Consider the following 70353-nt stretch of genomic DNA (forward strand, 5'->3'; position numbering starts at 1 on the left):
GTTTGATCTGTCATTGTACCAAAGAGGGAGATGGTTGTCTACAAAGGAGGGGTGAAAACTAAACACTTGTGATGAGAATGGGATTTGAACCCATGCATGCAGAGCACAATGGAGTAGCAGTCCATCACCTTAACCACTCAGCCACCTCAGCTGAGCTGTCAAAAAAGTGACAGGAGGAGAAATCTAAGGCCAGCAGAGCTAGGGACAATAAGGAGTTTTTTAAATACTATGCGGAAGCAGGGGCTGAATGAGCTCCCCCCTCACATCTAGTGAGGAGCTGGGGGGAAGACTTCAGGAACAGACCGTGTTTGCATAGACACCTACTCTGCCTAGGTATGCAGCATGATGGGCCTGCTTTCCCAAAATGACCAGTTTTGGCTGCTGGTGGGTTACAAATCACTTTAGGAGTGAGTAGAATGAAATGTTATTATCCTTCATCCATGAGTGAAGGGCAGCAGAACCTACCTAGACTGTCCTGATGGAGGGGTGGGGGGGGGGTGAGGAATAGCTTTTATTGGACTGCATAGATGTGATTGAGAACATCACCCTAAACCAGGGGTCCCCAAACATTTCACTCTGTGCCCTCTTATCCATGGCTGTGGACCCTCGGAAACCACAGTCGGAAACCGAGGCTGGGAGTGGGGCTGTTGCTTGCTGGGGAGAGGGGTGCAGACAGGGATAAGGGGGTCGAGGCCAAGCTGGGCACTAGAGCCCCAGGCTGAGGGTGGGGTTGGGGAAGAGCTGGGACAGAGTGGGGCTCAGTGCTGCTCCCTCCATGGGGGCTGGCTCAGACCCTGAGGTGCCCCTATGAATGTTCCTCTGTGTCCCCCTAGGAGTCATGCCCCACATTTTGGGAACCACTGAACCCTTCTCGCTAAGCAGGGGCTAGTGATGCCAAAGCCCAGGGAAAGGGAGAACAAGTGCAGGGCCCCCAGCACTGGAACCATGTGAAGGGGCTGCAGGAGAGGAGAAATGGCTGGTGGCACAGGGAGTTAAGGGCAAAGGAGGCACAGGAGGGGGCAGGAGTTAGGGGTGAAGGAGGTGCAAGGGTTGGGAGTGCAGGAGCTAGCGGTAAAGGGGGAGTGGGGATCGTCCAGGGGCAATGGGGAAGTGCCAAAGTACAAGCTTTGCTCAGGGCACCATTTTCCCTAATGCTGGTCTGAGCAAACAATTGGAAATGACCCTTCAGTGAGAACAGAACCATAGTGTAGAAAAGCCCCTTTGTTAAGTGGTGGTGGCTGAGGGCTTAGGGAGATGGGTTAAAAAACAACAAGCATCTCTCTGTGGAGGTTTGATTCTTGCCTGCTGGGCAAGGCTGGTGTGTGGTGTCTCCATGGCTGCACTTTCAGTGTCTGATCACCCACGGTGTCACAGGGAGCCAAGTCTAGACATATTCAGAGGCTCTATGCCAGGGTTTCTCAAACTTCCTTTCACTGCAACCCCCTTCAGCTAAAAAAAAAAAACCTTGCTATATGGCCCTGGAAAGAGGGACCAAGCCCCTCCACACCAGGCAGGGGCAGGGGGGAGCCAAAGCCTGAGCCCTGCCCCAGTTAAGGGAGTGCAAAACCAAAGCTTGAGGGATTCAGCCCTGGGTGGTGGGGCTCAGACTTCTGGCTTCAGCCTCAGGCACCAACAAGTCTAATGCCAGCCCTGGCGACCCCATTAAAACAGGGTTATGACCCACTTTGGGGTCCTGACCCACAGCTTGAGAACCACTGCTCTATGCTGAGGGGAGAGAGTTTTCCTGGGGTGTAGTTAATCCACTTCCCCAAGAGGTGGCAGCTATGTCAGTGGGAGAAGCTATATCGGTGGGTGTGCAAGCTGTGGTGTTCACCACATTTAAGAAGTTTAATCAAACCCCATTTTTAAAACCACTTCTGGTCTGGGAATGGCAAAGGACCTCGATGAAGCAGGGTCTGTCCTTCAAAGTCCTGGAGATCACAATTCTATACTCCTGTTGTCATGGGGGTATAGCTCAGTGGTAGAGTGCTTAACTGCCCATCAAGTGCTCTTTGGTTCAAACCCTTGTGTTCTCTTATAACCTTTTTTCTTTTTTTTTTTAAAAAAGGAAAACATTTTCATTTCCATTCTCCATTATGTTCAGAAGCTCCACTATACGGGGGTGCTTGATATGAATGTAAACACTCAACATTTCGCTGTCCAAATGCATAAAAACCTAGCGAAGCTGTCCATCAGCTGAAATCAGTTCCAATCCTCTAAGTGTCTAGTTTATGTTTTCATCAATTAAACAAAGGTATCATACGAATGTACATTTGCAGATCCCTCTTCTCCAGGAGCTGTGCTGTGCAGAAGAACAAGAGCCACATCCAGCTGCAGTTCAGGAATCTGATGACCAAAGAGCCAATAAATGTTCTGAGGGCTGGAGAAAATTGCCTTCTAGTGAGCTATTGAACGAGCTCAACCTGTTTAGCTTATCAAAAGAAGATTGAAAGGTGACTTCATTGAAGTGTTGAAGGGCCTTAATGGACAGAAGAGATTGGGTATAAAAGGGCTCTTTAATCGAGCAGAGAAAGGCATAACAAGACCCAATCGCTGGAAGGTGAAAAGAGACAAATTCATATTACAAATAAGACACAAATATTCAACAGCGAGGATGATTCACCACAGGAACAATCTACCAAGGAAAGTGGTGGATTCACCATCTCCTGATGTCATTTAATGAAGACTAGATGCCTTTCTGGAATGTGTTTGCTCCAAAAGTAGCTCTTGTGTCATACAGGAGGCCTGTGATATGCAGGGGGTCCGATTAGATGCTCTAATGGTCTCTTCTGGTCATAAAGTCGACCCATTTCTGAAAAACTGAGTGTAGCATTGGGAGCAGCGTCTGATGTTTTCCTGTCTAGCCGGCTTGCTGCCTAGAACGAACGCTCCTTGAGTGGGGTGATCCACAGGGAGTAGCTCAAACCTCCAAATTGCCTGGCCAGGGGCAGGACATTAGCACAGCAAGGGAGGGGTGTGGCAGTGACATCACAAAGGCCTTTTGCAGGACCTCAGACTATTGGTCAAAGGTGGTGGGGAGGTGGTGACCTCACAGAGAGATGCTGACATCAGCCAGGCAGGACAGGGGCGAGGGGCCAGGGAAACCTCAGAGACCCCTGTGGCTTTGCTTCAGCAAGTCTCCTTCTCCAGGTCTCTCTTTGAGGACTGAGAGAGTATTCGGGTTCAGGTACCTGAGCGCCAGGAGGAACCTCTTTCGAGTTTTCTCCTTCCCTTTTAGTGATTTTACTAGAAAACAGCCGTCCCTGTTTAGAAGGTAAGAGCCTCTTCGAGGTTTGAAACCTGTTCAGTCTGATCCATCTGGTGACAGTTGAATTCTAGGCATGGAAAACACGAGCTTAAGGAGGCAGAATTTTATTCCGTACCTGGGATTTTGTCCCTTAAAATCAATGGGGACATTAGGGTTTGTTCTTTTTGTTTCACCTTTTCCTCCATCCATCCCTCCCTCCTTTCTCTTCGTCTCTTGCTTCTTTTGTCCTTTCTCCTGTTCCCCTCCCAAAACCAGGAGCAGTGTTGGGGTGTGTTTGGGGCAGGGGCAGAGAGGGGGATAGGCGGCACTGGGGGAGGGGAGCTTGGGGGTGTTAGGGGCGGGGTAGAGAGGGGATGGGCGCCACTGGGGAGGGGAGCTCGGGGGTGTTGGAGCAGGGGCAGAAGAGGGGATGGGCAGCATTGGGGAGCTCGGGGGTGTTTGGGGCGGGGGCAGAGGGGATGGGCGGCACTGGGGAGGGGGCCTGGGGGTGTTTGGGGCTGGGGCAGAAGAGGGGATGGGCGGCACTGGGGAGGGGTCCTCGGGGGATGATGGGGCGGGTCAGAGAGGGGATGGGCGGCACTGGGGAGGGGTCCACGGGGATGATGGGGCGGGGTCAGAGAGGGGATGGGCGGCACTGGGGTGGGGAGCTCGGGAGGTGTTGGGGGCGGGGCAGAGAGGAGGATGGGCGGCACTGGGGAGGGGAGCTCGGCGGGGTGTTTGGGGGAAGAACAGGGGATGGGCGGCACTGGGGAGGGGAGCTCGGGGGTGTTTGGGGGTGGGGGCAGAAGAGGAGGGGCGGCACTGAGGGAGGGGGAGCTAGGGGGGATGGGCGGCACTGGGGGAGGGGGAGCTCGCGGGGGTGTTTGGGGCAGGGGCAGAGAGGGAGGCGGCACCGGGAGGGGAGCCTGGGGGTTGGGGCGGGGTCAGAGAGGGGAGGGGCGGCACTGGGGAGGGGAGCTTGGGGGATGGGCGGCACTGGGGAGGGGAGCCTGGGGGTGTTTGGGGCAGGGGCAGAGAGGGGATGGGCGGCGCTGGGGAGGGGACCACGGGGTGGGGTTGGGGCGGGGGCAGAGAGGGGATGGGCGGCACTGGAGGAGGGGAGCTCGGGGAGGTTGGGGCAGGGCAGGGAGGGGAGGGGCGGCACTGGGGAGGGGGAGCTGGGGGTTGGGGGCGGGGTCAGAGAGGGGAGGGGCGGCAGTGGGGAGGGGAGCTCGGGGCGGGTTGGGGGCGGGGCAGGGAGGGGAGGGGTGGCAGTGGGGAGGGGAGATCGGGGGTTGGGGGCGGGGCAGAGAGGGATGGGCGGCGCTGGGGAGGGGACCACGGGGTGGGGTTGGGGCGGGGGCAGAGAGGGGATGGGCGGCACTGGAGGAGGGGAGCCTGGGGGTTGGGGGCGGGGCAGGGAGGAGGGGCGGCACTGGGGAGGGAGCTCAGGGGTTGGGGCGGGGTCAGAGAGGGGAGGGGCGGCACTGGGGAGGGGAGCTCAGGGGGTGTTGGGGCGAGGGCAGAGAGGGGAGGGGCGGCACTGGGGAGGGGAGCTCAGGGGTGTTGGGGGCGAGGGCAGAGAGGGAGGAGGGCGGCACTGGGGAGGGGAGCTAGGGGTTGGGGGCGGGGCAGGTAGGGGATGGGCGGCAGTGGGGGAGGGGGAGCTCGGGGGGGTGTTTGGGCTGCTCAGGAGCCGCCTCGCGAACTCTTCAAGGCCACGTGACGCCCTCTCGGAAACTCCGCCTCTCCCGAGACAGCCAATAGGAAGAGGAGGCAGAGCCCTGACCAATGGGAGCGCGAGAAGAAACCTTCCCCGCCCAGTTCCAGTGCGAGGTTGGGAGCTGCAGTGACCAGCCCCCCCAGCCGGGTGCATCGGGGCTGCAGTGCCCAGAGCCCCAGCAGGGTGCATCGGGGCTGCAGTGACCAGAGCCCCCAGCAGGGTGCATCGGGGGGGGGCTGCAGTGACCAGACCCACCAGCAGGGTGCATCGGGGGGGTGGGGGCTGCAGTGACCAGAGCCCCAGCAGGGTGCATCGGGGTGGGGTGGGGCTGCAGTGACCAGAGCCCCAGCAGGGTGCATCGGGGCTGCAGTGACCAGAGCCCCAGCAGGGTGCATCGGGGGGGGGCTGCAGTGACCAGAGCCACCAGCAGGGTGCATCGGGGGGGGCTGCACTGACCAGACCCCCCAGCAGGGGGGCTGCCGGCCGGGGGGTTCCCTGCAGCCTGGTGCCATTCACAGGAGACCCGCACAGCCTGACTCCCACCCCTGTCCGAGCTCCCGCCCTGCCCCCAGCCCACTGCCTCTTGAGCAGCCCCCTGCGGTGTCACCACTACCCCCGGCTCTGTCCCCGCAGCTTCCCAGCCCCAGCTCCTCCGGTGGCCCCACACTTCCTCCTGCAGCCTGCCCCATTCCCCCCCTGAGTCCCAGCTTCACCCCCCGACATCTCTCCAACCCACCTTCCCCCATCCCAGCCTCTGCCCCCCAGTGCCCCGGCCCTGCTCCCCGGGGGGCTTGAGAGGCCCCCACCCCCTGGCCGCTCCACTCCCCACGATGGGCAGCTGCTGGCGCTGAGGAAGGGGGGTCTGGGCCAGGCCAGGTGCTGGGCCGATCCTGGTGAAAGAGAGACGAGCCGGCAAGGCTGAGAGGCCCCTCCCTTGTCTGGGGGGGGGGACAGGGGCTCCCACAATTTGGCCAGTGTCACCCTCCCCCATCCAGAGGAGACGTCCGCTCCCAGCAGGCCGTGCTCCATCTCCACCCTGCAGGGGGGAGCCCCCAGTCCAGCAGTGCCCCCACCCCGCCCCCATCAGCAGCCAAGCCGGGAACCTGCCCCTTCTCCCCTGCGAGGGCTGCAGGACTCCCTGCCCCCGCAGCACCAGCCTCCCCCCATGTCCCCGGGGTGGGGTGGGGGAAGGGGGGATTCTTTCTTCCCATTGCCCAGATCCCACCCCCACCCCGGGCTGCCCAGATGGGAGCCAGGGGCTGCAGCAGTTGGCTGCTTCCCCAGGGCTACCAAGGAGCCGCCAGGAGAAGGGACGAGATTCTCCACGGCGCTGCAGCCGTTCACACTGGTACCCGCCTCACACGGGGGAAACTGAGGCACCAGGGAGGGCGAGATGGGCTGCACCAGCTCAGATTGGGAGTCTGTGGGAGAGCCAGGAATAGAACCCAGGAGTCCTGGCTCCATGGGCAGCTTGGGACTCCTCCACTTGGGGAGGCTGGGCGGGCCCGGACTGTGGCCCTGCCCCAAGGCCTGCTGCCACTCAGCCTCCTCCTGCCAAAGCCCCGCCCACACGCCCCCTCCACCCCGCCCACACACCCCTTCAGCCCCGCCCACACGCCCCCCTCAGGACCCCTTTGTTCCACTCCCTGACCCCTGCCGACCTCTCACGTCTCTTCCCCCGAGGCCCTGCCACTTGTGCCTCTTCGCCCCCCCCCGCCTGCCTCTCTGCCGTTTGCACCCCCGGCCTCTCCCCCCACGGCCCCATGTGGCGGATGGAGCTTGGGAAAGGGCGAAGTGAGGATGGGGCCTTGCGGGGGAGAGGACGAGTGGGAGCAGGGCCTCTGGGTGGAGCACAGGCCAGGTGCCTCCCCGGGCCCCTTATACCCACCCCCCCTGCCTGGCTCCCGGCCTCCCCGGCTCTAACCACTAGACCCAGCGGCACTGGGACAATTTGTATAGTGGGAGGTGCTGAGAGCCAGTGAACAAACCTGTAAACCCTGCACAGGATGGAAACCACTTCAAGCCAGGGGGTGCACAAGACTGGCCCCCACTCCCTTCCCAGAGCCAGCGGTGGGACCCGGATACCCTGGCTCCCAACCCCCACTCTAACCACTAGCCTGCACTGCCCTGCCACAGCTGGGGAGAAGAACCAGGAGTCCTGACTCCCAGCCCGGCTGTGGGTGGAGCAGGACGTACTGGCCATGGGCTCAGCTGGGCATCGCTTACCATCAGGCTGGATGGTATCCCAGTGCTGACCTCCAGCCCCACAGCTCTGCTGGTGCCCCTCACTCCCGACCCGTAGCCCCTTGGTTCCCCCCAGCACTGACGGTGCCCCTCACTCCCGACCCGCAGCCCCTGCTATCCTAGTCCTGACCTCCAGACCCACAGCTCTGCCGGTGCCCCTCACTCCCGACCCGCAGCCCCTGCTATCCTAGTCCTGAACTCCAGACTCACAGCTCTGCCGGTGCCCCTCACTCCCAACCCGCAGCCCCTGCTATCCCAATCCTGATCTCCAGACCCACAGCTCTGCTGGTGCCCCTCACTCCCGACTTGCAGCGACTGGGCTTCCCGCGGAGCTCCCCAGTCACTGTGCTACCGGTGCCCCTCACTCCCGACCCGCAGCCCCTTAGGCGTACACCAGCTCTGACGGTGCCCCTCACTCCCGACCCGCAGCCCCTGCTTTCCCAGTCCTGACCTCCAGACTCACAGCTCTGCTGGTGCCCCTCACTCCTGACCCACAGACCCCTGGGTTCCCTTCAGCTCTACCGGTGCCCCTCACTCCCGTCCCGCAGCCCCCTGGGTTCCCCCCAGCTCTAGTGGTGCCCCTCACTCCTGACCCGCAGCCCCTGCTATCCCAGTCCTGATCTCCTCACCCACAGCTCTGCTGGTGCCCCTCACTCCCGACACGCATCCCCCTGGATTCCCCGCTGAGCTACCCAGTTACTGCGCTGCCAGTGCCCCTCACTCCCGACCCGCAGCCCCTACTATCCCAGACCTGACCTCCAGACTCACATCTCTGCTGGTGCCCCTCACTCCCGACCCGCAGCCCCTGCTATCCCAGCCCTGACCTCCAGCCTCACAGCTCTGCTGGTGCCCCTCACTCCCGACCCGCAGCCCCTACTATCCCAGTCCTGACCTCCAGCCTCACAGCTCTGCTGGTGCCCCTCACTCCCGACCCGCAGCCCCTACTATCCCAGTCCTGACCTCCAGCCTCACAGCTCTGCTGGTGCCCCTCACTCCTGACCCGCAGCCCCTACTATCCCAGACCTGACCTCCAGACTCACAGCTCTGCTGGTGCCCCTCACTCCCGACCCGCAGCCCCGCCTATCCCAATCCTGATCTCTACACCCACAGCTCTGCTGGTGCCCCTCACTCCCGACCCACAGCCCCTACTATCCCAGTCCTGACCTCCAGCCTCACAGCTCTGCTGGTGCCCCTCACTCCTGACCCGCAGCCCCTACTATCCCAGTCCTGACCTCCAGCCTCACAGCTCTGCTGGTGCCCCTCACTCCCTACCCGCAGCCCCCTAGTCTCCCTCCAGCTCTGCCGGTGCCCCTCATTCCCGACCCGCAGCCCCTGCTATCCCAGTCCTTACTCCAGACTCACAGTTCTGCTGCTGCCCCCTACTCCCGACCCGGAGCCCCTTAGGCGTCCACCAGCTCTGACGGTGCCCCTCACTCCCGACCCGCAGCCCCCTGGTCTCCCTCCTGCTCTGCTGCTGCCCCTCACTCCCGACCCGCAGCCCCTCCTATCCCAATCCTGATCTCCAGATCCACAGCTCTGCTGGTGCCCCTCACTCCCGACTTGCAGCGACTGGGCTTCCCACAGAGCTCCCCAGTCACTGTGCTGCCGGTGCCCCTCACTCCCGACCCACAGACCCCTGGGCTTCCTTCAGCTCTACCGGTGCCCCTCACTCCCGACCCGCAGCCCCCTGGGTTCCCCCCAGCTCTAGTGGTGCCCCTCACTCCTGACCCGCAGCCCCTGCTATCCCAGTCCTGACCTCCAGACTCACAGTTCTGCTGCTGCCCCTCACTCCCGACCCGCAGCCCCTCCTATCCCAATCCTGATCTCCACACCAAGAGCTCTGCTGGTGCCCCTCACTCCCGACCCGCAGCCCCCTGGATTTCCCGCTGAGCTCCCCAGTTACTGCGCTGCCAGTGCCCCTCACTCCCGACCCGCAGCCCCTACTATCCCAGTCCTGACCTCCAGCCTCACAGCTCTGCTGGTGCCCCTCACTCCCGACCCGCAGCCCCCTCGATTCCTCGCTGAGCTCCCCAGTTACTGCGCTGCTGGTGCCCCTCACTCCCGACCTGCAGCCCCTTAGGCGTCAACCAGCTCTGACGGTGCCCCTCACTCCCGACCCGCAGCCCCTGCTATCCCAGTCCTGACCTCCAGACTCTCAGCTCTGCTGGTGCCCCTCACTCCCGACCCGCATGGGTCACCCCTGGAGCAGGTTAAAGCTGCAGGGTGACAGTGGGGTTGCTGCCACTGTGAACAGCTGCTGTAGCACCGCATGGGCAGGACAGGGAGACCCAGTTATACCCCTCCCCCGCCCCAGCCTGTATCGGGGGATGGGAGCGCTCACACCCTGGGGCCCCTGAGTTGGGACGGAGGGAGGCCCCCGTGCTCCAGGGATGCTGTAAGGGCGAACAGGGGCACCCACCCACGCACCCGAGATCTTATAGGGGGGGAGAGTGGCACCCACACACCCAGGATCTTGTAGGGGGGGACAAGGGCATCCACACTCCGGGATCCTCTGCAGAGGGACGGACACCCACACATCCAGGATTCTGTATGGGGGGCAGAGGTACCCGGACACCTGGGCTCCTGGACAGGGGATGGGGGGCACCGAAACATCCGGGATCTTACCTGGCAGGACAGCGGCGCCTGGAGCTCGACATGAGACGGGGGCAGGGGGAGCAGGAGCATTTCCCAGTTCCAGGCTGTCCCCGTCTGGCCAAGGCACAGAGCTCACAAGCAGAGTTTAAAGCTCCAGATGCCAGGCCACAAAACAAGCCGGGCCCCGTGGCTGGTGCCTGTGATCCCAGCTCCTGGGGAGGCTGAGGCTGAGGCTGGCAGATCGCTTGAGCTCAGGAGTTCTGGGCTGCAGGAGGCTGTGCCAATCAGGTGTCCGCACTAAGTTCAGCATCAATATGGTGATCCCGGGGAAGCTTGGGGTCCCCAGATTGCCTAAGGAGGGGTGAACCGGCCCAGGTCAGAAATGGAGCAGATCAAAACTCCTATGCTGATCAGTAGTGGGATCACACCTGTGAATAGTCCCTGCAGCATAGCCTGGGCAAGGCAGTGAGACATGGTCTCTTTTTATACAGACACCCCCGCAGAGCCTGGAGGGGGGGATGGGAGCACCCACACGCTGGGGATTCTGACTTGGGGTGAGGGACGCACCCAAGCAACACATATCTTGAAAAGGGGAACAGAGACACCCACAGATCCTGGATGGGGGCAGGCAGGGGAAACCACACATGGGAGCTAGTTCATGGGGGGGGGGGACAGAGACACCCACCAGAGATCCTGGATGGGAGCACCCACATGATGGGGATCTTGAACTGGGAGGAGGGAAGCACCATGTACCAGAGATTCTGAAGGGGGAACAGGGACACTCACACACCAGGTGTCTTGCAGCAAGAGCTGCGGTCTTCATTTACACAGAGCAGTGATGGGGAATTAACCAATTCCTGCGCAGAACTTGTTCCACTAGATAATTAGGCTCACGGTTAAAAAAATGGTAATTTCCAGTTGGCGTTTTGTGACATTGACTGCAAACCAAGGGGGTCGTGTTCAACCTTTGTCTGGTGAATTAAAGAACCCTTTAAAATCAGATATTCCCCCCTCTGGGAATTTTTAAAACTGTGTATTTAAAATCAGTGACTAAATCCCCTCTTAACCTCCAGTCAATGAAATCAATTGAGTTTCTTCAATCTCTCGCTGTGGACAGAAGAGACCAATGCACATTTTCCTTGTTTTTAAAGGCAAAATTCCTGATCTTTCCAAGGGGATCTTCTGCTTCAGCTGTCAGTTTGGGGAAGGATTTGGCTTCCTGGGCTATAATCTGCCCGCTGGGTTATAATCTGCGGTCTGAAGGGTCAAATTTAGATGAGGCCGTTAGTGCTGCCCCGTGTGGCCGGAGATGGGAACTCACAAGCAGAGTTGAAAGCTGGAGCTGGAACGGACCTGGCTGGACACCCTCGCTGTGCAGCAGGAGGCGGAGGGAAGCTGGTTGTCAGGGGTCAGGGCCATGGGTGCCAACTTATATGGGCTCGTGGAGCTAAAGCCCCAGGAATATTCAAAATCAGGGGCTCTGCTCCACCAATATTTGGAGCTAGGTTTTGCCCCTTTAAATCCCAGCCGTGGCTGGGAATCAGAGGGCTCTGGGCTGCCCGCTGCAGGGAGCCCAGAGCCTTTAAATCCCAGCCGCGGCTGGGAATCAGAGGCTCTGGGCTGCCTGCAACCGCAGGGAGCCCAGAGCCCTTTAAATCCCAGCCGTGGCCGGGAATCAGAGGGCTCTGGGCTGCCTGCAACCGCGGGAGCCCAGAGCCCTTTAAATCCCAGCCGCAGCCGGGAATCAGAGGGCTCTGGGCTGCCTGCAACCGCGGGAGCCCAGAGCCTTTAAATCCCAGCCGCGGCTGGGAATCAGAGGCTCTCGGCTGCCTACAAGCGCGGGAGCCCAGAGCCCTTTAAATCTCAGCCGCGGCTGGGAATCAGAGGGCTCTGGGCTGCCCGCTGCTGCAGGAGCCCAGAGCCTTTAAATCCCAGCCGCAGCCGGGAATCAGAGGGCTCTGGGCTGCCTGCAACTGCCAGCAGCTCACAGCCCTTTGAATCCCAGCCCTGGCCGCTGATTGCCCCTCCCAGACCCCTGCCCCAACTGCCCCCAGGACCCCACCCCTATCTAAGCACCACTGGTCCTTGTCCCCCGTTACCCACTCCTGAGACAACTGCCCCTAACTGCCCCTTGGGCCCCCAGCCCCTATCTAAGCCTCCCTTCTCCTTGTCCCCAACAGCCCCTCCTGAGACCCCACCCAACTTTCCCCAGGACCCCACCCCTACCTGTCCCCTGATAAACCCCCTGGACTCCCATGCCTATCCAATTGCTGCCTGTCCCCTGACTGCCCCTCCAAACCTCTGCCCCATCCAACCCCCCCTGCTCCTTGTCCCTTGACTGGCCCCTGGAACCCCCTACCCCTTCTCCAACCTTGTAATCTTGTGGTACTGACGTGTTGTAGCTTCATTTTATATCGGCTTACATGGCGGGAGTGGGGGGGGGCACCACCATTTTGGGCCCCACCAAAAATTATACAAACCTGCCGCCTATGCTTGTACCTGTGTTGGGACACCCCAGTGGGTGTCAAGTCCACTGCCTTCACCAGGGGCAGTCGATTATTTGATCAAGGTACAAATTTCTTGGTCAAGGCCTAGGCTCCGGAGAAAACAATACACTGCTGATAAGCAGAAGTACATCAAAAGATTTTGCAGCCGCCATGGGCATAACTATGATGTGTCGTGTTTCACTCTTTATACCTGGCGCCACCTTCTTTCCCTTTAGCCTTGAAGTTGACCAAAGGCAAAGCTGAACATCTCCTCAGATACCAGGGAGTGTTTCTGTCCATTCCTGCGAGCTACACAGGGGTTTGATGTTGCTGCTTTCAGTCCTCTGGCTCTGCCGGGATAAGGAACAATTCAGGCTGTCACTGAACTGAAGGAGGAAGATCAGTTTTTGACAGGGAGAGGGACGCCTCCTCTTAAAGGTGTTTGTCTGGCTGGCAGTCCTGGTCCCCAGGTCTCGCCCGTGGGGCTCCAGCAGTTTTGGGACCAGGTCCCTCCCTTGGCCCCACTGGCCACCCCCAGGTGCTCCCCCCAGGGGCCCCATCAGTGCAGCGGAGCTGAGCAGCATCTGTCTGCTCGCTCCAGTGGCTGCCGGCCCCTCCCCATGGCAGGGCAGGGTGGGTCGGTGCCTCCGTGCACTGACCCCACCCTGAGCCCCTGCAGCCAATGAGATGCTTCGGGGGCGGTGTCTGGGGGCAGCAGCACATGGAGGCCCCCCAGCCCACCCTGCCTTGGAGCCCCAGGTAAGTGCTGCATCCCTGACCCCCTCCCAGAGCCTGCACTGCCAGCCCCTCCCCACATACCTCTTCCCTCTCCCAAACTCCCACCCAGAGCCTGCTCCCCCCTCCACACACCCCTGCCCCCAACTCTCTCCCACAGCCTGCACCCCTCCCCCTTCCCACACACCCCCTCCCGCCTGCCCCCAAGCTCCCGCCCAGAGCCTGCAACCCCACCCCTCCACCGGTTGCCGCTACCCCCAGCCCCAGCCCAGAGCCCGCCCCCCCCACCCAAACTCCATCCCCGAGCCAGCCGCCCAGAACCCTCACCCATCCAAACTGCCTCCCAGAGACCAGCCTCTCACCTCTTCTGCACCCAAACTCCCCCCAGAGCCTGCACCCCTCCTGAACCCCAATCCCCAGCCCCAGCCCAGGGCCTGCACCCTAGACCTCCTCCCCCCACCGAAACTCCCTCCCAGAGCCTTAGGCAGGTGAGGGGCAGAGTTTGGGGGGATGGTTTCTGGGCAGTATGAGTGACATTATTGGCCCACTGGGAGGACTGGCCCTGGCCCTAAGGTAAATTGTGGTTGAGACCCTGCTTTAAGGGATTGGAGCAATGCTGGAGAGACTGACGGGCAGGGAGCTGGGGAGCTGTGTGTGCTCCAAGGAGAGTTGTTGTTGTGCTCTGGTGACACAGAGCGGGGGTGGGGAGTTTGTATAGAGAGAAAGTTTACTAACCCCCAGGTTAAAAACTGTTCCTGCTCTGGACTATACCTGACACTCTCTGTTGTGAGTGTAGGTCAGTGGGTGAATGTTTCCCTGTAGGATGATGGGTTCCTAGTTCCAATTCAAGTGATTCCCTTTAAAAACTTTTTTGAATGAAAATAAATTTCCAGACCCATCTCCAGTATGCTCAGGAGTTCTCTGAATGGGGGTAGGGGGCTTGAAATGAATTTAAACACTCAGCATTTTCCTGTGCAAATGTATAAAGACCTAGCAGAGCTGTCCAGCAGCTGAAATCAGTTCCAGCCCTCGGCGTCTCTAAGAGGGACACTCGGTAGCTGAGGCATGTGGGACACCTCTGTGGTGAGGACAGGTGAAAAAATGCTGGATTCAATGAAAGCTGAGCCCATAGGAGGGGAAGGTGAACGGCAGCACCACACAGGGTCATAACACTCAGACACGGGGCTTCACTGTCACTTCCCCTGCGTTTTCCATTATTTCTATCCTAAGGAACACACCCTCCCCCTCCCACACACACTGTCACACACAACCTTCTCCCCTTGAGCCCCATCCCACCCCTACCCCTCCCCCTCTCCCCCACACACGCCATGGGACAGAGCCTCTCGGTGACTCACCCAGATGGGAGCTTGTCTCTGCATCTCCCCAACAGGGGAGCAGAGAGCCGAAAGGGCCACAGGAGACCAATGGAGCTAGGCAGGGATAGAAAAGACTTCCCCTCCCTTCTCAAGAGTCCCGTTAATCTCACCCATGGGACGTTCCAGCACCGGGTGGGCTCAAAGCACCAACCTTCCCCTCAGCAACGGAAGGGGGAACCAGCTCTATCACATGGAAGGAGGCTCCCCACCTCTGCTGCTGCCATCCTGCAGCCTTTAATATGGATTTGTTTTAGCTAATGCAACACCCCCACCCCACTCCACTAATCCATCCATGAAACATGGAGACAAGCTCCTGAAGGCAGGGTCCAGGGGTGCAATGGGTTAGTGCCCAGTACTTACAGAGCAATGCTGAGTGGAGTCATGCTGAGCTTGTGAATTCAAACCTCATCTACAGCACTAGTTTCCTTTAAGCAAATGGCTTCTGCCAATCATTTTGCCCTGCAGAAAATACAATTGCAGCTCAGAAGACACCGAGGTCCCCTTGCTTTACAGAGAGCAGGGCAGATTCCACAGATCTCCCAGGCTCTGCTCTCCACCAGCCGCCTGTGTCAGGAGGGGTCAGGCACAGCCCAGAGCACTGCCCCCGACTCGCCCTCAGTCTTTCCTCCCCAAACCACCTGTGTGCTCACCCTCTTCGCTGTGAGACTCAAACCCTGCCTGGCTTTCGGTATGTTGGGTTTTTGTTGTCTGTCGTGTTGATGTGCATGTGGGTCCTGTGTGATTTTTGTGGATGCCTTGCATAGTTTTGTGTGTGTGTGTGTGTGTGTGTGTGTGTGACTTTTGCATGCAGATTGTTTTTTGCTAAGTATTCTTTTGGTATGTGGTTTTTGTGCTTTCTTGTTGTGGGCTTTTGCTGTATTTTTTGGTGTGGATTTGTTCTATGTTTTGTGTGGCTTTCCCTTGTGTGTATATGGCTCTGTGTGCTGTGTGGGTTTGGTTTTTGTTTATGTCTGTGTGGGCCTGTGCAGTCTGTGATGTTCTCTTTCTCTCTATTTGTCTCTCTGTTTGTATCTTCATGTGTAAATTCACTGGAACTTTTCAAAATTTCCACAGCTTTGCCAATTTTCACCAGGAATTTTACTCATTAACAAATTCTCACTTGTTCCCTACCAGTTGGTGACCATTGCCCCAGGGGCCTGTCAGTCTCAGGGTCCTGATTTCCCATTGACCCTTCCCCCTTCTATTGGGACTGGGAACTAGCCAACCAAAAAAACCCCACTCACTTTTAGTAAAGGGCCAACAGTCCCTTACACAAGCTGGGCTGTGAGGGAGGGAGAGCTCAGTGGTTTGACTATTGGCCAGCTAAACCCAGGTGTGTGAGCTCAGTCCTTGAGAGGGCCATTTAGGGATCTGGGATAAAAATCTGTCTGTGGATTGGCCCTCCTTTGAGCAGGGGGTTGGACTAGATACCTCCTGAGGTCCCTTCCAACCCTGGTATTCTATGATAGGGTCACCAATGTTCAGAGAAACTAGCACAAGCTGGGCCCATGGTGTAATGGTTGGCATGCTGGAATCTGAGTTCAAATCTCAGTGGGACATTATGGTAAATCCCTGGAGATCCAAGCGCTTTCCTGTCTCCAGCTGTATAAGAATGAGTTGTTTACCTTGTGCTGAGTGACTCATACCCACTGGAGCCAGGTCTTTGGTTGGAATGGGATTTAGAAGTGGCTATGGTTTGACTGGGTGTTTGGGATTTCTGATGCCCACAAGTTTGGCCCTTGTGCTTTCTACCACACTTTTCCTCTTGCCCACATGGCGCTTGAAGAAAGGAGTGTCAGGGCCAGGTTTCATAGTCAGGGAAAGGCAGGAGGGAGGAAGAGTCCCAGGCTGGAGCCCAGCACCTCTCCTCCTCTGGGCACCTAGGACAGAGGCGGCTGGTGCTGACAGCTCCAAGGGAAGGCTTAAAAGCCACAGAGCAACCAAGGGCAGGGCAAGAGGAGAGGAGAACCATGCCTATGTGTGGCCAGCAGACACCCAGCCAGGCTGCTCCCTGGCATGCCGAACCCCCACTGAAAACCACCCACAACCAGCTGCTGATGCTCTGTGGCCAACATCAGAAGATGGGAGGAAAGCAGGGCCAGCCCCCCTGGTGGGGCCTCTTATTGTTCCCACTCCAGGTGCTCACTTTGGCAGTGGGGCAGGAGATTTTACCCCAAGAGGCTTTTCCCCAGCTGGCGAGAAGCAGAGAAACACCCAGGCTCCCAAGGTGCTATGTAGCAAGTACCCTCCAGCACAGGGACAGGCGCACACTTGGAAGAGGGAAACTGCTCCACACGCTAGCCCGGGCAGCCGCCCGTTTTCTTTGGCAAGTCAGGAAGGGCAAAGGTGAGACTGGAAGCACCTGGGGCTCATGCCCCAGCCTTTGTGACACCCAACCCCCAACTCCTTCCTGGGGCTCTAGCTGAAGCCAGAGCATTGGCCTGAGCGGCCAAGAAGAGGTTCCAGCCCTGAAGGGATCAGGACTTTCAGTACAAAGGTAAAATTGCACAAGCACAAGATAAGTCTGCACCCCAACCCGCTGCCCCAGCCCTGAACCCCCCCAAACCCAGAGCCCCCTCTTGCACCCTAGAGCCCTCACCCCCCGTGCCCCAGCCCAGAGCTTCCTCCCACACCTGGAACCCCTCATCCCTGCCCCCACCCCAGAGCCATCACCCCGTCCTGGACCCCGACCCCCTGCCTCAACCCACAGCCCCCTCCTGCACTCTGAATCCCTCAGCCCCACCCTGCAGCCTGGAGCCCCCTCCTCCACCCCAAACCCCTCATCTCCCCACAGCTCCCACAGGCAGACCCTGGGGCTCCCAGCAGCCATGGGTGGCCGGGGAGCCCCCCCAGCCCCACCCCACTGCGTATGGACCCTGCAGCTCCTACGAGCGGACCCCAGAGCTCCCAGCCGCTGCGGATGGACCCAGGATTTCCCAACAGGCCTTGATGGCGGGAGGGCCCCGCAGCCCCACGTCATTGCTCAGACCCTGCAGCGCCGCAGCCCCGGGAGCTCCCGGCCGCCCCGGGCAGGAGAGGAGCCCCCGGCGCTCAGACACCGCAGGCCGAGCCCGGAGCTCCCAGTCACCGGGGGTGAGGAGGAGCCGCAGCCCAGGAGCTCCCGGCCGCCCCGGGCAGGAGAGGAGCCCCGGCGCTCAGACACCGCAGGCAGAGCCAGGAGCTCCCAGTCACCGGGGTGAGGAGAGCCGCAGCCCCGGCCAGTGCAGGGGCCCGCAGCTCCCAGCCGCCGCGGGCGGGCGGACGCCAGAGCCCCCGCTGCCATCGGGACCCCGCGGCCGCCCCGGGCAGGACCCGTCACCCCGCGACGGGCAGGAAACAGCCGCGCGCGGAAGCGCCTCGCGCCCTGTGACCCCCCCGGTGCTGCGGCTTCGCGCCAGGCGGGAGGCGGCGCCGCGGCTGCGGTCTCGGTCCCTCCGCCCGGCAGCGGGACCCGCCCCGCGCGGCCTCGCGCCGCTTCTCGCGGGGGGCGGCGCTGAGCTCTGAGCGCACAAGGCCCTGGCGGCCCCGCCCCGCATCGCTGTCAGGCAACGTCACCAATGGGATCTGAGCCCGTCGGAAACGTCAGGTGGGGAGGGCCCAATGGGAGACCAGCTTTCAGAGACCCGCCCCGCACGAGGGCCAATGGGAGATCAGCTGTCAAAAACACTAGGTAGGCAGCCACCAGCCAACCAGGAACCGCCCCTCATCTCAAGCACCCAGACAGCCCCGCCCCCACCTGTCCTATGCCCCACAGCAGCAGCCAGCACCGGGTGGCTCGTGTCGTGCACCACAGCAACCCCCAAAGCAGGACTCGCAATTTCCCTCCCCCAGACCGACTCTCAATTTACATAAGAAAAACTCCCCCCAAAATAGAAAAACCAGCCGACCTTCCCACCCCCCCGCAGCCCCTTCCCCATGTTGGCAACACACTCCCAGCTCAGGGTGACCACACTCCCCATCGGGGCAGGCTCTGCTCAGCCCGGCTCCCCACAGCCTGCACTAAACATGTGGGGCCCAACCCCAAAACTTACTCATATTTTACCCCAATGGCCCCAAACTGCCGCTTTTAATATATGCAAATAAGGTGCTGCCACACTCAGGCCACGCCCCAGCTCTCCAGTGGAGCCACCCGGCAGAGAACAAGGTGATATTTAAATTAGCCAGGACGTCGCTCAGTCATTGCCCTCTGCTCCCAGCAGGTGGCGCCGGAGAGCTCCGAGCTCGCTCCCTTCCCTTTCTCGCGTCGGCTTCAGCCCCCGGGTTACAAACGCACCAACCGGGGAGCAGGAGTGTGGGGCTGCTCCAGGGTGACCAGATGTCCCATGTTTAAAGGTTTGGCTGGACTTTTTCTTATATAGGAGCCTATTACCCCCCACGCCCTGTCCCATTTTCCAGTTGCTTTAAGGTCACCCTATGGGGCTGCTCTGCGGGGATGGACTTGCACACTTGGGATGTTAGTGCAAAAAACTCCTCCTGGGCTGAGTAAAGGGCAGAGACCTGCCCTGAGCCTGCCCTGAGTGGGGGTCACCCAAACCGACCCTCACTCGCCAGGCAGGTGTCACCCTGCTGCCTGGGGAAAAGGCAACAGGCCCCACTCCCCAGCTCTGCGTGGGCGGAGAGCCAATGAGAACTTCTATTAAAAGGGAAAGAGAATCAAGCCTGAGTTTGGGAAAACCCCACAACCACATTCACATCTCCACTCATCAGCAAAAACCCCACCCCAGAGTACACTGGGCAGTGCTGTGCCTCAGTTTCTCACCTTGCGGTGTGACAGGCCAATCCAATGTTCCTTTAAGAGACCCCTCCGCTCTCCTTCCCCCAACCCCCACTCCCCTTGGGCAGCAAAGCCCCAGGGGTGCGGGAGGGAGGGGAGGGCATCAAGAGAAACCTCAGCTTCTGCTGCTGACACTCCTTCAACTGGCTCTCGGTTTGCCCTGTTCACTCTGCGTCGCTGCCGCTCCACGGCAATGTCCTTCACCCTGCTGCTGAGAGCTCCTGTGTCGCCACTTCCCCTGCTGCCACCTGCCCGTCTCCTGCAGCCTCTGCGCGGCCACCTAGTGGGGGAACCTCGCTACAAGTGCAGCCTGGACAGCCACTGCTGATGGCTTTGGATCCAAAAGCAAGCCCGAAAGCCGGTGTGAATGCAAATGACCTAGCTGATGGGGGAAGAAGAGAACTGCCCATCAGTGGCAGCACAAAGGAGCTGCAAATAATGAATACATCTGGTCAGCAAACAAGCTACTGGAAGACTCAGATTGTGGCCCTCCAGGAAAGGGAGGTGAAAAAACAAGTCAAGCCTGAAAATAAGGGGGACAGGTTAACCCTAAGGAATATGTGTGTGTGTATGTACAGTGCTAAAGCTAAATCTACAGCTGTCTCTCAGCTGTTACCTGAGGATAAACTTAAAGCTTGGTACAGCAGAGAAACTATTGCAAACTGGGTCTGTTGTACAAGAGGAAACTGAGGCACACCACCTCATGAATTTCATAAATGACCAGCGAGTGGGGTAATTCACTATCTGACTATAGAACAAAATAAGGACAGCCTGGAGGTAATTCTTCTGTTTTTCCTGCAATTAGCAAGGAAATTTGTAAAAGGAAGTGGTATTATTATTATTAAGTACTAATCTGTCCCCACCGGGGGTGTGTGTGTGGAAATTGTTTCTTTTGTTTTTCAGACACTCTACAAGCTAGCTGGTGCCAGCAAAAGACTAACCCAGAATACCATGAATCTATGTTTTGTGGTGTTTGTCTTGTTGTTAGCATTGTTGTGTTTCAATGAACAGAAAACCTCATGACGTGGGTGGGGATGGCTTCAAAAGGCTGACCTGGGGGAAGATGTGTATGGAAATTCAAAATGCACAACTAGGAGGCCAGCACCTGTGTAATAGCTACCGTGGTATCTGGAAGTGAATCGGCAGCTAAGGTGGGCCCCACAAGCCCTATGGGAATAATGAGAAGGGGATTTGCTCGCTGGGAATCAATGGAGGGGTGTGTAAAATGGTGTAAATCCAGAGAAGATGTTTGAATGTGCCCCTCCCTGATGGCCATGGAGGAGCACACCCAGTGGCCCATGGCAAGGGGTGGACAATTGGGTGTACTGTGTATGAGGTGTTTTGCTGGAAATGTACATATTACCGGGGGCACAATTACACCACCCCAACCAAATTCCACACTACACACTGCTCTCTGGGCTTTGGCACACAGATAGATCTGTGAATCTTACTGCTGTGAATAATCGAACCAGCGCATACAGCCTGATTCCACACCATGAGGTTAAGTTGGTTTGGACAATAACCCATTTCTCTGTGGACATTCAATGGACTTATGATATGGACAAAAGCACGAAAACCTGCAGCGGCAGCATATTGCAACTGCCAGCAACTGGGCATGTTAAGAGCTTGACCCCGTCGAAGGAGGAGAGGAGGTGTTTCGGTGGTGGCCAGGATGTTGGACCTTGCGGCAGTGCTCAGGTCTCTCGGTGTAGCTGTGGATTGTTACAGTGGCTGGTGTATTGCTAAGTATACTTGTGTGACGTTGCCTATGGAAATAACCTAGAAGTAATGGAGTAAGCCCCTCCCCCCTGTACTAGACAACTTGGACCCAACCTTCCTGGGCCCACTATAGTGGGAAGTCTGGAACGCTAATTGGAACAGGTGTGGCAGCCCTGTACGAGAGAAGGTGCAGGGGACTGCACTATGCACGGGGCAGTGGGACAAATGGAATATCAACACCTTCCACCTTGATGCCTGGCCCTATCAGGAAATGTGTCACCACATGTCCTATGCTTTGCTAAGGGGGAGAATGGGAACAGGGACACAGGCAAGGCTCTGTGGTGTCAGGGCTGGGATGGGGACACTGAGGAAGGAAACTGGAATCATTGCTTGCTGGAAATTCAATCCAATAAACATCTAATTGTTTGCACCTTCGCACTTTGGGTATTGCTGCTCTGTGTGTACGCAAGAAGGACCCGGTAATGGGAGGGTGAAGGGATAAACCCTCTAACACACATTTTAACCTCTTCTTTTCACACTGTTGCTCATTCTCAGGGGCTGCTTTGTCTCCAGACAGATCCCTTCTCTTTCAGAACAGCCTTGCTCTTTCCGTCTGTTTCACTCACTGAGGTGTCAGAGTAAACACTCCCCTTCCCTCTAGTCTCAGACAAGCACTAGTATTAACTGTTTGCTACTGATGGGTTTAGAAAGCATTTGTCAAAATGTCATTTCTGAGGGATTTTTCCCAAGATCCAGTATTATGTGTTCAAACATCTCCCAGCTTCCTTGCTGAAAATAAGGCCAAGGTTTTCTTGCAACGTAGAGGCAGTTTTTCACCCCAGATGGGACTCGAACCCACAATCTCTGACTTAGAAAGCCATTGCCTTGCCCATTAGGCCACTGATGAAAGAATGGAAATGCCATCTCCTAAATGCATATTTCTCATATTAACTTGGAAGCCAAATACCCTCTTTCTGCACCTTACAGAAATGTCTGCATCCCCTGGCAGCAAGGCTACTGGGCAGGTCACTTACAGAGCTGAGCACCACCTTTCTGCCAGCCATCTTTAGAGAAGAAGGCTCTTTTCCCTGACAGCCACACAGCGCTGCCTAGCATCCCGAGAGCCTCCCTCGTGTTCTCCCACAGCAGCCGCCTGCCGGTGTGGGTGGGAAAAGGGGACCAGGAAGCAGTGCGGCCTCAGGCCGGGACAGGAGGCCCTCACCACGCCCAGACCTGCCTCTTGCCTTCAGCCCAGGCAGCCAGAGGTGCTGGGGAGCTCCCTGGCAGGCCGCTGCCTCACCCACGAAATAAGGAAAAGGGGATGAATGAAGAAGTCAGGAAATAACAAGGAAATGAAGAGGTTTGTCGAACGGGTTTCTACCCGATTTACCATCTTCTCAGCTACCGCTCAAAGTTAAAGACCTAAAGTCGACCTATCGGCATAAGTACAGATGGTTAGGTGGGAATTAAAAGGAGCTGCTGTCACAAGTGTTAGGTGCCTGCAAGCAGCATGCAGAGCGTTTAAAACCACTGCAATTAGAGGCTCAGATGAAACGTTTGCCCTAAATCAGAAACGACAATAGGACGACCAGCAGAACGCCACTCTAGGTAAACGTCAGAGTAATGGAGGCCATTAGAGGCAAAAAGTCATTCCTCAAAATTTGGAAATCAGATCCTAGTGAGGATAATAGGAAGGTGCACAAACTCTGGCCTGTTAAGTGTCAAAGTGTAACAAGTCAGGCCAAGAAAGAATCTGAGAAGCAACATGCTAAAGACACAAAAGCTGAGCATAAATCCGGTCAATGCGAGTCCTGGTCTGTCCCTGCAGAAAGGTGAACCCCCTCTGTGGCTGGAGTGAGCTCCACTAAGCCGACCTCACTACAGACCTGCGCCAGGTAGTGCTCATTGTAAAAATGTTTCCTCTGACAGTTGGGAAAATGGGACCAGCGGTGCTCAGGCCGGCTGACACAATTAACCCACCCTCCCCCTCAACAACAAACACCATGCAGCCCAGAGGAAGGGAGCCTTTGATCTTCCCTCTCATGCCTTAACTGGAGACCATACACACTAATATAGCAGTAACCAGTGCCACAGAGCACAAAGCCCACCAGTAATGCCCTCCCTGGTTGGAGCTCCAGCACCTTCTGTACTCGCACCGCGAATGTGAAGAACAAGACTCCAACCCCATCATTCTTTCCTGGCCAGGAGGCCCTTCCACCAATCACCCTCTGCCCAGCAAGCTACCCTAGAGTCATGAATGTGCATTTCCTGAACACCCACCATGGCCAAGTCCAGCTGCTCCAAGGCACTGAACAGCAAGTGCCTCCTCCTGGACCCCCAAATCCCTTCCACACGGCCACTTTCACAGATGCCCCTTCCCTGGTACTGCCCTTGCTCAGCTGCGCAGAGGAGTTTTCACCCCCACTCCCTGCCTGTCACTGCCCAGCAGCCCCTCTGGCACCATTCCTGAGGGTCACCCTGCCTTGCTCTCTTCCTGCCATATTGGGAAAGGCAGCTCCCATCTCTCCTTGTTAAAGGTCAGGTGGGCTAACTAGGGGCAGAAGCCCATTCTATGTTTTCCTACTGCAGAGCCCAAGATCAGAGACTCACCATCAGTGCCACCCAGAGGGGAGGCAAGCAGGGCAATTTACCCCAGGCCCCATGAGAATACAGTATTGCAACTTTTTTTTAATTGAACGGGCTCCCAAAAATGCTTTGTTCCAGACCCCTAAATGCTCTAGGGCAGCCCTGCTCATCTTGGGTGCTGACACACCACTGTGCTCCCAGAGAACAAGCCAGCAGGGCACAAAGAGGGATGAAAGGGCCTGCCAAAGCCTGGGATTGAACCAGGGACCTTTAGATCTTCAGTCTAGCGCTCTCCCAACTGAGCTACTTTGGCAGCTGTGTGGTAATGTTTGGGCCTGTTGCTTCTCTGCCTGAGATATTTTTGCAGCAGTTGCACACAAAAAGGACGTCATTGTGAGCGGCCCATGAAGACAAGACTCACTTTTGCCTGCCTTGCTCAGCTTGACTTGCTGCCTCACCCCGTTCCTGCCCTAGTGCCCGGGTTGACCTGGTGGTGGAAGGGGACTGGGGGCCAGTGGCGTGGGGAGGAAGTTGAGCTGGACCCTGAGCTAGACTAGACCCTGGCGGTGAGAGTCTGGCCACCACCTGCCGCCCCACCCTGTTGTCCTGGCTTCCCCCACTGGGTGTCATTTCGGGAGGGAAGTGGGGCTTCTGCCTCCCCTCCCCAATTTTCACACCGCAGAGGAGTGCGAACAGGAGAACGAACGGCTGCTCCACACCCCCACCAGAGGAACCCAACGCCCTTAGCTGTGGGGAGTAAGAAGTGGCTGTTGGCTGACATGGCCTCTCCCCGAGGAGCTGGAACAGCAGCTGCCGCCTCCCCATCGGCTCCAGGCTGTGGGAAATGCTCATTGCCTGGCTGCATGGGCGGATGCTGCTCCGTGCTCTGGAGAGCGTCTGTATTGCTCTGTCAACCCCCCGTCTTCACTGAGCCAGTCTGGTAAGGTCCCAAGTGCCCCCTCCGGCCTGGCAGCTGAGAGTCTGTGCAGACATCAGCCCCCTGCCAGCCCCACAGGCAGCAGCAGCAGCACCAGCCCCCCCAGCACCACAGGGGCACTCGATGCACTTCCTGTGCGGAAATGGCTCCTTGGCATCCTGCTGCTGGAGTGAGAGCCAGGAGAGAGCAGTGTCTGGCTCACCGTGGGGGAGAGAAGAGACCTGGTGAGTGCGGATCTCCCTCAGCCTCCCCCGCAATGCTGGTCAGTTCTATTGTCAATGTGATAGTCGGTGCTTCCCTTCAGGGCCGGCCCTAGAGGGATCCGGGGTATGGGACAAATCCCCCCTTTCTTCCCCAGGCCCTGTCCCCACTCCACCCCTACCCCCAAGCCCCCACCCCTCTCCCACCTCTTCCCGCCCTGCACCTTCCTGCCCCATTCCTTTCCCTCTCCCACTCTCCCTGCTCCTCCCCCAGCACCCCACTGAACAGCTGATCACTGGCAAGTGTGAGGAGCTTGTCAGCAAGGCCTGTAGTGGGTGGGGGGGAGCTAGCTGCCAGTGGGCACTGAGCACCTTTTTTTCTCTCTGTTGGTTCTGCAGCCCCGTAGCTCCCATGCAGTCGCTGACTCAGCTCCTTTCACATGCTAGAGAGAGGAGCAGAACCAGGGCTATGGCTGATCTATGGGGCACTAGGTGAGTGGCAGAGGCTTCAGGTGCTGAGAGTTTGCCCAACCCCTCAACAACACAGTGTGAGGTGGTGTCCCAGGCATCTCGATGAAAGGAGCAGAACAGAATTTACTTGGGGTGGGGAGAGAATTGAGAGTGTCTCAGGGGATTGTACAGAGGTATTGCCCGGGTGAGAGACTGGCTAAAACACAGGACTCGCTGTGAGCAGGACTTGAACCTGCGCAGGGGAACCCTATTGGATTTCAAGTCCAACACCTTAACCACTAGGCCATCACAGCTGTAAGCACAAAACTTCCCCAATGCTAGAGAAACTGGTAAATAATCCCAATGCCCAGGCGTGAAGTCATCTGAACTACAGGATTCCCACAGCAAACCTGGCTCCCAAAGCACAGGGGGGATTTGGGGTTTGTTCTGTTTGCTTAGCCAGGTGCCACAGGAGTCTTTGCTGCTTTTACAAATCCAGACTAACACGGCCCCTCTGATACTCCTAGTGACACTCTCCAATGGATCCCCATCCTCCACCCACCTTGAGCTAGGTAGGAGCGGATCATCATTATCCCTACTTGAGAGAGGGAGAAGCTAAGGCTGAGAAAGGAGAATTGACTTGTCTTAGGTCACACAGCCAGCCAGTGGCAGAGTTGGGAATAGGACCCAAGAGCCCTGATTTTGAAACTAACGATCAGATCGTGAATTTCAAACACTCAATGACCTGAATAAAGTGCTCTCAGATGAGCTCCAGACCAACAACAGTTCACAGTAATATTCAGCAAGTATTTGAGGAGAACTGCAATGTTAGAGAGAATCATGAACCGCTCAGAGACGATTAATGCAGCAAAGCAGCAAAATTTGTCAACATATAACAGGTTATGACTTATTTCCTTGGTCTTAAAAGAGAACAACAAGGACCTGAATCTCCTCCCTGTCAATAACCCCCTGCTCAGCCAATCAGGGTAGAGACTGAGGACGGGAGGCTGAGGGTTCTCACCAGAGAGCCCAAAGGATGGCCCAGGTCACTGGTGGGGATCATTGACCGAGCACTATTTCAGCCCCACATTTTTGGGTGGACCTCCCACAGTGGGAGCTGCAGAGCACTCCCCCGCAACACACACACACACACACACACACACACACACCGCTCCTGGTGTTGGGAGGGGAACAGGTGAAAGGACAAAAGAAGCAAGAGAAAGGAGGGAGGGATGGATGGAGGAAAAGGTGAAACAGAAAGGACAAACCCTAATGTCCCCACTGATTCTATGGGACAAAATCCCAGGTGCGGAATAAAATTCTGCCTCCTTAAGTTCGTGTTTTCCATGCCTAGAATTCAACTGTCACCAGATGGATCAGACTGAACAGGTTTCAAACCTCGAGGAGGCTTCAACCTTCTAAACAGGGATGGCTGTTTTCTAGTAAAATCAGGAAAAGGGAAGGAGAAAACTCGAAAGAGGTTCCTCCTGGCACTCACATCCGTGAACCCGAATACTCTCTCAGTCCTCAAAGAGAAACCTGGAGAAGGAGACTTGCTGAAGCAAAGCCACAGGGGTCTCTGAGGTTTCCCTGGCCCCTCGCCCCGTCCTGCCTGGCTGATGTCAGCATCTCTCTGTGAGGTCACCACCTCCCCACCACCTTTGACCAATAGTCTGAGGTCCTGCAAAAGGCCTTTGTGATGTCACTGCCACACCCCTCCCTTGCTGTGCTAATGTCCTGCCCCTGCCCAGGCACTTTGGAGGTTTGAGCTACTCCCTGTGGATCCCCCCACTCAAGGAGCGTTCGTTCTAGGAAGCAAGCCGGCTAGACAGGAAAACATCAGATGCTGCTCCCAATGCTACACTCAGTTTTTCAGAAATTAGTCGACTTTATGGCCAGAAGAGACCATTAGAGCATCTAACCTTACCCCCTGCATATCACAGGCCTCCTGTATGACACAATATCTACTTTTGGGGCAAACACATTCCAGAAAGATAGCTAGTCTTCATGAAATGACATCAGGACATGGCGAATCCACCACTTTCCTTGGTAGCTTGTTCCTGTGGTGAATCATCCTCAATGTTGAATATTTGTGCCTTAGTTGTAATATGAATTTGTCTCTTTTCACCTTCCAGCCATTGGGTCTTTTTATGCCTTTCTCTGCGAGATTAAAGAGCCCTTTAATACCCCATCTTTTCTCTCCATTAAGGCCCTTCAACACTTCAATGAAGTCACCTTTCAATCTTCTTTTGATAAGCTAAACAGGTTGAGCTCATTCAATAGCTCACTAGAAGGCATTTTTCTCCAGCCCTCAGAACACTTCGTGGCTCTTTGGTCATCAGATTCCTGAACTGAAACTGGATGTGGTTCTTGTTCTTCTGCACAACATAGCTCCTGGAGAAGAGGGATCTGCGAATGTACATTCGTATGATACCTTTGTTTAACTGATGAAAACATAAACTAGACACTTAGAGGACTGGAACTGATTTCAGCTGATGGACAGCTTTGCTAGGTTTTTATGCATTTGGACAGCAAAATGTTGAGTGTTTACATTAATATCAAGCACTCCTGTATAGAGGAGCCCCTGAACATAATGGAGAATGGAAATGAAAATGTTTAACTTTAAAAAAAAATAAAAGAAAGAAGGTTATAAGAGAACACAGGGGTTTGAACTGAGGACTACGTGAAAACTGCAGTTAAGCACTCTAACACTGAGCAATATCCCCGATGACAACAGGAGTATGGAATTGTGATGTCCAGGACTTTGAAGGACAAACCCTGATTCATCGAGCTCCTTTGCCATTCCCAGACCACAGGTGGTTTTCAAAATGGGGTTTGATTAAACTTCTTAAATGTGGTAAACACCACAGCTTGCACACCCACTGATATAGCTTCTCCCACTGACATAGCTGCCACCTCTTGGGAAGTGGATTAACTACACCCCCAGGAAAACTCTCTCTCATCAGCATAGAGGAGTGGTTCTCAAACTGTGTCAGGACCCCAAAGTGGGTCATAACTGTGTTTTAATGGGGTCGCCAGGGCTGCCATTAGACTTGTTGGTGCCTGGGGCTGAAACCAAAAGTCTGAGCCCCACCACTGAATCCCTCAAGCTCTGGTTTTGCCCTCCCCTAACTGGGGCAGGGCTCAGGCTTTGTCTCCTCTGCCTGTGCTCAGTGTAGAGGGTCTTGGTGTGTCTTTCTAGGGTCATGTAGTAAGTTTTTTTTTTTTTTTTTTTCAAAAAGGGGTTGTAGTGAAAGGAAGTTTGAGAAACCCTGGCATAGAGCCTCTGAGTATGTCTAGACTTGGCTCCCTGGGGCAGATCAGACACTGAAAGTGCAGCCATGGAGACACCACACACCAGCCTTGCCTAGCAGGCAAAAATCAAACCTCCACAGAAAGACACCCATTGTTTTCTAACCCATCTCCCTAAGCCCTCAGCCACCACCACTTAACAAAAGAGCTTTTCTACATTATGGTTCTGGTCTCACTGAAGGGTCATTTCCAATTGTTTGCTCAGACCAGCATTAGGGAAAATGGTGCCCTGGGCAAAGCTTGTACTTTGGCACTTCCCCACTGCCCCTGGACGATCCCCACTCCCCCTTTACCGCTAGCTCCTGCACTCCCAGCCCTTGCACCTCCTTCACCCCTAACTCCTGCCCCTGCTGTGCCCCCTTTGCCCTTAACTCCCTGGGCCACCAGCCATTGCCCCTCTCCTGCAGCCCCTTCACATGGCTCCAGTGCTGGGGGCCCCGCACTTGTTCTCCCTTTCCCTGGGCTTTGGCATCACTAGCCCCTGCTTAGCGAGTAGGGTTCAGTGGTCCCCAAAATGTGGGGCATGACTCTTAGGGGGACACAGAGGAACATTCATGGAGTCAATGAAATCAATTGAGCTTCTTCAGTCTCTCGCTGCAGACATTTCCCTTGTTTTTAAAGGCAAAAATCCTGATCTTTCCAACGGGAGCTGCTGCTTCAATGTTCAGTTTGGGGAGGGATTTGGCTGCACTCAGAGATCTGCCCGCGGGTTACAATCTGCGATCTGAAGGGTCGAACGCAAACAGTGTTTAGATGGGACCGTTAGTGCCGCCCCCGTGTGGCCAAAGATCAGAACTGACCTGCAGAGTTTACAGCTGGAGCCTGGGACGCTCCAGAACAAACTGGGCCCAAAGCCTCTCGCGTGGGACACTCGCTGTGCAGCAGGAGGCGGAGGGAAGCTGATTGTCAGGGCTCAGGGCAGCTCCCTGCCAGGCTGAGCCGGTGTCTGCGCTAAGCTCGGCATCAATCAGGTGATTCTGGGCAGTTCGGGGTCCCCGGGCTCCCAAAGGAGGGGGAAGCAGGTCACCCCTGGAGCAGGGTAAAGCTGCAGGGTGACAGTGGGGTTGCTGCCCCTGTGAACAGCTGCTGTAGCACCGCCTGGGCAGGACAGAGAGAGCCAGTTATACCCCCCCCGCCAGCCTGTATCGGGGGATGGGAGCACTCACACCCTGGGGACCCACCCACCAGAGATCTACGGGGGGGACAGTGGCACCCACACACCCAGGATGTTGTAGGGGGGGACAAGGGCATCCACACTCCGGGATCCTCTGCAGAGGGACGGACACCCACACATCCAGGATTCTGTATGGGGGGCAGAGGTACCCGGACACCTGGGCGGGGGATGGGGGCACCGAAACATCCGGGATCTTACCTGGGACGACAGCGGCGCCTGCAGCTCGACATGAGACGGGGGCGGGGGGAGCAGGAGCATTTCCCAGTTCCAGGCTGTCCCCGTCTGGCCAAGGCACAGAGCTCACAAGCAGAGTTTAAAGCTCCAGCTGCCAAACTGCAGAATAAGCCGGGCCCCGTGGCTGGTGCCTGTGATCCCAGCGCCTGGGGAGGCTGAGGCCGGCGGATCGCTTGAGCTCAGGAGTTCTGGGCTGCAGGGGGCTGTGCCGATCGGGTGTCCACACTAAGTGCAGCATCAATATGGTGATCCTGGGGAAGCTTGGGGTCCCCAAGTTGCCTAAGAAGGGGTGAACCGGCCCAGGTCAGAAACGGAGCAGGTCAAAACTCCTGTGCTGATCAGTAGTGGGATTGCACCTGTGAATAGCCCCTGCAGTGTAGCCTGGGCAAGACAGTGAGACACAGTCTCTTTTTAGACACCCCTACCCCGCAGAGCCTGGAGGGGGGAATGGGAGCACCCACACGCTGGGGAGTCTGACTTGGGGGGAGGGACGCACCCAAGCAACACGGATCTTGAAAAGAGGAACAGCGACACCCACACACCACAGAGCCTGGACGGGGGCAGGGGAACCACACATGAGAGCTAGTTCATGGGGTGGGGGACACACCCATATGCTCCATTGCACCATTCTTAATGAGAAGAACGGGGGCATCCGCACAACACGGATCCTTAACAGGCGGGGAGACACCCACACACTCCACTATTAACCAGGAGGGACAGGGGCACCAGACACCCCCAGTAGCATGGAGAACCCCCACATCCACCAGATCTCTCATGGGGGGTAAGACAGAGGGGATTATAATGGGGCCCAGCGCACCCACGCACCAGGGATTGTTAAGGGTTGAAGGGACAGGGACACCCACACACACTGAGATCACGTCCTTGGAGGAACGCAAACCCTCCACAGAAGGACCTGGTCTGTTCCATGATGGCAGCCCAGCCTGGGTGAGTCAAAGTCTCCTTTTATACAGGCATGTCCCAGAGATCCTGACTAGGGGGACAGAGACACCCACCCACCAGAGATCCTTAATGGTCTAGGGTGCACCCACACACCAGGGATTCTTATGGGTGGGAGGAATGGAGACAGCCAGACACACTGAGATCACTTCCTCCAAGGAGCCTGGGCCAGACAGGGAGACACAGTCCCCCTTCACATATCTGCCAGACAACCTTCCTCCCACCCCCTCCACACAATGTTCTTATCTGGAGGTGAAGCCAGGGAAACCACATGGAGGATTCTTATCTGGGGAACTGGGGGGACCCACTTACCACCAGAGATTCTTAAGGGCAGGAGGAACAGGGACTCCCACCTCTGTAGCATGGGGGTGGGTCGCCTGCTGGGATCATCGGGGCATATTTCACCTCGTCAGTTCCCTGCCATTGCCTTGGGGCCCCTTGTTCGCTGCCTCTGGTACCCAGTTTAGCCTCCTTCCTGAGGCTGAAACGCTTTGATCTATCTAAGGTCTGTGGGATCAATACGTGTCATGGTGTAATTCTGTGTTATTCGGGGGTCAGACTAGCTGAGCTAATGGCCCCTTCTGCCCTTAAACGCCATGAAAACATTTCCCTGGTTTCTCCTTGCGCCTGACAGACACCACGGTGAGGGGCCCAATAGAAGATCCTGGACACAGCGCTCTGGCTCTTACTTTACTTGGGGACGTCAGCGCTTTCCTAGCAAAGCTGCTGCTAAAGCGCCGGATTTGGGGAACGGTTCGGCTCCGATTCAGAGATCTGCCTGCGGGGTGTGAACCTGCCACGAGGAGCGGGAAACGCAACCAGCAACCGGAGGCGTTGGTTGAGCTCCGGGCTGCCCCCTGTGGCCAAAGCTTAGAACTGAGCAGCGGAGTTTAAAGCTGGTGCTGGGAGCGACCTGAACACGCGGGGCACGAAGGCTCCTGCGTGTAACGCTTGTTGGGTGGGCAGCTGAGCGTAGCTGATTTCCGGAGTTCAGGGCTGCACCCCGGGGTGCTGAGCAGGTGTCCATGCTCAGGTTGGCCTCGAGATGATGGTTTATGGGAAATTTGGGGCTGCCTGTCTCCCTAAAGAGAGCGGAACCAGGCCAGGAAAGGAGGCTTTCAAAACTCTGGTACGAAATGGCAGTGGGACTGACACTGTGAAGAGCCGCTGCAGCCCCGCCAGGGAGAGCCGGTCTCTCTTTGTGCAGCCCCCTCCATTCGTCAGGACAAGGGTTGTGCTCAAAGATCTGGGCCCCGTGTTTTTACCTCTGTGTGAAGCGCGCAGAGCAAATAACCCTCAGCGCCTCAGCTCAGTTCCAGGCTCCACTTCCATTCGCTCAGGCAAGATGGTGCAGAGCAGGGCCGGCTTTAGGCCTATTCCACCAATTCCTCCGAATCGGGTCCCGCGCCTAAGAGGGCCCCGCGTCCAGTGAGAATCCCTTCCCTGGCTAGAGGCGCCTTTTTAAATTTTACTCATCTGGCGGCGCTCTGGGTCTTCGGCGGCACTTCGGCGGCGGGTCCTTCAGTGCCGCCAAAGACCTGGAGTGAGTGAAGGACCTGCCGCCGAAGACTCGGAGCACCACCCGGTGAGTACACGCCCTGCACTTCCTAAAGCCAGCCCTGGTGCAGAGGAGCCCCTGGGTGGCTGTGGGCCTGGGGAGGATGGCTTTTGATTTTTCGGCCTGACCACTACGGGCAGCAAGGCCAAAAGTCAGATGGCCGGCTCTCCCGTCCACCACGCTCATCAGGAGCCCTTAGTCGACAGGCTCGGAGAATGCGGGCAGCGTCCCCGACTACCTCTCGCATGCAAAGCGAGCGCTCTGCCGCTTGAGCTAATTCCCCACAGCTGGCCTGACTCTCAGGCACCGGGCAAAAAAAGGCAAGGGCTCTGTGGCCTTAAGCAGAACACAGCCTGAAATGGGGGGGTGGGGGCGAGGCGCTACCCAGAGCTGGGGAAGGGGGTCCGAGTCCCAGCCACGGTCCTCGGCACAAACACCAACGCTCCCTCCCTGGAGTGTGTCTGGGGTGAGAGTTAGCCCCAGAAACAAGCACCAAACTTCAGAAGACAATGCAGGGATAGATCACTTGACAATTGCCTGCTCTGGCCATTGCCTCTGAAGCGCCTGGCATCGGTTACTGTCAGAAGACGTGATAGTGGCCTAGATGGACCATCGGTCTCACCCAGGAGGGCCGTTCTTATCTTCACCACTTTCCTCTAACCCAAGCAAAGCCAGAAGCAGGCCCAGCTCAGCAACTCTAGCAGGCTCCCTGGCCCCCGGCCCAGCATACAGCAAAACGACCCTGCCTCCGCCAGGATAGACAGCCACCGACTCCCTCTTCCAGACCAAAGCAGCCCTTCCCCGCTTTGGCTGTCTCCAAGCTGTCTGTGTGCTCTGCTCTGCTCCACGGCTGCCATGCTGCCTGAGATCAGGAGGCTGCGAGGTCTCACGGTCTCAGCTGAGCTGGTATCGCGTGCCACCCCGCCCATCTCCTCATTCTCTTCATGGACCCCTGGGATGTGAGTAATTCTGTATTTGAGTGGCTCTCCCTCCCGGCCAATGAGCTTGGCGTAGACTAGCAGGGAGGGAGGAGGAAAGGGATTGTGCTCCAGTGAGAGCTCAGAAAGAAAGGTGCAGGTCCCCCACGAGAGCCCAGCCCAGCAGAGCAGAGCAGGCTGGAGAATGTGTGTATGGGTCTGACTACTTCGCCCATGCTCTTCCATTTGAGCAAACTTCCCCCAGCTGTCTCCAGCCTCCCAGTCAGCCCAAGGGGGAGAAGGGCCGGGGAGGAAGAGCTTTGTGCTCCGCAAGGGCTGGCCTTTTGGGAGGCCAAGCGGGGAGAGGGATGGAGGCCACTGGAGGAGCTGAGCCGGCTGACTGACCATGGCTTTTAAAAGAAGGGCAAGAGAAGGTCCCGGGGCTGCCTTGCCGCTGGAGAATGCAGGCATTGATCCCGCTGCCTCTCGCATGCGAAGCGAGCGCTCTACCACTTGAGCTAATTCCCCTACCTTGGCAGGGGGTGTCTCGATCCATCAATTCGATAACAGAGGCCACATCGTTCCCCGCGCCAGCCGGTGACTCCTTCCAAAAGGGTCAGGCAAGGGAGGGCTTCCCGTAGGTCGGCTAGCTCAGCTGGTTAGAGCGTGGTGCTAATAACGCCAAGGTCATGGGTTCAAGCCCCATGCTGGCCACTGTGGGAGGAAGAGGGTGACTTCAGCTCTTTTGGCTGACTGCTAGGAGTGGCAGAGGCCAAAACCAGGTGGGCCGGGAGCGGGCAAGAGACCTGCTGGGCACCAGGCAAGACGAGGCTCCGGACACCTCCTTGGTCTCCCCTCCCTGGGCTCCTCGCTCCACCTGCTGCCTGAAAGGAACTTGGGCCCGGGGAGGAGACGGGTGAGCCCGGCCGGCTGCCTTCCAGGCTCATAGGAGGCCAGGCTTGAGCTGCCCGCCCGCGAAGCCAAAATCACAGGCCTGCCGGCTCACCCCCATTGTCCACAGAGGGTTGACCTGATGGCCCGAATTCTTGCCGGCCGACAGCTCCACCCAAATGGACCCGATGCCGGATCATGCTCCCCAGCCCAAGCCACAGAGGAAGGCTTAATACTCGGCACCCCAACCTAGGGGAGAGGCTTCACACTCCGCCGGCACAGGGTGACCTTTGGGACTTCCCTGGACACCATCCTCCCACCGCCCACAACCAGACCCCCCAAGCCCACACTCGAGCCCACCCCTCCGACAGGAAGGAGCAGGAGGACCACTCCGCCCAGGGGCACCACCACTCCAAGTCAGCTTCACTTGCTTTCTCTTCTACCCCTTTCCTCCCAAGTTATGCGCCCCTCACGGGAGCCGGCCGTGGGAAGACGCAGGCACGGCACTCTGACTGGCGGAAGCCAAACGCCCCACACCGAGAGTTTTGCACGGGCTCTTGAGGCACTGGAGGAACCCCATGCAGACGCACAGACGGAGCTAAGCTTTACGGCCAAGGGCCCTACCTGTGCAGAAAGCCAACTTGCTTGTGAAAAAGACTCCTCTTTCGGCTCCCCTTCCAAACTTCCAAATGCCTCCAAATGGGAAAACACACACACTGAAACACCCAAACGGTCCTAACGCTGGGGCCAGGCGAAAAAGAAAAGCAAGGAAAAGATTTCTAAATGGCCACCCTGCCAGAGTCATACAGTCCTGACCTCCAGACTCACAGTTCTGCTGGTGCCTCTCACTCCCGATGCGCAGCCCCCTGCGCTCCCTCCAGCTCTGACGGTGCCCCTCACTCCCGACCCTCAGCGCCCTGCGCTCCCTCCAGCTCTGACAGTTCCCCTCACTCCCGACCCGCAGCCCCTGCCATCCCAGTCCTGACCTCCAGACTCACAGCTCTGCTGGTGCCCCTCACCCCCTGCTATCCTATTCCTGACCTGTGACGTTATGAGTATAATATAATATTTCATTGAAAGGTGACAGGGCCAGAAAGAGTTAATTAACTCACCTCACCCACTGACCTGACCCATGGGTGAACCTTAAGGACTGGTTAGGAAGATCTGTAAATGAACAGAGCTTTGAAATGCAAGTCTGCATTGTTAGAGGTTGAAGGGGAGATGTTTGCTAAGGGCTTGTGATGTCAGCAAACAAGTCTTGTCTATTGCTGTAGTTTTAATTCAAAGATCAAAAAAGGAATATGAATATTTATGATGATACTTGGTCAAATAGTATTATTGTCTCTGTGAAGGTTGTGCTAACCTGTATCTGAACTGTTTAATGGGTAAATTACCCTGTGCTAATTGCCAGGATGTTTGGGAGAAGGAGTTAAGCCTGTTGTTTTCTCAGGCTGAAAGGCTGCTGGAAATATATAAGAACCCTGGGACATGATCCTGCTTCATCTCAGATCTGCTTTGGGATTTAAGACGGGGAAACCTTAAGCCATAAGGATTGAGATCCCGAGTCACTGACTGGAGTCACCCTGAATATGGACATTGGACTATCACCTCTGGACTATTTCTAAAAGGACTTTTGGCAACTACAAGCTCATCTGTGCTGTGCATCTGAACCTCAAGAATTGAATTCAAGTCTGTCTGTATATTGATCTTTTAACCAACACTCTCTCTCTCTCTTTTCTTTTTTATTAAATTTTAGCTTAGTTAATAAGAATTGGCTGTAGCGTGTATTTTGGGTAAGATCTAAGTTATAATTGAGCCTGGGTATGTGGCTGATCCTTTGGGATTGGAAGAACCTTTTCTTTTATATAATGAGATCAGATTTTCAGGAATCATCATCATATCTGACATGTGTGTCTGGACGGAGGCCTGAGGCTGGGCACTTTAAGGGAACTGCGTGGTTTGGACTTCTAAATGACCAGTGAGGTGCTACAGAAGCTGTTTTGTGCTGGTTGGTAAATCTAAGTATTAGAATAACCACCAGCGTTTGGGGTGTGTCTGCCCCCTTTTGTTTGCAGTTCACCCTGATTGAATGACCTCAGCTGGCTCCCACGGGCAGCACCGTCACACTGCTCCTTTCTAGTCACACTTTCTACACATCTAACATTAGTGTATAATGTAATACAGATCTATCCCAACACCTGCTGGAGGTCCTCTGGTAAGGCGGATTCGGCGGCAGGCCTGCGGGAGGTCTGCCGGTCCCGTGCCTTCGGCGTAACCGCCACCGAATTTCTGCTGAAGCCGCAGGACTGGCGGAGCTCCCGCAGGCATGCCGCCTAATCCGCATTACCAGGGGACCTCCTGCAGGCAGCCTGCTGAAGGCAGCCTGACTGCCACCCTCACAGTGACCAGCAGGCCACCCCCTGCAGCTTGCTGCACTGGTGCCTGGAGCTGCCCCTGTCCCTGACCCAGGGCAGAGGATATTGAAGCTGAACAGCCAGAGCTTGCAAGATAAAGGAGCAGGGTGGTGAAGCCTGGCGGTGTTGGCAGAACGGGAAAGCATCAGAGGGTTCTATGGCAACCAGGGGGATTGGTGGGAGTCGGTGAGGGAGGAGTTGGTGACTTTGTTTTGGTGGCCGGGGTAACACCACAACATTAAAGAAACCAACAGTGCCAAGTCCTGCAGTGTCGCCTGTGGAATTTCCACAAGAGCATCCAGGCAGGGTAGCCAGTCAGCGTGTGACTGTACGACCGGATCAAGCGACACCTGGCCGAGTTCCAGGAGATGAGGCTGCAGCTGGCCGATATGAGCAGGAGCACCGAGTGAAGGGAGGGGCGGCCTCCCCTGACAATTTTGCAGCCTGCAAGGAACGGAGACAAAGCAGGGGGATGCAGGGAGTCAGGGCAGGACCCGCGGATCCAGCCGTGCAGGCCCACAGTCGCTGGAGGAGAAGAGAGAGTCCTGCGAGAGGAAGCCGCTGGTGGGAAGCAATAAGTGCAGAGTGGAAACCAGCCAGCTGAGAGTCACAGGGATCTAGAAAACAAGACAGCAGCAGGTCCCATGGTGTAATGGGCAGCACTCAGGACTTTGAATCCTGGAATCTGAGTTCAAATCTCAGTGGGATCTCCTGGTGATATGTGATTTTGCTGCAAAGCCCTGGAGCTCAATGTGCTTGGCTACCCTCTCCCTGGCTGAACTAGAGTGATCTCTTTTTTCTCCTCCTCCTGGGTCACTGGTGCCCATTGGAGATGGGTCTTTGGTCCAGCTGGCCGCTATGGCCTAGACTAGCTGCAGCACCTGACGCCCCAGGCAAACCCCACAATTGTCACCCCCCAGCCCCAAACCCCAAGGGCAGAGCTAGGCTGGGGTATTTTGGTAAACAGGGAAACATTTTGCCCCTTTTTTCCTTTTAATGTTTTTAAGCCTTTTTTTTTAAAACAGAGGCTTAATTATTCGGTTTGTCCATCCATCCGTCTGTCCAACCAATGTTTCTTTCTCCATCCTTCTGGTTCTGGCTGCCCCTTCCTACAGCCATAACTTTGGTCTTGAACTTTATAGAGTAGTGAGGCACCTTAAGGGTTAAATGCTAAATACCAAACCCAAACAACACTAGTTACCTGTGTCTGGCAAAAGGTGTCTGGCAGTTTTGCCACTTTGAATGATTCAAATGGATTTTCAGTGGCATCATTAAAAAAAAACCAACAAAGCAGAACCAAACCAATTCATCTTAAACCTACAAAACAAGAGTTTTACAAACCATGAGCAGGGGCGGCTCCAGACCCCAGCACGCCAAGCGCGCGCGTGGGGCAGCATTTTGCCGGCAGGGCGGCAGGCGGCTCTGGTGGACCTCCTACAGGCATGCCAGCGGATGGTCCACCCAAGCTGCAGGACCAGCGCACCCTCCGCAGGCACGTCTGCAAGAGGTCCCCCGGAGCTGCGGGACCGGCGACCGGCAGCGCGCCCCCTGCGGCATGCCAGCATGCTTGGGGCGGCCGGATTCCTAGAGCCGCCCCTGACCATGAGTGTCAGTTTAGGTCCTTAAAACCTTTCATCATCACACACAAAGTTCTCTTTTGCCTAACATCCCTTGCACTGCGATTACTCTTTTTGACACAACTGAACCCCGATTACACGTCCATCTTGTACAACCAGAGCCAGCCAGGGGCAGGCAAGTTAAGTGCCAATAGAAACCCCGGACATTCCTTTAGTGATTTTGCTTACATTACCCAGGAGTCAAATCATTTTGATGAGATTCTCTCTCCGCCTGCTGCCTGCAGCCGTCCCCTATAGACCATTTCTGTGGGCAAAGGGCCCATTTCCCCTCAGAATGGCTGTAAAGACTTCGCAGGACAAAACATAGTGGTGGTAGTAGCCACTTTATCTGACCCTCTTGTATAATATAATTACCAAACTTCTATCAAATGTGACTGCACAGAGCTGCACATACAGTTACATTCACTGAAAGTGAGCAACTGTCCCCAGAACTCACTGCCAGTGGCACAGGTACCGTTTAAGTACCGAGATGTGCAGTGACATCTTTCATGGGAACCGGCCAGCGTGTGCACGGCCGGCATGTGCAGAGCAAAGGTTGCCCACGGGTGCTGTGTCAGGCTCTGGCACCGCGTGAGACAATGGACCACTTTCTGGTGGCTGGTTTGTTTCGCCAGCAGGTGTGGGGACTTCTGGCTACATGATGGCAGCTGCCAGACTCAGTTGGACAGGATTCTTTTCAGCTCACCTGAGGCTTGTTCCTGGCCGAACGAGGGCAACCACAGGGCGCCAGCAGAACCAGCTGCAGCTGCAGCCAGGGCGCCCTCAGCAGGGGCCGCTGTATAGCGGGCGGGTGTCATGGGACACAATGCGCCTGCTCAATGTCAGAAAATCCCCTTCAGACTAAACCAGTTTGTTTCTCAAAATCAAAACAAGTGGGATGAAAGTTCTTTGCAAAAATATTTTGTTGCCAAACAAAAGCATCTCCTGTTTGTCAGAGTGTGTTAAATTGTCTCATCACACACAGAGGGGAGACACTTAGATCACAAACATTAGATAAGATGCTTCAGTCTGAGCTAAGTAGTTGCTGCTCTTAACAATTGCAAAATAAAAAAATACAAATCAAATAGACTATTTCAGCTATTCTATTATGTCATAATGTGATCGGAGTAACCATGATAGGACACCTCATATTATGCACTACTCCTGCACCCGCCCACCCCAGGGCTCCTCAGCCCAGAGGGGAGCCCCCCGGCTGAGTGGGAAATCAGAACACCCCGAAATTACCCTGGGACCAACATGATCTGCCAGTGACAAAGTGTTGATCCTCGCTCCCCCCAGTCCCACTCTTGATACCCACACACCCCATCCCCATTCTGTGCACACACCTTGGGTCACTGCGACACTGAATACTTCAATTGGATGGGGGGCCCAGCACTATGGCTATGCCTTGCCCCCCATGGCTATTCCCTGCAGGGGGCCGATTGGGGGCACAGGGGGCACAATCCAGTGCCAACCAAGGGGGGATCAGAGGTGGGGTTGGGGCTGTGGTTTCTGCACCACCCGGATTCTGGCACAGGCTCCTTCGAGGATTTGCATTTCTTGATAGTTTTCACCCCATCACCGCTTCCTGCCCAGCCTCCCTCCTGCTGTGCAAGATGGTTCGGGGGGTATAGGAAGAACCCAGGAGTCCTGGCTCCCAGCCCCACCTGTGCTAAGCTATGAGACTCCACTCTAACCCCAGCACTGGGAGTGGAACCTAGGAGTCCTGACATCCATCATCTTTTCCTCTAACCACTACATCCCACTCCCACCCCTTTGGGGAGCCAGGACTCCTGGGTTCTGTCCCCAACTCTGGGAGCAAAGTGGGGTCTAGTGGTTAGAGCAGGAGGAGCCAGGACTCCTGGGTTTTATTCTCAGTGCTGCTGTGTGACACTGGGTCTGTTTCTTCTCCCACTTTTTGGGTATGGAGCCTGTAAACTCTCTGGGGCAGGGCCTGTCTCTCGCTGTGTCTGGGCAGCGCCTGGCCCAACGGGGCCTGATTTCAGCTGGAGCAGGGACTTTCTCTGTGTCTGTGCAGCCCCCGGCACAAGCAGGGTTTGATTCTGCCCTGGTTTCTGTAGGTGCAGCCTCTCCTCGCACACAGATTTTGACAAGTTTTCCTCCTGATCAGCAAATGGATTAAGCACGTCTTCAGTGGGGGGTTGGCATAGCAGGGAGCAGGCTGGCCGGGTGTCTTTGTGGCCGTCTGCTGGCCACACATAGGCATGGTCCTCTCCTTCTTTTGCCCCACCCTCAGTTGCTCTGTGGCTTTTAAACCTTCCCTTGGAGCTGTCAGCACCAGCCGCCTCTGCTCTAGGTGCCCAGAGGAGGAGAGGTGTGTTGGGCTCCAGCCTGGGACTCTGCTTCCCTCCTGCCTAGCCCTGACTATCAAGCCTGGCCTTGGCCCTCCTTCCTTCAAGTGCCAGGTGGCCAAACAACCCAAGACCTGGCTCCGGTGGGCAGGTTACCCAGCAGGAGGGGAAAGATTGGCTCTTGCACAGCTGGAGACAGGGAAGTTGAGCACTGTGAGCTTCAGGGCTTTACCACAAGCCAATACAAGGTCCCACTGAGATTTTAACTCAGATTGCAGGATTCAGAGTCCTGAGTGCTTCCTGTTACACCATGGGACCAGCTTCTGCTGCTTTATCTGCACATTGGTGACCCTCACGGGGCTGGCTCATGTAAGGGACTGTTGGCCCCTTACTAAAACTTAGTGGGGGGTTTGGTTGGCTAGTTCCCAGCACCAATAGAAGGGGAAAGGGCCAATGGGAAATCAGGACCCAGCGACTGACAGTCCCCAGGGGCAATGGGGAGAGGCCAAAGCTCCAAGTTAGCCACACTGACAGGCCAGGCAGTGTAATGAGGGAGCCCAGGTAGCTCAGTTGGTAGAGTGTCAGACTCTTAACCTGAGGGTCCAGGGTTCAAGGCCCTGTCTGGGTGCTCAGCTTTTAAGTTGCCTGGTGTGCCAGGAGCCAAACTCTGTTCACAACCACATGCAGATACCCAGAAGCTGTGGCCATTTCCTGGAAAGGTTCCTTTCCTTAGCAATCAGGAGAGAAGCCACATCCCCAGGAGCAGGTGCAGAAAGTGCAGTCTCTGGCTGCCAGGAAGTGCTGTGGGGCCAGGTGCTGAGAAAGCCCAATGGGGGAGCAGCAGAGATGGGGGGAAGGGAGAGAGAGAAGCAATGAGGACAGAGCACAAGTGTACAGGGGGCATCTGGTCTGGCTATTGTGGGGAACTTCCCTGGTTTATACACGACCCTGGTGGAATTGGCCAGTGGAAGGATCTGAGTCCCCACCCCCTTACCCAGAGGCTGCTTGACCTTGAGGACTGTTAGGATACAGAGATTCAGGCCAGTCTGCAAAGGCCTGTACTTTAAGAATTTAGGTGTATTTTTATCACTTAGCTAGTTATAGAGCTATAAAAGAAAGAATAAAAAATCACTGCCTGTCTGTGTAATGGCCTTCTCTTACTGTGACAGTCTGAGGCCTGGTTCTTCGGCTAAGCAGCAAAGGCAGCCATAAGCTGGGAAGTGTATGGTCACATTCACACATTCCCAACTAGTCACATTGAAATAAGGTGCTATTGCGCTGTTAGGAATACAATCCTGCCCTGATATTCCATCACCTCCAGAGAAAGGGAAACTTAGTTTGGTAGCATCCTGTCTGGCAAGAACTCCCTTATCAATAGACACAGCTGGAAAACCCTTGTCTGTATAGATGTAGTTGTGAAAGCCTCCCTTCTGTATTGTTTTGTATGTTTCTTTGCATGGTCTCTGTCTGGTTCTGTGATTGTTTCTGTCTGCTGTATAATTAATTTTGTTGGGTGTGTTGCCGGCACAAGGCCTGAGGCTACAGCAAACAGCGATTCGTTGCCCGGAGTGCCTCGCTCCAATTAGACACACCAGGGTGGAGAAGCAAAAAAAGGTTTATTTGAGATCTCAAAGCGCAGGATGCTTGGAGGAACACACCTCAGATCAAGCACACCCCAGACAAGCAGCTCTCTGTCTTTATACATGATCTTAGCTAAGCATGTCTATTACCCCCAATGCCCAGCTCCCCCCTCCCCCCCCCTTCTCCCTCCTTTTCAGTTCCCATACAGCAAATACATTATAACGTAGCAATTACTCTAAACAGGTTAGATCATACTTGGCAAAAAACATATTATCTCGTTAGTAACTTTTCTTGACAGGTCATTCTGTTTCACTCCCTTTAGCCAGGTGCAAGCAGGCTGTATAATTGCCTCCTGGTACTGATAACTAGTTGCCACACATTCCATTCTTTCCATCTAGCCTGTGGGGTTAATTAAAGTTTAAACATGGACGCGGTTCGGACAAGCAGAGGCCTAATACAGGGAGCCTTCATTGGCACTGTCATTTTCCACCCCTCTGTCAACACTGGGCCATGCCTGGTGCCACCAACAATTCCCTCCTTTGAGAATACTCAACAAACCTTTGGCTGAGTGTTCTCATATACTGTGGACAAAACATAATTGAGTTCTATGGAGCTGGGGCTGTCAATGAGAGGGTACATAGGGACCTTCGGGGCACGGGGGGTACAAAGTTTACGGAGGAGCAGTTAGAGAGATTAAACTCTTGGGCAAAACTGATCTTCAGGTTCTCATACGTATTTGACTCTAATTTGTTAGGGATTCCCCTCCATCCCGCATGTGCCTGGGGAGAAACGGGAGTTAACGAGAGGAGTGTTCCCATAGCAAAGAGTAACATTGTGGCAAACCCTAGGCCTGGATCCATACTGGGCAAGTGATCCTAAGGCCTAACAATTACAATTCCCCAAATACCCACAAAATTACTACTACTAGCAACAAGCAGATTAAAAACAAAAGGGACCAAGCCCACAGGTTAGGCTGGCCCTGTGAAAATAAACACAGCCAACGCTCTGAGTGTTCACGGGGAGTGCGCTGTAACTGTCCAAAGGGGTCACAGGGCATTCCCAGCAGGCCTTACTGTCGCCTGAATAACAGCTTAAGTCCCAGATCGTCGTTGGCAGTCTTCTCCGCAGGTTGGACGGTCCACCGTTCAGGAGCTGGCACTGCTTTCAGACGGGAGTAGTGGATCCAGTTCTTGTATCCCTCGACCTTTGCTGCTGTGTGGGTGATCAGCAGGACGGTGTGAGGTCCCTTCCACTTCTCTTGGAGAGGCTCGTCCTTCCAGGTACGAACGAGAACGGAGTCACCAGGCTGCAGGGAGTGGACAGGGGCATCCAGCGGGAGAGGCTGCAAATCTTTGGTATACCTGTGGAGAGAACAGAGAACAGCAGACAGAGAGCACATGTACTGAGATAAGAAACCGCAGCCTACCTCCCACTCCCCTAACAGAACCGGTGTACCATTCATAGGCCATGCCCTCCCAAACATAATCTCGAAGGGACTAAGCCCTAACCTGCCCTTTGGGAGAGCACGAACTCGGAGCAAAACAAGGGTAAGGCATCAGGCCACCGAAGAGAAGCCTCTTGGCAGACCTTTGAGAGATGCCGGCAGTGTCTGATTAGTACGTTCCACTACTCCACTGGCCTGTGGTCGCCATGGAGTGTGGAGCTTCCAGGTGATCTGTAGAACATCCGAAATCCCCTGAATGACTTGCGATGTGAAGTGTGTTCCATTGTCAGATTCCATCCACTGGGGGAGTCCAAAGCGAGGAATGATCTCCTTGACAAACTTGAGAGCCACTGTTCTGGCAGTGTTGTTTCGGCATGGGAAGGCTTCAGGCCATCCGCTGAATCGATCCACCATGACAAGGAGGTACCTGAACCCTTGGGTCCGGGGGAATTCAGTGAAGTCTACTTGCCACACCAATCCTGGCCCTGGGGTAGGTTCCAGAGTGGCTGGTGGCACTGACACTCCTGGTCGAGGGTTGTTCTTTTGACAGACTAAACACTCAGCGAGTACTTGGCATCTATGATTTCTAAACAGTCATGTTCCTGCTCCTCTGTTTCTGGTAACATAGTGGCTGGGTTGAGGGAGGGGCAGGTCTGCAGGGTAACTTCAGGATTTTCTAGGAGTTTAGCCTGGTACCGAGCTACCCGAGCCTGCGTGAGCCAGAGACCACCCTTAGTGTCCAGCAGGGCTTGAACCATATGAGGGGTATACACCTGCACAGTCCCCCCCAAAGTCAGTTTCTCTGCTTCACCAAGCACTAGGGCAGTTGCCGCGACAGCTCACAGGCAAGCTGGCCACCCCTTGGCAACTTGATCCAGTTGTTTAGAGAAATATGCCACAGGACATTTCCAAGTGCCTAATAATTGAGTAAGCACTCCCAGGGCTACTCCTTTTCTTTCATGCACATACAGTTGAAACGGCTTAGAAAGGTCAGGCAGGCCGAGTGCCGGGGCTTCCATTAGCTTTCTCTTTAATACTTTAAATGCCTTGTCAGCTTCTGAGGACCAGTGAAAGGGGTCGTGATCCATTCCCTTAACACATTCATACAAGGGCTTAGCCCACAGTCCAAACTCTGGGATCCATATTCTGCAAAAGCCTGCCATGCCCAGAAAAGCCCTGAGCTGTTTACGATTGCTTGGGACAGGAATCTGACAGATTGCTTCCTTCCTTTCATTTGAAAGCTATCTCTCCCCCTGTCTTATGTGAAATCCTAAGTACTGTACTTCTGAGAGGGCAATTTGAGCCTTGCTCTGAGCTACCCGGTATCCTCTGAGTCCAACAAAGTTCAGGAGGCTCACAGTGGCGTGGAGGCAAGGGGTTAATCCCACCGCCCCTATTAACAGGTCGTCCACATACTGCAGGAGGAGAATCCTGTCCGGAGTATTCCACTCCTCCAGGTCTTTGGCCAGAGCCTGGCCGAACAGCGTAGGGGAGTTCTTAAATCCCTGTGCTAACACAGTTTAGCAAAGCTGTTTTTTTTAACCCTTCGGTCGTCTTCCCACTCGAAGGAGAAAATCTCCTGAGATTGTGTGTCGACCGGAATTGTGAAGAAAGCATCTTTCAGGTCTAGGACTGAAAAGTGGGTGTACTGCCCTCCTATAGATGCCAACAGTGTATAGGGGTTTGGAACAAGGGGGTGCAGAGTCTTAACCCGTTCATTAACTGCCCTCAGGTCCTGGACCAGCCGATAGGTGCCATTGGGCTTTCGAACAGGCAGGATGGGGGTGTTCCAGGCTGACTGGCATTCTCGCAGTACCCCGTACTTCAGAAACTGATTTATAGTTTCCTGCAGCCCTTCTCTGGCCTCCCTCTTGATCGGATACTGCTTGATCCGCACCGGACCTTTTCCTGGCAGGAGCTGAACTTTAATGGGGGTGTGATGTGCTGCCTTTCCTGGGACCCCCGATGCCCATACTAGAGGAAAAACCTGGTCCTCCCACTGGCTCCACTCTGGGGCTTGCATGGCTGAGGGCTCAACTGCAAGAGTCATTATCCAGGCATTCTCTGGGGGCAAGGTGAGGGTGATTTCATCTTGGGTGAAGTGCAGGGTGGCACCTAAGCGACAAAGCAGATCCCGTCCCAGTAGAGGCGTTGGGCAGTCGGGGAGGTAAACCAGCTTGTGGGAGAGAGTTCTGTCTCCCAAAGCACATTCTGCTGGGGCATACACTGGACATTTGATTCCTTTTCCTGTAGCGCCAACCACAGTGAGGGAATCTGCCACGGGCAGCTGGAGGGGTTGATTTACAGCGGTTCGAGCTGCTCCAGAGTCTACTAAAAAGTCTATTTCAGAATTTCCCACCCGCATTTTTACTCGGGGTTCCGGGGGCAGGATAGTCCGTCTCCCCTGACACCCCTAGTCTTGATTCTCTGCTGCCATCATAGGGGTATCTTCCCTCTCGGGGCACTCATTTTTCCAGTGTCCCTCCTTCCGGCATATGGCACACTGATTGCGACCCAAACGCCTTTCCTGTGAGCCAGGGCGCCCACGTCCACGACCTCTCATTCCCCGGCCCCTTCCACCACCTTCCTGAAACTTCCTCTTGTCACTGGCCTGTACTGCTGCAACCATCATCTTCACTTGCCTTTTTTCCTTCTCTCCCTCTCTAAGGCTGTAAACCTTGTTTGCAGTTTCCAAAATCTGTGCCACAGACATGCCCATCAAATCCTCCTTTTTCTGCAATTTCCTTTTAATGTCAGGGGCAGCACGGCTGGTAAAGATACCTTTTATAATTGCCTCAGTTGCTGCATTATCAGGGTCTGCATTAGTGTGTTGCCGAATGGCATCCCGGATGCGCTGCAGAAAAGCGACCGGACTTTCCTTAGGCTCCTGTATGAGCTCATAAGGTTTAGCCCAATTGTTATGGCGAACAGCTGAGCGTCGGAGTCCTAGCAAGAGCAGCTCCTTGTACACAGTGAGGCGGGTCTGACCATTAGGCTCATTAGGATTCCACCTAGGATCTGCTAGGGGGACCATATTGGCAGGAGTGGCAACATTAGCTGGATCCCGATCATGCCTTAGTTGTGCTTCTTCCCTTGCCTTAGCTATAACCTGATTCCTCTCCACTTCAGACAACAGGGTCCTCATAAGGATATTACAGTCATCCCAGTCAGGCTTGTGACTGGCAAAACATCCCTCAAAAACCGAAATAAACTTGCTGGGATTCGTGGAGAATTCCCCTGCCTGTGCCTTAAAGGCTGCTAAGTCCACTGGGTTAAAAGGCACATGTGAGTAAACTAGCATAGTAGTGGCCCGGCGCCCCTCTGCTCCCGGGCGAGCCACCACAGTCTCAGTAATCAACGGATAAAGTCCCACTGAAGGAGCAATCTCTGAAACCTGAGGCACCTGGTCTTTATACGGTGGGGGTGTAGGAGCCGAAGGGGACACCGACTCTGCCATTACAACCGGGGAGAGGTTCGGGGAACTAACAACAGTGACTGCCGAGCCTGTCGGAGTCAGATTACACTCTTGCAACAGATCTGACCTATCTCTCAACAACATAAACAACTGTGCATACATAAATTCATTCCACTTATTCATTCGCTGACAAAACAAAGCTAATTGAAGGATCGTGCTATAATTAAGTGATCCCTCCGGTGGCCACCTTTCCTGGCCCTCTAGCTGATACTGAGGCCAGTTTACTGTACAGAATCTTTTCAGTTTACTTTTAGTCAATGGATCTTTTTCAAACACTTTCCAATTCATCAGAATGCATTCTAAGGGTGTACACCGTACCCTGCCTGTACTCTGTCCCTGCCCCATACCTATGGGAAGACACTGGGCGTCCCCAGGTCTTAACAGGCAAACAAAAGGTTAACAGCACTGGACTGTTCCTACCTTATTCACGAGACCGGTTCCCCACCGTCGCCCGCAGCTGCTTCTCCACTATCTGAGCGCGTTGCACCGTAGTGCCCTCCGGGGTCGACCACACCGCGTCTCCGCCGAGGCCCCCGATGAAGTCACCGGTGCGCGCTGGGCATCGGTCGTCGCCGCAATCCGTCGACCTCCAGGAGGGGTCCGGGCAAGGCTAAATTTAGCCTCAAGCCCACCCAGGGACGCCAAAACTGTTGCCGGCACAAAAAGGCCTGAGGCTACAGCAACAGTGATTCATTGCCCGGAGTGCCTCGCTCCAATTAGACACACCAGGGTGGAGAAGCAAAAAAAGATTTATTTGAGATCTCAAAGCGCAGGATGCTTGGAGGAACACACCTCAGATCAAGCACACCCCAGACAAGCAGCTCTCTGTCTTTATACATGATCTTAGCTAAGCATGTCTATTACCCCCAATGCCCAGCCCCCCCCCCTCTTCTCCCTCCTTTTCAGTTCCCATACAGCAAATACATTATGAAGCAGCAATTACTCTAAACAGGTTAGATCATACTTGGCAAAAAACATATTATCTCGTTAGTAACTTTTCTTGACCGGTCATTCTGTTTCACTCCCTTTAGCCAGGTGCAAGCAGGCTGTATAATTGCCTCCTGGTACTGATAACTAGTTGCCACACATTCCATTCTTTCCATCTAGCCTGTGGAGTTAATTAAAGTTTAAACATGGACGTGGTTCGAACAAGCAGAGGCCTAATACAGGGAGCTTTCATTGGCACTGTCATTTTCCACCCCTCTGTCAACACTGGGTCATGCCTGGTGCCACCAACACTAGCAAGAATGAATTGAATTTTGTGACTTTCTGGAAAGTGCAGCGAGATTAAAAGTGGGAAATTCAGTCTCTGTGTTTGTGAGCTGATGTTTTCCTCTCACAGGTCAGTGCCTGCATTGAAATACCAAGAGGGATCTAAGGGCTGGTGTACGCTGGGCACTGAACTGACAAAGCGATGTCTCCCAGGGTGTGACCCCCCCACAAACCCATATAGTTAAGGTGACCTAAGCCTGGGTTAGATCATGCTAAAGAAAAGGAAGAATTGTTCTGTCCATGCAGCTATTACAGGGATGGGAAAATCCCTCCAGTCACTGTCTACTCCAAAGTGCTATAGCAGTGCCACAGCAGCATTCTAAGTGTCAACAGAGTGAAACTAGATTTATCTCCAGTTCCCACTGTGGATGCTCAGGCACTAAGACTACAATAATAACAACAGCAGCACAGCACTTGCGCAGTTGGCAGGATTTGAACCTGCACAGGGAGACCCCAATGGATTTCTAGTCCATCACCTTAACCACTCAACCACAACTACTTAACATACATGCATTTCACTGCATGATGATTCTGTTCTCACTGAATTGTCACTTCAAATTGTTTGCCCAGACCAGCTTCCCCAGCCCACTCACGGCTGCGCATCAGAGTAAGTGTGTCCTGGGCTGAACAGCGAGAATTCCTGCCCATTTCCCTTCCAGCTGGAGCAGGATGAGAGTGTGTTTGTGTGATCAACATTGCTGTAGATTGTTGTTCATTCCCCTCACTGACAATTCAGACAGTCCCTTTCCTAGTCAAATCTCCAGCACATCGTTCCAATAGCAGGGGGCAGGATTTCTCTGGGGCACTGAAATTTTTCAGAGGGCTGGCGCGTGAACTCAGCCTTGCATTCTATCCCTGATGTTTCCTGGACTAACAACAGCAGCAGAAAGAAAGAGCCGAGCCAATATCTCCCTGGCAGGGATGCAGGTGCCATGACCCCTCAGTCTGACCGTTGCCATTGCAGGAGAAAAAGGTTCCCTGGCATCGAATGCCCTGGCTCAGACCAGAGACACAGGGAGGTTTTGCTGTTTATGGATCTGTGCAAAGGAAATTTTGTCTCTGTGTGAAACTGAGGTCGGAAATGAAACGTCCACATGGTGGCCCAATGCTCTAGGGAATGTGGGTGAAGGACTCGGGCTGGGAAATGATTTAACAGGGGGTTGTTTCAATTTATTGCCCCGATTAAAACCTATGGCTAAAAGGCAGCCACTGTTGTTAGTACTTGTACCTGTGTAGGGACACCCCAGTGGGTGTCAAGTCCATTGTCTTCACCAGGGGCAGTCGATTATTTTAGCAAAGTAAAAATTTCTTGGTCAAGGCCTAGGCTCCAGAGAAAACAATACACTGCTGATAAGAAGAAGTACGTCAAAAAATTTTGCAGCCACCATGGGCATAACTATGATGTGTCGTGTTTCAATATCTGGCACCACCTCCTTTCCCTTTAGCCTTGTAGTTGACCAAGGGCAAAGCTGAACATCTCCTCAGATACCAGGGAATGTTTATGTCCATTCCTGCTAGCTGCACAGGGGTTTGATGTTGCTGCTTTCAATCCTCCGGCTCTGGCGGGATAAGGAACAATTCAGGCTGTCACTGAACTGAAGGAGGAAGATCAGTTTTTGACAGGGAGAGGGACGCCTCCTCTTAAAGGTGTTTGTCTGACTGGCAGTCCTGGTCCCCAGGTCTTGCCCGTGGGGCTCCAGCAGTTTTGGGACCGGGTCACTCCCTTGGCCCCACCTGCCGCCCCCAGGCGCTCCCTCCCAGGGGCCCCGTCAGTGCAGCAGAGCTGAGCAGCATCTGCCTGCTCGCTCCAGTGGCTGCCGGCCCCTCCCAGAGTCTGCACGCCCTCCTTCCCCACCCCCAGCCCCCAAACTCCCTCCCAGAGCCTGCACCCCACCCCTCCTCCTGATCCCCCCGCCCCTGCCCCAGCCCAGAGCCTGCACCCGGCACCCAAACTCCCAGAGCCATAACAAGGAATTTTTGTGCCCGAGGCAAGGGCCGGCTCCAGGCTCTTTGGCGGCAGGTCCCTGAGTCCCTCTCGGAGGGAAGGACCTGCTGCCCAATTGCCGCCGCTGCTTCATTCATCCGCAGTAGAGCTGCCACCGAAGCGCCGCTGATCGGGGTAGAGCTGCGCACCCGAGGCAAGTGCCTCACTCGCCTCGCCCATGTTACGGCGCTGCAAACTCCATCCCAGAGCCTGCACCCCAGAACCCCTCCCCCACCCAAACTCCCTCGCAGAGACCAGCCTCTCACCCCTTCTGCACCCAAACTCCCCCCAGAGCCTGCACCCCTCCTGCACCCCAATCCCCAGCAGGGGGGCAGGGGTTTGAAATGAATTTAAACACTCAGCATTTTCCTGTGCAAATGAATAAAGACCCAGCAGAGCTGTCCAGCAGCTGAAATCAGTTCCAGTCCTTGGCATCTCTAAGAGGGACACTCGGTAGCTGAGGCATGTGGGACACCTCTGTGGTGAGGACAGGTGAAAAAATGTTGGATTCAGTGAAAGCTGAGCCCATAGGAGGGGAAGGTGAACAGCAGCACCACACAGGGTCATAACACTCAGACACGGGGCTTCACTGTCACTGCCCCTGTGTTTTCCATTATTTCTATCCTAAGGAACACACCCTTCCCCTCCCCCACACACTGTCACACACAACCTTCTCCCCTCGAGCCCCATCCCACCCCTCCCCCCCACACACGCCATGGGACACAGCCTCTCGGTGACTCACCCAGATGGGGGCTTGTCTCTGCATCTCCCCAACAGGGGAGCAGAGAGCCGAAAGGGCCACAGGAGACCAATGGAGCTAGGCAGGGATAGAAAAGACTTCCCCTCTCTTCTCCTTTCAAGAGTCTTGTTAATCTCACCCATGGGACGTTCCAGCACCAGGTGGGCTCAAAGCACCAACCTTCCCCTGAGCAATGGAAGAGGGAACCAGTTCTATCACATGGAAGGAGGCTCCCCACCTCTGCTGCTGCCATCCTGCAGCCTTTAATATGGATTTGTTTTAGCTAATGCACCCCTCCCACACACACACACACACACTCTGCTAATCCATCCATGAAACATGGAGACAAGCTCCTGAAAACAGGGTCCAGTGGTGCAATGGGTTAGTGCCCAATACTTACAGAGCAGTGCTGAGTGGAGTCATGCTGAGGTTGTGAATTCAAACCTCATTTATAGCACTAGTTTCCTTTAAGCAAATGGCTTCTGCCAATCATTTTGCCTGCAGAAAATACAAGTGCAGCTCAGAAGACACCGAGGTCCCCTTGTTTTACAGAGAGCAGGGCAGATTCCACAGATCTACCAGGCTCTGCTCTCCACCAGCCGCCTGTGTCAGGAGGGGTCGAGCAGAGCTCAGAGCACTGCCCCCGACTCCCCCTCAGTCTTTGCTCCCCAAACCACCTGTGTGCTCACCCTCTTCACTGTGAGACTCAAACCCTGCCTGGCTTTCGGTATGTTGGGTTTTTGTTGTCTGTCATGTTGATGTGCATGTGGGTCCTGTATAATTTTTGTGGATGCCTTGCATAGTTTTGTGTGTGTGTGTGTGTGTGTGTGTGACTTTTGCATGCAGATTGTTTTTTGCTAAGTATTCTTTTGGTATGTGGTTTTTGTGCTTTCTTGTTGTGGGCTTTTGCTGTATTTTTTGGTGTGGATTTGTTCTATGTTTTGTGTGGCTTTCCCTTGTGTGTATATGGCTCTGTGTGCTGTGTGGGTTTGGTTTTTGTTTATGTCTGTGTGGGCCTGTGCAGTCTGTGATGTTCTCTTTCTCTCTATTTGTCTCTCTGTTTGTATCTTCATGTGTAAATTCACTGGAACTTTTCAAACTCTCCACGGCTTTGCCAATTTTCACCAGGAATTTTACTCATTAACAAATTCTCACTTGTTCCCTACCAGTTGGTGACCATTGCCCCAGGGGCCTGTCAGTCTCAGGGTCCTGATTTCCCATTGACCCTTCCCCCTTCTATTGGAACTGGGAACTAGCCAACCAAAAAAACCCCACTCACTTTTAGTAAAGGGCCAACAGTCCCTTACACAAGCTGGGCCTGTGAGGGAGGGAGAGCTCAGTGGTTTGACTATTGGCCAGCTAAACCCAGGTTTGTGAGCTCAGACCTCAAGAGGGCCATTTAGGGATCTGGGATAAAAATCTGTCTGTGGATTGGCCCTGTTTTGAGCAGGGGGTTGGACTAGATACTTCCTGAGGTCCCTTCCAACCCTGGTATTCTATGATAGGGTCACCAATGTTCAGAGAAACTAGCACAAGCTGGGCCCATGGTGTAATGGTTGGCATGCTGGAATCTGAGTTCAAATCTCAGTGGGACATTATGGTAAATCCCTGGAGATCCAAGCGCTTTCCCAACTCCAGCTGTCTAAGAATGAGTTGTTTACCTTGTGCTGAGTGACTCATACCCACTGGAGCCAGGTCTTTGGTTGGAATGGGGTCTAGAAGTGGCTGTGGTTTGACTGGGTGTTTGGGATTTCTGATGCCCACAAGTTTGGCCCTTGTGCTTTCTACCACACTTTTCCTCTTGCCCACATGGCGCTTGAAGAAAGGAGTGTCAGGGCCAGGTTTCATAGTCAGGGAAAGGCAGGAGGGAGGCAGAGTCCCAGGCTGGAGCCCAGCACCTCTCCTCCTCTGGGCACCTAGGACAGAGGCGGCTGGTGCTGACAGCTCCAAGGGAAGGCTTAAAAGCCACAGAGCAACCAAGGGCAGGGCAAGAGGAGAGGTGAACCATGCCTATGCGTAGCCAGCAGACAGCCACAGAGACACCCAGCCAGGCTGCTCCCTGGCATGCCGAACCCCCACTGAAAACCACCCACAACCAGCTGCTGATGCTTTGTGGCCAACATCAGAAGATGGGAGGAAAGCAGGGCCAGCCTCCTGGTGGGGCCTCTTACTGTTCCCACTCCAGGTGCTCACTTTGGCAGTGGGGCAGGAGATTTTACCCCAAGAGGCTTTTCCCCAGCTGGCGAGAAGCAGAGAAACACCCAGGCTCCCAAGGTGCTATGTAGCAAGTACCCTCCAGCACAGGGACAGGCGCACACTTGGAAGAGGGAAACTGCTCCACACGCTAGCCCGGGCAGCCGCCCATTTTCTTTGGCAAGTCAGAAATGGCAAAGGTGAGACTGGAAGCACCTGGGGCTCATGCCCCAGCCTTTGAGACACCCAACCCACACCTCCTTCCAGGGGCTCTAGCTGAAGCCAGAGCATTGGCCTGAGCAGCCAAGAAGAGGTTCCAGCCCTGAAGGGAGCAGGACTTTCAGCACAAAGGTAAAACTGCACAACCACAAAGGGACTCGAACCCTCAATCGCCTGATCTGAAGTCAGACGCCTTATCTGTTAGGCCACATGAACAAAACATTCCCAAACAGTTATTTGGAAAAGGCAGACACTGTGTTTCTCACGTCCTCTACTGAGTGGGGCCGAGACTCTCTGGGCACAAGAAGTCGAGTTCCCAGCGAGATGTGAGACAATTCTCTGGAGCCAGGTACAGGACTTTGGCAGGGAGGCTCAGGCATGAGGGATTGGGGTGCAGCGGACAGACCAGCTATCTAGGTGCTTAGATTTGGTCTCACTGAGGAGAAGGAGGATTCCTGCTGACAGGCAGTGGCTGTGGAGAAAAAGTGGGATGTCCAGGCTGCTCCGGTCTCCTTCTTCCAGCTCCTCATCTGGCTGAGCTGCTCCACCAGCCTGGACAAGTCCTCTGCATGCTCAGCAAATAGCCCAAGAGCCATTTTTGCCCAAACCTGTGCTGGGGAGTGAGTTTCTTTCTTCCCTGTCCCATCTGCGCTAGAGCAGACCACTAGATTGAGAGAGACAGTCAACAACTATTAAGGCTAAGATTATATAAAGGGGGGTCACAGAATTTGTGACTTTCAGAGATCTCAGTGACATTTTCCACCTCAGCCCTGGGGCAGCAATACTGGAGCTGTCGGCCGGTGGGGGACTCACAGCTATCAGCCACCAGTGTCGGAAGGGGCTCCCACAGGCCCATGCCACCACGGATGGACCCCACAGCTCCCAGCTACTGTGAGCAGCGGGAGGCCCCCAGAGCTCCCAGCTGCTGTGAGTGGATCCCAGAGCTCCCAGCCACCGCATGGGACAGCGGTCAGCGTTGCTGCGGGGCTCAGGCAGGCTGGTCCCTACGTGTCCTAGGGCACCGCACTGTGCCCTGGAAGTGGCCAGTAGGTCCCCCCTGCTGCACCGCTGACCAGGAGCCGCCTGAGGTAAGTCTGCACCCCAACCCCCTGCCCCAGCCCTGAACCCCCCCAAACCTAGAGCCCCCTCTTGCAGCCCAGAGCCCTCACCCCCCTGCACTTCAACCCCCTGCCCCAGCCCAGAGCTTCCTCCCACACCTGGAACCCCTCATCTCTGCCCCACCCCAGAGCCATCACCCCGTCCTGGACCCCAACCCCTGCCACAACCCACAGCCCCCTCCTGCACTCTGAATCCCTCGGCCCCACCCTGCAGCCTGGAGCCCCCTCCTCCACCCCAAACCCCTCATCTCCCCACAGCTCCCACAGGCAGACCCTGGGGCTCCCAGCAGCCATGGGTGGCGGGGGAGCCCCCACAGCCCCACACCACTGCGTATGGACCCTGCAGCTCCTACGAGCGGACCCCAGAGCTCCCAGCCGCTGCGGATGGACTCGGGATTTCCCAACAGGCCTTGATGGCGTGAGGACCCCGCAGCCCCACGTCATCGCTCACAGACCCTGCAGCGCCGCAGCCCCTGGAGCTCCCGGCCGCCCCAGGCAGGAGAGGAGCCCCCAGCACTCAGACACCGCAGGCAGAGCCAGGAGCTCCCAGTCACCGGGGGGGGGGTGAGGAGAAGCCGCAGCCCCCGGCCATTGCAGGTGGCCCCGCAGCTCCCAGCCGCTGCAGGTGGATGCCAGAGCCCCCAGCTGCCATCGGGACCCCCCGGCCCCCACGGGCAGGAACCGTCACCCCGCGACCGGCAGAAAACAGAGGCGCGCAGAAACCCATCGCGCCCTGTGACCCCCCCGCCCCCCCCCCCCCGGTGCTGCGGCTTCTCGCCAGGCAGGAGGCGGGCCAGTAGTGTCCCAGGAATTGAAATTAGGGGGTGTTTGAATTTACGGGGTGTCAGGGCCAATGAGATATATAAAAGAGATGTGAATAAAGTAAATGTTTTGTTAGGATAATGCAAATTTAACATAAGGATAATGCAAGTTACACATAACAGGTCTAGATTTCTAAAAATATATATAATTTTAAAAAAATGTATTTAATTTAAATTGACTTTTGAAAAGTAAGCCATCATGGGATAAGAGGGAAGTCCTCTCATGGATCAGTAACTGGTTAAAATCTTGGAAACAAAGGGTAGGAATAAATTATCAGTTTTCAGAATGGAGAGATAAATAGTGGTATCCCAGAGGGGTCAGTACTGGGACCATTACTGTTCAACATACTCATAAATGATCTGGAAAAATGGGTAAACAGTGAGGTGACAAAATTTGCAGATGATACAAAACTGTTCAAGAGAGTTAAGTCCCAGGCAGACTGCGAAGAGTTACAAAGGGATCACACAAAACTGGGTGATTGGGCAACAAAATGGCAGATGAAATTCAATGTTGATAAATGGCTTCATCGGATGCATAGAATGGAACATATAGTGAGGATATATGTATATGCACACACACATACACACAGAGAACATGAAAAGGTGGGAGTTGCCCAGCCAACTCTAAGAGGCTAATTAATTAAGATGAGCTATTCTCAGCAGGAGAAAAAAAACTTTTGTAGTGATAATCAAGATGACCCATTTAAGATAGTTTGACAAGAAGGTGTGAGGATACTTAACATGGGGAAATGGATTCAATGTGTGTAATGGCTCAGCCATTTCCAGTCTCTATTTAAGCCTAAATTGATTGTATCTAGTTTGCATATTAATTCAAGTTCAGCAGTTTCTCGTTGGAGTCTGTTTTTGAAGCTTTCTGTTGCAAAATTGCCACCTTTAAATCTGTTACTGAACGGTCAGAGGTTGAAGTGTTCTCCTACTGGTGTTTGAATGTTATATTTCCTGACGTCTGATTTGCATCCCATTTATTCTTTTGCACAGAGACTGTCTGGTTTGGCCAATGTACATGGAAGAGGGGCATTGCTGGCACATAATGGCATATATCACATTGGTAGATGTGGAGGTGAACGAGCCCCTGATGTCATGGCTGATGTGATTAGGTCGTATTATGGTGTCACTTGAATAGATATGTGGACAGAGTTGGCATCAGGCTTTGTTGCAAGGATAGATTCCTGAGTTAGTGTTGTTGTTCTGTGGTTGCTGGTGAGGATTTGCTTCAGGTTTGGGGGTTGTCTGTAAGCAAGGACTGACCTGTCTCCCATGATCTGGGAGAGTGAGGGATCATCTTTCAGGATAGGTTGTAGATCTTTGATGATTCGCTAGAGAGGTTTTAATTGGGGGATGAATGTAAAGGCCAGTGGTGTTCTGTTATTTTCTATGTTGGGCCTGTCTTGTAGTAGGTGACTTCTGGGTACTCTTCTGGCTCTGTCAACCTGTTTTTTCACATCAGCAGGTGAGTATTGTCGTTTTAAGAATGCTTGATAGAGATCTTGTAGGTGTTTATCTCTGTCTGAGGGATTGGAGCAAATACGGTTGTATCTTAGAGCTTGGCCATAGACAATGGATCATGTGGTGTGTCCTGGATGGAAGCTGGAGGCATGTAGGTAAGTATAGCGGTCAGTGGGTTTCCGGTATAGGGTTGTGTTTATGTGACCATCGCTTATCAGCACAGTACTGTCAAGGAAATGGACCACTTGAGTGAATTGATCTAGGCTGAGGTTGATGGTGGGATGGAAATTGTTAAAATCACAGTGGAATTCCTCAAGGGCTTCTTTTCCATGAGTCCAGATGATGAAGATGTCTTCAGTGTAGTGCAAGTACAGTAGGGGCATTAGGAGAGGAGAGCTAAGGAAGCGTTATTTTAAGTCAGCCATAAAAATGTTGGCATACTGTGGGGCCATGTGGGTACCCATAGCAGTGCCGCTGACTTGAAGATATATATTGTCCTCAATGTGAAATAGTTGTGGGTGAGGACAAAGTCGCGAAGTTCAGCCACTAGGTTTGGCATGTAACTAGTTCACAAAACTAGGTGGGGGTGTTGGGAAATCAGTGCTCATGCCCCTGGCCAGCTTATTTCCCTTTGCCGCTCTGAAACGTGCCCCCACATGCAGACCCCGAAGCTGGGCCCGGGGGCGGAAGGACAGGACGAGCATGTCCTTGCGAGGTAATTGTCTCTCTGGAGGTGAAAGTCATCAGTGAGGGGTGCGAAGGGAAGTGGCAGTAGAAGAAGAATGCAAGGCATGTGGTGGGCAGGCCAGGGATTTCTTTGTCCCCCTTTCAAAAGGGGTCACACTCCCCATCAGGGAATTGAACCCCAGTCTCCTGCATGACAGGCAGGGATACGCCTCACTATATTAACAAGGAAAGGAGCACATTGAGTGGCCCTAACTCCCACAGACTAGCTACGGTCAGCGTACACCTACACCGTCACATGGGCCCCAGCAGGCAACAGCACCCCTGGGCGTCTTCTGCTTCCCAAAGGCTTTGGCCACAGCAACAGCCCTGGGAAAAGCCCTGGCCCTCCTCACCTGCCCTTGCCCAGCAGGACACCTTTTCGGGCCTACACAGCTCCTCACACAACACCCGCCTGGGACCTTGCCCTCCCCTACCAGCTCAGCAGCACCTTTTTTCCTCTCAAAACCGCCTCTTGCCACCCTCCCCCTTCCACACTTCACACTCACCTCATCACAAACTCACCCACGGCCCCTTTGGCTTCTCAAGCGCCTCTGGAGGGACGCAGCTTCCCTGGCACGCAGATCCTTCCCTTCAACGCGCACTGGACGGACATTCAAAACACAGCCCTTTCCAGGAGGGAATGCGCCGCTTTTGGACCCTGGCGCCCAGCAAGAAGTCCTGGTACTCTTTTTCTGACCGATGGACTCCACTGACTGGCCTTTACCAAGCAGAAACTGAGGACCGGCTGATGGCTCTCTTTGCAAACGGACGCCATCAGACTGAGCCACGAGGCGTGCTGCAGGATAGCCCCTCCCCACCAAAAAGCAATGCCGTGACACGGATTCGAACCGAGGTTGCTGCGGCCACGGCGCAGAGTACTAACCACTATACGATCACGGCCAGGTGCTGGGGGCGCAGGCAGCAGCCCAGCGGAAAATGCTCAGCTCTGCGCTCTCGGGGCGGCCACCTACCTCGCCGGCGGCCACAGGTCTTTCTCAAGTCTCCCCATTACAGTCACAGGTCAAATGCTGAGCAAAGGAAAAAAGAGAGGAAGCCAATCCCATGCCTGTCCCTTTTTCTGTCTTCCTCCACCCCTGGACCAAGTCCCTCCCCGTTTGTCTGGGCCATTGTCCTCATGGCCCTGGCCAGCCTATTTCCCTTTGCCGCTCTGAAACGTGCCCCCACGTGCAGGCCCCGGGGGAGGCTTTGGCTAGGGCGAGCGTGTCCTTGCGAGGTAACTGTCTCTCTGGAGGTGAAAGTCATCAGTGCGGGGTGCAAAGGGAAGTGGCCGTCGAAGGAGAATGCAAGGCATGTGGCGGGCAGGCCAGGGATTTCTTTGTCCCCCCTTCAAAAGGGGTCACCCTCCCCGTCGGGGAATCGAACCCCGGTCTCCCGCGTGACAGGCGGGGATACTCACCACTATACTAACGAGGAAATGGGCACTGTGAGTGGCCCCAGCTCCCACAGACCAGCTATGGTCAGCGTACACCTACACCGTCGCATGGGCCCCAGCAGGCAACAACACCCCTGGCCCTCTTCTGCTTTCCAAAGGCTTTGGCCGCAGCAACAGCCCTGGGAAAAGCCCTGGCCCTCCTCACCTGCCCTTGCCCAGCAGGACGCGTTTTCGGGCCTACACAGCTCCTCACACAACACCCGCCTGGGACCTTGCCTGCTTAGATAAAGATTGTAACTCTATGAAGTTAAGTTTTAGTCACTAGAAAGCTTGTTTTGTTTGTTTTACTTGTAATGATATCTGTGCCTTCTGTTCTTACTGATTATCATGTAATCCTGCCGGCTCGGCCCCGTGTCCAGCCGCGGGGGGGGCGCGGCTCCTGCCGGCCCAGCCCCGGGTCCAGCCGGGGGGTGGGTGCGGCTCCTGCCTGTCCGGCCCCCGGGTCCGGGTCCAGGGGGGGGGGGTGGGCGGCTTCTGCCTGCCCGGGGCCGGGTCCGGTGGGGGCGGGGTGGGCGGCTTCTGCCTGCCCGGGGCTCAGGGGCGGCTCTCGGCACCAGCAAACCAAGCTGTTGCCTAGGGCGGCCAAATCTAGGGGGCGGCAGGCTGGGCCGGTGGACCTGCCGCAGTCATGCCGGCGGGAGGTCCACCGGAGCCGCGGACGACCGGACCTGCCGCAGGCATGACTGCGGAGGGGGCGCTCGTCCCGCGGCTCGGCGGGACCTCCCGCAGGCATGACTGCGGCAGCTCAAGCGGAGCCGCCGGACCCGCGAACCGTCCGCAGCCGGGCCCGCGGGAGGTCCGCTGTTCCCGCGGCTCCGGTGGACCTCCCGCAGTCATGCCTGCGGCAGGTCCGCTAGTCCCGGGGCTCCGGTGGACCTGCCGCGGGAGCTCAACCGTTGCCGGGGGAAGAGGGGACCCGCCGCGGGACCGAGGAAGGGCGGCGCAGCACACCGCGCTGCCTGGGGCAGCCTATTTTCTAGAGCCGCCCCTGCCGGGGCTGGGTCCAGCTGGGGGGGGGGCGGCTCCTGCCTGCCCGGCCCCGGGTCCGGGTCCAGCCGGGCGGCTCGGCTCCTGCCTGCCCGGCCCCAGGGCTGGCCCCGGGTCCAGGTAGGACGGTAAGGGAACAGGGAGGGTGTGTTGGATAGAGGGCAGGGGAGTTGGGGTGGGGGAATGGATTAGTGTCGGAGCGGTCAGCGGGCAGGGAACAGGGGGATTGAACGGGGCAAGGGTCGGGGGGGAGGCAGTCAGAAAGGAGCAGGGGTTGGATGGGGCAGTGGGGGGCAGTTAGGGGTAGGGATTCCAGGGACAGTCAGGGGACAGAGAGAAGGGGTGTTTGGATGGGGTAGGGGTCCCAGGGTGCCATCAGGAATCAGAGAAGGAGTTGGATGGGGTGGCAAGGGGCAGTCGGGATAGGGAAGGGGGTGGATAGGGCATGGGTCCTGGGGTGGGGGCTGTCAAGGAACATGGCGGGGGTTGGATGGGGCAGGAGTCCCGGTGGGGGGCATGACCCCTCATGGGGTGAGGAGGAGGAGGAGGGAACCGGTTGTTAGCATTTTGGCAGCTCATCACTGGTGAAAACTATCAAGAAATGCAAATCCTCGAAGGAGCCTGTGCCAGAAACCGGGTGGTGCAGAAACCACAGCCCCATCCCCACCTCTGATCCACCCTTGGCTGGCACTGGATCATGCCCCCTGTGCCCCCAATCGGCCCCGTGAGCCCTGGGGGGCAGGGAATAGCCATGGTGCTGGGCCCCCCATCCAATTGAAGTATTCAATGTCACAGTGACCCAAGGTGTGTGGGCACAGAATGGGGATGGGGTGTGTGGGTGTCAAGAGTGGGGCTGGGGGGAGCGAGGATCAACACTTTGTCATGGGCAGATCATGTTGGTCCCAGGGTAATTTCGGGGGGGGGCTCTGATTCCCCACTCAGCCGGGGGGCTCCCCTCTGGGCTGAGGAGCCCTGGGGTGGGCGGGTGCAGGGGCTGTGTGTGTGTGTCAGGCTGGGAGCTGCCTGGGCAGAGGGGCTGGAACCAGGCGGCTCCAGGCACCAGCACACCCAGCGCCTGGTTGGGGGGACAAGCTGCAGGGGCTCTGCTGGTCGCTGCGAGGCAGCAGGCACCCCACCCTCCCCACTCTACCCCCTCCTCCCAGAGCTGGGGAGAACCCAGGAGTCCTGGCTCCCAGCCCTGCCCCTCCCCCGTATTTCCATATGGCTCCATCCAACAGCCCCCCCCCGTCCCCGAGTGGGGAGAGACGAGGCCAAGGCACACGCGAGTTCTCCTCACGAGCAGGAGAGGGGCGGGGCCGGGGCTCTCTGGGGGGCGGGATGAGGAGTTGCGCTGGGGGGGGGGGTGTCAGGTTGACCCAGGGACCCGCCCTCACCTGGGCTGGAGAGGACGGAGGCGCCCCGGGGCAGGCTGGGAGTTGTAGTTCCTGGCTCGTCTCAGAGCGGAAGTGACACGACGGTTGCTCAGGCAACGTGCCCCCTCCCGGTGCACTCTGGGAAGCGTAGTTCTCTCTCTCTCTCTCTCACACGCGGCCTCTATTGGATGAGGGGCCATAGCTCGTCACTTCGCTGCGCCCCTCCCTGCTCCCTGATTGGCGGAGAGAGCGCGGGACAGAGACTCGGCGGGTGGTGGGAGGCCCCGGTTCCCTCGCCCGGAGGTTTCACTGCCCCCCCACCTCCGCCCCCGGGCGCGCGCTGCGGCCGTTGGGATTCGAATCCCGCGTGGGATCCGGGCGGGGGGGGAGGGGGGCGCAGGGCAGAGGCAGCGCGGAGTGAAAGGGCTTCACCCCCCCCCCCAGCTGGGCCTTGGGGGGCAGCAGCGGGGGGGGGGGCTGAGCTGCCTGGGAGCAGCCCCACAAGCGGCAGCCTGGGGCCGCGGGGCTCCTCAGCCCCCCCTCCCAACCAGCCCTTGCGGAGTACTGTTAGGCCTGAATGAATATATAGCAGACAAAACAGTTATGCTAACCTGACTGAAATCAGGCTAGCAAAGGTTTTTGGTAATCCCAGAGTGGAAAAGTATTGAAAAGCAGTATTGTTTAACAGAGCCCTTGAAAACGTGTGATAAACCTGAGATAAGCCAGGGATTGCATTGCTGGCATGCCATTAGCTGTGCTAAGGACAGTGTTTGAAGAGCTGATAAGGAACTCTAGCATCCCACGGTTCAGATTCTAACTTTTTGGTTGAGTTATAGGTTTGTTTAAAAACTCCCCTGTATTTCTAACTTTTGGGTGTTGTTAAGAGATAATTAATAATCTAAAGTTGTAGACATAAAGTCTAGGCATGTGTGTATATTAAAAGTGTCTAGTTTTAAGTTGTTAAACAAAGGGGGGTGGGTTTTCCTCAAGTGAGTGATGTATGACGTAATAAAACTGTCTATATAGGCTAATGCTAAGCTGTAAAAAGGGCCTGGTTCTCACTGGAGACGAGCGGCCTTTTGTTGATGCGTGCACTTGTCAATAAAAGGCTTTTGATGGGATCTTGCTGGTGTTGACTGTCTCTCTAGCTGAACAGACAACGAATTTCGCTGTCGGGGTTAAAGTCCCCAACATCTTTGGCGACTCCGCCGGACACTTTGTCTGATTCTCCGGCAGGGGATCAGACTCTGAGGCAACGCAGCGCGCATCCTCTGGTTTAGAGGAGCCTTGCCTGGTAGTCTGATCTCTGCGTCGGTGATAAGGCGAGTTCTGTGAACCAGCTGAAGCTCGTAGAAATCCAGCAACATCCACCTACCCGTTGAGTAGGGTCAAGGTTGCCTGGGTTAGAGTCCCAGAGCAGATTGTCGGGGTTCGAGTCCCTGACAACTTAGGTCTGGGTTAGAGTCCCAGTCTAGGTCTGGGTTAGAGTCCCAGTCCAGGTTTGCGCAGGAGCCAAGTATTCTGGGTTAGAGTCCCAGCCTGGGTTTGAGTCCCAGTCTAGGTGTTCGAGTCCCCTGGAGAGGTAAGTGAGCGCTCGACGCGGGAGGTGGGGGTTAGAGTCCCTTTACCTCAACGCAGGGAAGAGGGGTTAGAGTCCCCTTACCAAATGGGACAAGTTGGCAGTAAGTGCCTGGGGGACGCCCCATTGTCTCTGATACTTAGAGATTGGAAGGAGATTTCTGGAACCGCTGGGTTGGTAAAATCTAAAATGAGAAATTTATGTCAAATTCAATGGCCTTCTTTTACTGCTCATTTGTCCCCGACTAAAGATTGGCCGGAGTGTGGAACTTTTTCCACAGAGAGGATGAACTCTTTAAGGGATATCTTGGTTGATCTTAGGCCGGGACAAATGGATTATTTATTTGTATGGTATAATTATAAACCCACGGAGGGACGAGTGGCTATTGAAGCTGTTTGTATGGAGAATTTTTGTAAAAGTTCCTTACCATATGCCTTGGAGTCACACCGGGAGGAGGACGACTTTGTTCCTGTTTGTCCCCCTGTCCGGCGGAGTGCAAGGCTTCAACAACAACAGGTTAGGGACAGTTCAGGGATAGAGGAGAATCAAGGAAGGGCTCAGGGTGATGTTGCCTCATCCTCTGAGGGATCAGGCAGCCTCATTCCCTCTATACAGCCTTCAGCCAGCCTTTTGCAAACTTGGCCAGGGGCTACTTCACACACACTCCCAATATTACAGAAGCCCTCATCCTCACCCTTGCGGTCCCCCTCTAGGTTATTTAACCCCGAGGGGAAGGATGTTTCTGAGACATCCCTGATACTACAAGCCCCATTGAGAACATATCCGGTTCCACTGGTTGCTGGGGGACATGAGATGGTTTTTACCCATACTCCGTTTGCAACTTCAGATTTGCTTAATTGGCAGCGCACTATGCCTCGTCTACGAGACAATCCTGAGGCAGTGGAAAGAATGTTTCATACAATCTTTTCCACTCATGTGCCCACTTGGGCAGATGTAAATCAATTATTAGATACTCTCCTGACAGAGGATGAAAGACAAAAGGTAAAAGAAAAATGTGCAACCCATTTGAATGCACCTTGGCCAATTGATGACCCTAAGTGGGATCCCAATAATTCAGTTCATAAGACAAGTTTGGATAATTTTTTGAAGGCTGTTCTGAAAGGCATTAAGGACGCTGGGGAAGCTACTCCAAATTGGAGCAAGGTGACTGCTTGTGTTCAGCGTCCAGATGAACACCCTTCTGATTTTTGTGCCCGCTTGATTTGTGAAATTAGAAAGCATGGGAATTTGAACCCTGAAACTGATCATGGAAAGGAGATGATTAAAATGGTTTTTATGTCACAATGTGCAGAGGACATTGCTAAGAGATTTAGAGAGCATCCAGATGGTATGCAAGGAAAAAGTTTGCCTGAGGTAGTTAGCATTGCGACTAGAGTGTTTAATGGGCGAGAAGAGCTAAAAGAGAAGGAAAGGAGAAAGGAAAAACAAAAAGATCTGAAGGATCAAGTATCCCTGTTGGCAGTGGCCATGTCGGGAGGTAGAGGAAGGGGCCGAGGCTGGAATCGTGGTTTCAGGGGAGGACGAGGGGGTAGATTCAGTAGGGGACGCGGACGAGGTGGAAGCATGAGTCCCAGTAATAATGGATGCCACTATTGTGGTGAGGAAGGACACTGGCGGAGAGAATGCCCTCTCAAACTGAAAGCGGACTGTGAACCTAAGAGAGTGGGCCAGTTCTCTGTAGAACATGAATGAAGGGAGGTGCCGCTCCCCTGGGGTTCTGAGGTTTATGAGGCTGGAATGGTACAGTTTAAGTGTGATGCACGATTTCCAGTGGTTCCCCTGAAATTAGGACAAAAGACTTTTGAATTATTAGTGGATACGGGGGCCACTCATTCAGCTATACCTGAGGGAGCGGCACCAAAAAGAAGAACTGAAAAATGCGTAATAGGAGTCACTGGAAAGTCCGAACGGCATTTCATGACAAATGACTGTATGGCTACTCTGGGTCCTATTTCAGTTCAGCATTCTTTTCTGCTAATGAATGGTCCAGTGAATTTGCTGGGAAGGGATTTGTTGTGTAAACTGCATGCTCAAATTTTTTGTACTCCTGAAAGCATCTCCCTTCGCTTCCCAGCGGAGAAAGCTTATCTGTTAATGCAGTTAACTAACAGTACTTGTGAAATGCTTCCCCTCCGAGTTCAGAACGAAGTTAACCCTATAGTGTGGGGAGGAAAGCATGATGTGGGGTTGGTAAAATCTGCCTCACCTCTGAATCCAGTGATAAAGGCTGACATGCCTCCCCCAGCTCAGAGGCAATATCCCCTTAAAATCGAGGCTATACATGGACTTGAGCCCCTTGTGCAGAATTTTAAGAACAAAGGGATTTTAGTGCCCTGTGTCTCCCCATGTAATACTCCCATTCTGGCTGTAAAGAAGCCTCAGCCTGATCCTGATGGAAAACCTGTCTATAGAATGGTGCAGGATTTAAGACTTATTAATCAGTATGTAATTCCAGAATACCCTGTGGTGCCAAACCCAAGTACTATTTTGGCAATGGTGCCACCTGAAGCAGAATGGTTTACATGTATAGATTTGACAAACGCCTTTTTCTCTGTACCAGTGGCCCCAGAAAAACAGTATCTTTTTGCCTTTACTTGGGGGGTCCCTGGCACAGCAGGACGGAGGGATGCAAGGTCTGGACCCCCGGGACAACTCACTTGGACTAGAATGCCACAAGGTTATGTGGAAGCCCCAGGTGTGTTTGCCAGGGTTTTAGCGGAGGATTTAAAAGATATCCAGTTGCCAGCTGCCTCTACCTTGGTGACTTATGTTGATGATATTTTGGTAGCCTCCAGAACTCGGGAGGACAATGAAATTGACTCTGTCTATTTACTTAATCAGTTAGCAGTGAAAGGACATAAGGTCAGTCCTACAAAGTTGCAATGGGCCCGACAAGAGGTAAAGTACCTTGGGTACACTCTTGGTCCCGGAGTGCGAAGCCTGGACTCTAAACGAATTGAAGCTATTGTTAATATTCCATTTCCTACCACTAAGAGAGGCATGCGGGGTTTTATTGGCATGATTGGATTTTGTCGCCCTTGGATTATTTCAGCTGGAGACTGGCTGAAGCCGTTACATGAATTAACTAAGGAAGAGGCTGAAGAGCCCCTCCATCCGAACCCTGAGCAAATAAGAGCCTTTAAAGCGTTAAAAGAGTCTCTTATTCGGGCTCCTGCTTTGGGGCTGCCCAACTATAGTAAGCCCTTTGATTTATATGTACATGAAGTGAAGGGGGTAGCCTCGGGAGTACTAACACAGTCATTTGGAAATGCTCCGCGACCAGTGGCATACCTTTCGGGACAGTTGGATCCGGTGGCTAGGGGACACCCCGGCTGTCTTAGGAATGTGGCCGCAGCTGCATTATTAGTGGAAAAGGCTCAAGAGATTGTTTTGGGACATTCTTTAACGGTACACACTCCCCATGCAGTGGCAAGCTTGTTAAATTCTCAACAGCACAGACATTTAACTAACCAGAGATTGTCAAAATATGAAGTGACTCTGCTAATGACTCATGGAGTAACCTTAAAGAGGTGTGCAACTTTAAACCCGGCTTCCTTGCTACCTCATGAAAATGGTCAGGAAACAGTACATGATTGTTTGCAGGTTTTGGATCAGGTATCTACTCCACGTCCTGATCTGGTCGATGTTCCTTTAATCGATCCAGAGTTGGAGTTGTTTGTAGATGGTTCTGCCTTTGTGAGAGATGGAATTCGATACTCTGGATATGCGGTTACAAATGGTCGTACAGTATTGCTAAGTAAACCTTTGTCACCAGGGACAAGTGCTCAGTCAGCTGAATTGCAGGCTTTAACAGCTGCCTGTTTGTATGCTGGACAAAAAAGGGTTAACATTTATACTGACTCTAAATATGCCTTTGGGGTGTGTCATGCTACTGGAGCCATTTGGAAGGAGAGAGGATTCATTACTTCCTCAGGCTCTCAGATTGCAAATGGGAAAGAAATAGCTGAGTTATTGCAAGCTATTCAAGCCCCTAAAGAAATTGCGGTTATTCACTGTAGGGCTCATACCAAACAGACTGATCCTGTGTCAGTAGGAAATCGTTTTGCAGATGAAGCTGCTAAGGCAGCTGCGCTACAGAATGTACAATTGACTGTGGTTTCTCCTCTTTTAACTTGGCAACAGCAAGCTCCGATTGGTGAGAAAACGCTTTGGGAAAAGTGGGGAGCTAAGCCCAACTCCATAGGACTTTGGGAATGCGATGGTCGCTATGTGTTGCCTAAGAGTTATCAGAGTGAGGTGGTGCAGCGGATTCACAGTAATACACACTTGGGGGCAAATAAAATGGCCCAAATTATTCTGAGACAGTTTGTTTCTCCAGGACTTTATGAAGTAGCTAGGAGAACGGTAGAGAAATGTGCTCTGTGCCAGCAATGCAATCCAAAAGGTGTAAACAAACAAGCACCACCTGGGGGCGCAGATGGGCTCACAGACCTATGCAACATTTACGGATTGATTTTACTGATTTGCCTCCCTCTGAAGGGAAGCGGCATTTGTTAGTTATAGTCGACCAGCTCACGGGATGGGTGGAAGCCTATCCCACAACTCGAGCTACTGCAACTGCTGTATGCAAAATTTTGCTTAATGAAGTGATCCCAAGATTTGGCCCTCCTGAGGTGATTGATTCTGACCAAGGTTCTCATTTTACAGCAAGGATTTGTAAGGAACTTACTGCAGCCATAGGTACTAAGTGGGCTTTTCATGCTCCCTGGCATCCTCAGAGTTCAGGCCAGGTGGAGCGTATGAATGGGACTTTAAAGAATCTTTTAACAAAGTTGTGTCAAGAGCTTAAGCTGAAATGGACTAAGGTTTTGCCTCTTGCACTTTATACTATTCGAACAACTCCTAATGCTAGGACTCGGCTGGCCCCCTATGAACTTTTGTTTGGGCATGTGCCTCCAATATTTGCTCCTTTGATATCAATTCCTAGTGATTCTGATATGACAAATGAAACTGAAAAATATGTGCAACAGTTACAGCGTCATCTAGTGACATTACAGCAGTACTCTGCATTTTCCCAATCCTTACCACTGTGGGAAGCTGTTCATTCTTTTTTACCAGGTGATTCTGTGTGGGTAAAAGCATACAAGAAGAATCCACTCCAACCGCAGTGGCTGGGACCCTTTGAGATTCTTTTGGTAAGCCCTACCGCTATCCGAGTGAAGGAACTACCTACTTGGATTCATCATACCAGAATCAAGAGGAGCACCGCTCGGGAACCTGACTTGATTACGGGTTCCCCAGAAGTAGACGACGTCGGACTTCGTGGGCGCCACGCATGTTCACCCCACCGTGAAAAGGGTGAACCAGAAGCAGACGACTGCCGTGCCCAGAACACATGGACTGCTACCCCTTTGGGCGACCTGCGGTTAAAACTTAAGAAGAAGCATACTGGTGCCCATTCTCCAAGGAATGGCAGCGAATAGTCGCATGGGGCATTGGTGGACTTATTTGTGTATTATTTGTTGTTTTTCCTTTATGGGGATTGGATTAATAAGGGGATATGAACATAATGCTTTTATTCGCTTTGCTCATGAAATGAAAGCCCGTATGCCAGCACTGAATAATATTTCATGTTGGGTATGCTCTTTAATGCCAGTAGATAGTCACTGAGGTCTTCCCATGATCCCCATACCTCTTAGCCCTATGAATATGACATGGACTCCTTCATGGAAGGACTCCTCAGGCTTGCAGAACTTAACCTGGGCAGATTCAGGAATCCCAATTAATAGATACCTTACGGTATGGAAGCGACCTGGTGAGTGGTGCTTCCTGGGCTCAGGGAGGGTGCCTGTAGGAGTTAGCAATTGTAAAGCCTATTTTAATGGAACTCATTTTGGTAACAATCGTGGCCCTAACTGCACTCTTATACAAGGTTTACCTCGACCTGGAAGGTCCTGGTATGTTTTCCCTGTTAACTATTGCAGCTTGTTTAATCTGTTAGTAGTGAATGCTTCTCATGTGTTTTTTAAAATACGCTGCATTATAGCTCCAGATCTGTCATATACTAATTGCACTGCATCTTTGAGGTATTCAAAGATCATTCACATACACTGCATAAAAAAACATTCTTTTAACTCTTCTGGCACTGAGTATTCGGTGTGCCACTGTACTGATAATGCTCCAAATAGTTTTCATGGTCTCTCAGCCTGGACTGGATGGTATTATAAATCCTAACATACTGCATTTGCTATATCTAATCCCTTGTTTGGAGTTTATTGGGTTTGTGGAGAAAAGGCTTATTTAAGCTTGCCTGTTTCTTGGAAGGGGTCATGCTATTTGGCCTGGTTAGAACCCCCTGTTTTATATCGAGATCGCCTTCCTTCTGGACATTTAAGAAATGTGCGCGAAGCTAGGGAAGACGTAGACAGGTCTCGACCCCTTACCTGGAAAGCACTTAATGATTGGACGGGAGCATGTGCAGCCCTTTTTTTTGCATGTGGAGGTGCTACTTATCGCATAGGGGAAGGTGTAATGAGATTACAGGGAGTGTTAGAAACAATGGCTAATTCCACTGGTGAAGCCCTCATTGATCTGGCCACCGAGCAACAACAAATTAGGCATATGGTTCTTTAAAATAGAATGGCTTTGGATATTTTGTTAGCTTCACAAGGAGGGACATGTGCCTTAATAGGACAAGACTGTTGTGTGTATATTCCTGATGTTTATAACACTACATGGGAGAGAGCGAAACATCTTGAAGCAATAGCAAGGGATCTTGGTGGAGAGCAATCTAGGTGGAACTCCTGGTGGAGTGATTTATTTAGCTGGTTGCCTGACGTAGGTGGATGGCTACATAATTTGCTTAGAAGTGCTGCTATTATTATTTGTGGATTTTTGTTGCTTTATGTACTCATAAGGTGCGGATGTTGTGTGGGTGCACAACTATGTAAACAATGCCCCAGGGTTACACATACCGGTAGGGTAGTAACCCCCCGATATATATAAATGAATATGTGTTCCAAGAGTCCCGTTGGTCCTCTAGGGACAAAGGGGGGATTGTTAGGCCTGAATGAACATATAGCAGACAAAACAGTTATGCTAACCTGACTGAAATCAGGCTAGCAAAGGTTTTTGGTAATCCCAGAGTGGAAAAGTATTGAAAAGTAGCATTGTTTAACAGAGCCCTGGAAAACGTGAGACAAGCCTGAGATAAACCAGGGATTGCATGGCTGGCATGCCATTAGCTGTGCTAAGGACAGTGTTTGAAGAGCTGATAAGGAACTCTAGCATCCCACGGTTCAGATTCTAACTTTTGGTTGAGTTATAGGTTTGTTTAAAAACTCCCCTGTATTTCTAACTTTTGGGTGTTGTTAAGAGATAATTAATAATCTAAAGTTGTAGACATAAAGTGTAGGCATATGTGTATATTAAAAGTGTCTAGTTTTAAGTTGTTAAACAAAGGGGGGTGGGTTTTGCTCAAGTG

The 70353-nt window shown here is 54.5% G+C and overlaps 7 non-coding genes across 7 annotated transcripts; 3 read left to right on the forward strand and 4 right to left on the reverse strand.

Annotated features, from left to right (window-relative positions):
* Nucleotides 1–69: 69 nt before the first annotated feature.
* Nucleotides 70–151, reverse strand: TRNAS-GCU. Its single transcript has one exon. It is a non-coding gene; the product is annotated as a tRNA-Ser (tRNA).
* Nucleotides 152–23725: 23574 nt separating this feature from the next.
* TRNAF-GAA lies at nt 23726–23798 on the reverse strand. Its single transcript has one exon. It is a non-coding gene; the product is annotated as a tRNA-Phe (tRNA).
* A 1506-nt stretch (nt 23799–25304) lies between these two features.
* TRNAS-UGA lies at nt 25305–25386 on the reverse strand. Its single transcript has one exon. It is a non-coding gene; the product is annotated as a tRNA-Ser (tRNA).
* An 8478-nt stretch (nt 25387–33864) lies between these two features.
* Nucleotides 33865–33938, forward strand: TRNAI-AAU. The gene has a single exon. It is a non-coding gene; the product is annotated as a tRNA-Ile (tRNA).
* Nucleotides 33939–37167: 3229 nt separating this feature from the next.
* Nucleotides 37168–37239, forward strand: TRNAQ-UUG. Its single transcript has one exon. It is a non-coding gene; the product is annotated as a tRNA-Gln (tRNA).
* A 3773-nt stretch (nt 37240–41012) lies between these two features.
* TRNAK-CUU lies at nt 41013–41085 on the forward strand. The gene has a single exon. It is a non-coding gene; the product is annotated as a tRNA-Lys (tRNA).
* A 17773-nt stretch (nt 41086–58858) lies between these two features.
* Nucleotides 58859–58930, reverse strand: TRNAD-GUC. Its single transcript has one exon. It is a non-coding gene; the product is annotated as a tRNA-Asp (tRNA).
* Between the last annotated feature and the right edge of the window lie 11423 nt (nt 58931–70353).

This window comes from Mauremys reevesii, linkage group 12 (assembly GCF_016161935.1).
Source record: "Mauremys reevesii isolate NIE-2019 linkage group 12, ASM1616193v1, whole genome shotgun sequence".
In the NCBI taxonomy this organism is placed as follows: Eukaryota; Metazoa; Chordata; order Testudines; family Geoemydidae; genus Mauremys; species Mauremys reevesii.